This window comes from Dermacentor variabilis, chromosome 9 (assembly GCF_050947875.1).
Source record: "Dermacentor variabilis isolate Ectoservices chromosome 9, ASM5094787v1, whole genome shotgun sequence".
NCBI lineage: Eukaryota > Metazoa > Arthropoda > Arachnida > Ixodida > Ixodidae > Dermacentor > Dermacentor variabilis.
Genome location: NC_134576.1, coordinates 51505560 through 51577648, shown reverse-complemented (window position 1 = coordinate 51577648; position 72089 = coordinate 51505560). Strand labels below are relative to the sequence as shown.

Below are 72089 nucleotides of genomic sequence, written 5' to 3'. Positions count from 1 at the left end.
CTGTCGCCGCATTGGTCATGTCGCCCGATACTGTCGCAACTCGTGGCCCTCCACACCTTGCACGTCGAACAACCTGAGCCGTTCTAATGGAAATGCCCGCAATGTTTCGCCCACCGCCGAGTCCAACAGCGCCGACAACTCTGCTACGAACACGTGGTACAGTCGCTCACCATCTCCGCGCGGACACCAGTCGCGCTCACAGCAAACACGTCGCCCATCTTCCCATTCGCCCAGCCACGTCGCCTTTCGTCTCCTGTGGCTTTTGGCTGCAACTTTTCGGAAAACTAAGAAATGCAGCCCTTGGAGGTGGTGCTTCATTGCCTACTACTGCAGCAAATCCTGTCTGTGCCCACAAGGAGAAGCATAATTGACGTTAACATAGACCACGTACCTGTCCAAGCACTCGTCAACACTGGAGCCCACGTTTCTGTGATGAGTGCTAGCTTACGTAGACGTTTAAAGAAGGTCCTCACCCCAGCAGCTGCCCGAGTGCTTCGTGTGGCCGACGGCGGTGTGCTTGTTGTTCTTGGAAACTGCCCTGCGCATTTGAGTATATCTGGCCGCCCTACTTCTGTTCTCTTTGCTGCGATCTACAACTGCCCTCATGACATTATCCTTGGATTTGACTTCTTATCCACTCATTCTGCTCTCATCGACTGTGCGACCGGCGTTCTTCAGTTAGAACTGCCTCAACTCGCCGATGCTCCGAGCACCGCGCCACCGCAGTTGTGGTCGCTTTATGATGTACGTCTGGCACCCGAAGCAGTTAACTTACGTCACTTTGACCGCTCAGCCACAAGTTTCTGACGGTGAATATGTGCTTCGCCCCATCTTCGACGTGCTTTTGAACCGGAACGTTGCTGTTCCACATACGCTGGTCACGGTTACTAACAACGACGTCGTCCTACCGCTTCCGAATTTCGTGCTGTGCCCTCAAGCGATTCCGGCCGGCATGTTCTTGGCCAGCGTTCCTAGTGGTGGCGAATTTGAGATTGAGAGTCTGAATGCCGAAAGGGGTTTATTAGCGCCAATCGCAGCTCTCATATCTGGTTCCTTAACGGATGACAACGCGAAAATTATTGCACCTGACCTCACCTCAGCACAGGCCACGGACATACGTCTCCTGCTTGAATCGTACAGTGACATCTTTGATTTCGGCGACAGGCCTTTAGGCCAAACGTCTGTTGTTCACCACCGTATAAACAATGGAGACACGAATCCTATTCGTCGGCGTCCCCATCGTACATCGCATGCTGAACGTCGAGTAATTCAATCAGAAGTGGACAAAATGCTCCGCAAAGGGGCCATCGAGCCATGAGCCAGCCCGTGGGCTTCGCCTGTCCTTGTGAAAAAGAAAGATGGCACCTGGTGTTTTTGCGTCGACTATCGCCACTTAAGATCACGCGAAATGACGTCTACCCACTACCAGGCATCAATGCCGCCTTGGACTGCTTGCACGGAGCTAAATACTTCTCGTCCATCGATCTTCGATCCTGCTACTGGCAGAGTTCAGTTGTTGAAAGGGACCTCGCGTAGACGGCCTTCATCACGCCGGATAGCCTATATCAGTTCAATGTCATGCCCATTGGCCTATGCAATGCTCCTGCGACATTTGAACGTATGATGGACTCTCTTCCACGAGGCTACAAATGGACCACCTTTATTTGTTACCTTGACGACCGTTATTGTTTTTTCTCCCACGTTTGGCAGTCACATAACCCGACTCGCTACCATTCCTCCGGTCTTCCGAAAAGCCGGCCTCCAACTGAACTCCTCGAAGTGTCAATTCGGGCGCCGTCAGATTACCGTGTTGGGACACCTGGTTGACGCATCCGGTGTCCAACCAGACCCGGAAAAAGTTCGAGCCGTACGCAGTTCCCTGTGCCACGTTCTGCTTCAGACGTGCGCTGCTTCGTCGGCCTGTGTTCTTACTTGCGCCGTTTCGTCAAAAACTTCGCCGACGTTTCTCGGCCTTTTACAGATCTTCTAAAGAAGAACACTCCATTCTCATGGAGCCCGGAGCAGGCTCATGCGTTCGCCGCCCTCATCGGGTTTCTGACCACCCCTCCCATACTTGCCCACTTTGTTCCATCTCCACCAACTGAAGTCCACGCTGACGCAAGCGGCCGTGGTATCGGCGCTGTTCTCGTCCAACAACTGAATGGTACCGAGTGTGTGATAGCTTACGCCAGCCGCCTGTTGTCACCTGCCGAAAGAAATTACTCCATCAACAAGCGGAAGTGTTTGGCTTTAGCTTGGGCTTTCGCCAAGTTCCGGCGATATTTGTACGGCCGCACATTTTCGGTCGTTACAGACTGCCACGCACTCGGCTGGCTGTCTTGTCTCGGGGACCTGACAGGACGGCTTGGTCGCTGGGCTTTGCGGCTCCAGGAATTTTCATCTAGCTTCCAGTACAATACTGGACGCCTCCACAAGGACGCTGACTGCCTCTCTCGTCACCCCGTGGATCCCACTGATCCTGCTGCGCACGATCTGGTGACCTGTGTGATGGCTTCGACTGACATGACCGACATACACGCTGAACAACAACGCGACGAATCCTTACAGTCCATCATCGCCGGAGTGCAATCTGGCAGCACCGACGGCACGTACCACATGTTCGTGCTGCATGACGGCATCCTCTACCGCCATAATATCAACCCTGACTGCCCTTCCTCGTCATCTATGATACATCGCTCTCGAACAACTTCACGATGCACCGACGGCGGGGCACCTTGGAGTTTTGCGTACATACGACCGCGTACGACGCCGGTTCTTCTGGCCGGGTCTCTCCCCCTCCGTGCGTCCCTATGTCGCAACTTGCGAATTGTGTCAGCGCCGGAAGAAACCTCCGCTGCCACCTGTCGGACGATTCCATCCAATTGAAGTTTCCTCTGAACCGCTCTTTCCCGTAGGCCTTGACCTGCTTGGCCCTTTTCCGACGATGACTAGAGGGAATAAGTGGATCGCCGTCGCTACTGAATACGCGACACGCTACGCGATAAAAAAGGCGTTGTCGACTAGTTACGCAATCGACGTCGCCGATTTTTTTCCTTCATGACGTTATTCTCCACCATGGTGCGTGTCGACAGGTATTTACTGAACGCGGCCGCTCGATCTTGTCTCAAGTTGTCGACGACCTCCTCCGCTCTTGTGCCACTGAAAGCACAAGATGTCCACCGCCTACCACCACAAACGAACGGTCTTACGGAACGTCTTAACCGAACAATCACAGAGATGCTGTCGATGTACGTCTCCAACGATCACCGAGACTGGGACGCCACGCTGGCCTACGTGACGTTCGCGTGTAACTCGTCCCGACATGACACCGCAGGATATTCACTTTTTTTATCTTTTGTATGGTCGCGACCCCACATTGCCGTTTGACACCATCCTCCCTTCTGTGCCACATATTGCAAATGAGTATGCTCGTGAAGTCATCGATCGCGCTCGCATGGCACGTGAAGTCGCCCAATCTTGTTTTTTAGCCTCGCAGCATATACAGAAGGAACGTTACGACCGGTGCCATCGCGATATAAAGTTCGCGCCATGTGCTTTGGTGCTCGTTTGGTCACCATGTCGTCGGGTTGGCCTCTCCCAGAAGCTTCCTTTTCGATACACAGGGCCTTATGAAATCCTACGTCAACTTAACGACGTAAATTACGAGATTGCACCAATACAGTTTGATGCATCCTAAGGTCCGACGCCTGTTGACGTCGTGCACGTTTTGCGGCTGAAGCCATACTTCACTCGCAATTCTTCGCCTACCGTGCACCGAGACGGCGCTTTACCACCAGGGGGTGCTGTTACGGAAGGATGAAAGGAGACAGAGGAAGAAGATCGCGACACGCTGGCTGTTGCGTGTTGTTGGTGGTCAGCCATCTTGTCTACGCTGACTCATCCTGTATATATATTCTAAATACAGTCTTTATATACTCCTAACATCCCCGCAACATATGTTCGTTATGCGCGTGCCACGAAAGGTTACTGTTTAGCTGGATTCTAAGATACTTATAGGAAGTCACGTGCTCAAGGTTGGTTTCATTGATAATATAGCCGAAAGGAGTTGGAGAGTTTGGGTGAACACGAGCCGACGAAAAATCCGGACCAACTATAGGTAATAAAAATAAATTACTCGTAAGTTTCATGCGCTTACTAGAAAATATATCATTATAGTGCGCATTAAGTCTCTCTTTGAATAAGATTGAATCGTTTAAAAAAAAAGCGCTGAACGTAAAAGCGCTTTTTAACATAACGCCTAACGTAAAAACGTTTAAAAAAGGACTCAATAAAACACTAGTACGTTAGCTTAGTTTTATTACCACAATATTATTGCCTTGTTTGTGTGCCGCTTTTCCTTAGAACAATCTTCTGCTCCATTTGAATATTGCACTCATTTTTACCCCTCTCTGATGTGCAGGCTCTGTGTGTAAATCAGAGGTTGTCGCATATACGCGGAAATATGGCTATATTATTTGCCTTGTGGGATGGAACGATGGGGACGTTATCACCTGGGCGCCCGCGGTATTGTTAGCTTCTTTCGGCTTGCCGGTGGTCAGTACTATGCTTTCCTTTCTAGCTCGCTTCCTGGGCTAGGGCTAGTATCACCGACTATCCTTAAGGAAAGAATAACCTCAGTCCTAGTCAAGCTGGAAGTTCCTTTGAACGGCGCAGTTGCTGGATATACGGACGCTGTCGTGATAACCTCCATACTGAGTTTCACTGCACAGAATAACCCACGTTTCGCCGGAGCAGCTCATTAGTATTCAAGCGGTCGCAGCAGCCTAAGTTTGGAACGGAGGCCAGCCAATCAATATTCCATGGCTGGCTGGTTGGCTTATTTGTGGCGTAGTATCGGCCAGCTTAAGACGTGAAAATAGTGAAGATACATGGCGCTAAATACTAATGAGTTTTCGCTAACAGTGCACGAGCCTGCACATTGAAACGCTCGGCCGCCGTGCTTATCGCACACGCTTCCTGGCTCTTGCGCCCAAGGGCCCGGGCGAGGCCTTAGCGCTACTTGGATATTCTTACATTTTTACCTCATGATCACTTTCGAGCATATATTTTATGGTGATAGCACACCGCAGTTGTCAGTGTGATGGTTTTAGTACACATATATTTTAACCCTTTATACGGCGGCTGATTTTAGGCCCCTTTACCAGGAACAACTGGTATAGCCGTCACATACTTGAGACCATTTAGTATTGTCTACTCATTCCACCATATTTCTTGGCGCTGTTTGGTCGTAACTGGCCCTTGCGCCATTAAAACCCTTTCATCAATCAACCAAATGCTCTGCCTACAGCTACTAGTTGGTCCTTTGCCGCGGCTCAAGGCTTCATGACATACCGTGTTTGTTTATTTTGCCAGTGCGAAGTATTTCTTGGCGAATGCTTGTCACTTTGACAGTATTTATCTATCTGTCTAGTCGCTTACGTCTTCGCGCTCTCATGGTCGTTTCGTTAAATTGGTATGTATCGAAATCGGCATAGCGTGACAAGAGTGTATGAAGAACATAAATTGTTGGCCATGACATGAATATCATGGCATGTGTGTCATGTAGGTCATGCAACAGCGGCCTACGTCTTGGTGTGTACCAAAATTGGCATAGTATGACAAGAGTGTATGACGACCATAAACGATTGGTCATGACATGAATATCATGACATGCGTGTCATGTAAGTTATGAAACAGCCACCTACGTTTTGGTGCTCTCATGGTCGTTTCTTTAACTTGGAAGGCACCCCGCACACTGTTTCGCATAACATCAATTCCCACTGGGCGTTTGATCTGCCGGCTTTCTTACTGTGGAGCTGTTAGAACCGCGCTGGGTTTCTTTTGACGTTCGCAGAATATAAAATTATAGAGTCTAACATCGTATGGTATAGTATAGTAAAGTATAGTATAGCATCGCGCATATGAAAAAAAAAAATTCGCCGAGCTAGGGGAGGGAGAGCTGAGAGAGAGTGAAAATTGAGTCTAAAGATATCATCGGGCAGCAAAGTGACGCAGCGAGGTTTGGCGGCGCCTAGCGGGGGAGTAGGTGCGGCGCGGCGGAGACACAGGTGGTGTGACGTCATTGCTCGCCGTTAAAAACCGGCACGCTCGCCTCGGCAGGCCCCGCACACACTCAAGTTCCTTTAAGAGGGCGAAAAATCAGCCGCGGCGCGTTCCAGCGTGAAGGGCGGAAGTGGAGCTACTGTAATTTGGTCCCATATTTTAATTTGCAGTTTTTTTCTGCTAGGAGCGCTCAACGCGGCTAAATATTTGATCTATAAATGTACATGTAACAAACAACAAATATAGTTAGCAGGTCATTTTGTTGCAAAATAAGTAGGCAGTTGTATTTAGTGGAGTTCTGTTATTAAAGCCTGCGTTTTCTAACTGGAATAAAGGTTTTAAGACGTCACTGACGCATGATATGCAGCAGCCCACTGGTATCGATTGCAGCACGTGGCCTTTATCTGTTCAAATTGTACAGTGGTTATGTTTGCGAACAGGGTGGTCGTTTTCTTTGAGCATCATCACGCAGGTTCGTTTTAATTAGATAACAATAATAGCTCAGTTGGTTTATGCGTCCAACATTCGATAGCAGCCACAAGGCGAACGTGTTTAAAGACCGTGAATTTTATCAGCTGCGGCGTTTCACTGCCATAACGGCTGTATGCACGGCTTCCGTCGTTAGTGATCCGGTGCGTTAGGCCGGGTAATGACGCGTTACTTTAAAAAATGTGCTAGCTAGGGCGAAAATTCACCGCTGAAACCGAGCACAGTACTTTGTGTGACTATACACGAGAACGGATTGCAGCCTCTGGGTGTGTGCGCCGGTGAGTAAAAAAACACAGCTTCGTATATTCAACTTTGAATTTGTTTGCGTGCGAAGCGGATAGAACAGATTCCGGTAGTCATTTCTTAAAAGTGGTAGATAATAAGTATAAAGTTATTGCCCTTGAAAAGGAATTCAAACAAGGCTCTTGTTATTTTGCCCCGTTGCTCAAATTCCCTACACGGAGTACAGCATAAATAAGAAATAGTTAATTTGGTTGTTTCTACATAAATGATACGGTACAATAAATTCACTACAAATTATTGCAAATGTACTTCCTGTGATACAGTTGGTACTATTGCATTTGGTACATCACTCCTCTTTTCAGTAAGACAGACAAAAGAGAGATAATTGGTCTGCAAGTTGCCCACGCCAAGCCATACGAAGCTCAACGGTCACTGTGATGACAACAGGTCCTCTTGAGCTATGCGCCTCACCATGAAATATTTGCAAGTTGACCAAACAGAGTGCTGTGAGCATCAGGAAAGCAGGAGTCTACAGTTTTGTATCGTACCGAGCGGGAATGCTAAAATTTACATGCAAGTACAATCTTACTTGCATTTAAGGGCGTTTTATGACAAACCGGAGAAGTAACATGTTGAGTGCCAACTTGTTTTTTTTTTTTCAAGTCGTTATAGCCATGACGACCAGAGAAGAGAAACAATGTAGCAAGCTCCAATTGCTAATGCACAAACTATGTCATCTCCTCTTTGCAAATGAACTTGATGGGAACTGCCACCAAGCATCACATGCTCTCTTAAAACGTTAATTTGTCACATAAAAATGCAAATAATTTTAAAACCTTCAAAAATGCTCAATGCAATTTTGAGGAAATTATACTTCATGTTGACTGAAACCCCGGCAGTCACTCTTCTGGTTACTATTCTATCTTTTATTTAAAGTACCTTCAGGGCCATATGGCATTAAAAAGGGGAATGATTGCAAAGTAGTAGAGTAAGCAAACACGCATACAAGTGCAGTGAGTTCTAGTAACGTAATGATTATCCTGGGTATACAATCTTAGCTAATGTTTTGCAAAAAAGCTTGCTATTGGTGATGGCTACCATACTTGAGGGAAGGTGGTTCCATTCCTGAGATGTGTGGAGAATGAAAAATTGAAAGAAAGGATTGATGTAACACAAATCAATTCCTACCTTACTGCGATGATCAACGCGGTTTCAAATGTATCGAGGTCACAGTATGAAGTCCTCGTGAAGTGTGGTGTGATGGAAACTTTTATGAAATAGCGACAGACTGGCGACTTTGCGGCGGTTAGCTAGTGGAATATATGCTAGGTTAGTTTTCATTGAGGTACTCGTAGTACGGTTATAATGAGAAATAATGAAACAATCAGAGTGAAGTAATAAGATCCATAGTACTAGGATCCCATATTGCAGATGCCCATTCAAGTTTCGAACGTACTATACTCTTGTAAAGCTGTAGTGTTGAAATAGACGGTGCTTTGCAAAAGTTGCACCATAAGTATCCGAGCATCTGATTAGCATTGCTAATGCCGCATTTTACATTATTGGTCCAATTTAAGTCATTTGTAATGTGCACTCCCAAATATTTTTATGACACGATCAAATCTAAGAGAACGTTGTTCAGATGGTAAGTGCTAGGATTAGAATTACACCTGGATACGCCCATTATTTGACATTGTTAACTACAAAAGGCTGATGTACAGTTTGCATGAAATCAATAACTAGGCTAACCCTGCACCGTAAGAGATAGCTAGAAAAGGCAAATGCACATAGTTCGCCTACGCCACACTTCTCAGACATGACAAATCAATAAAAACAAATTATCTTTCTCCTCGAACAGATGACAAACCTAAACAGTGTGTTCCCAGAAACCTTCCGAAATATAAGTTTGGCTTAACATTCAGCTAATCAACAGTGGACAAGCAAGGGAAGCCTCAGACTGGGAACTTGCCTTTGTCACGGCCCTCACAAATGTTTGCTTGTTGAAATGTTGGCTCCAGGCTGAGGCTTGCCCTGCTCACCTCTGTTACTCATTTGGAATGTTAATCTAATTGCAACCTCTTTGACTCGTTTGAATACACAAACCGAGATGTTTCTTCAACATGAAACCGTAAGTTGCATTTTCCAAGGAACCGTGACCATTAATTGGCCTTTATTCACAAAATATTTGCAAATGTCCTTGTAAGCACTGTTGTCTCCACAACGTTCCTCGCTTCCCTACGGGTACTCCACTTGTGTGCATGCCTTTACTGTCGCACTTGAACACTAAATGTGCCGCAGAAATATGAAAAGCAGACAATGTGTGGTATAAAATTTAGCATAACCTTTTTTTCCCCTACACTTCGTGACTCTCGCCAATGTTTTATGAAAACAATGGGACATTGCAGCTCGAGGTTATCTTGCAGTAAGTACATTTTTGCCTAGCCCTTTTTATGTTTTTCTTTAATATAGCTGAAGCGTTGAACGCAGACAATATACTATAAAACACGTCAAGCAGTACTGTACGCAATAAAAGTATGAGGGTAGCCCAGCATAAATATCGTTATTTGAAGCTTCGTTCTCCCTGCTTTGGTCTAACACGATGAAAAAAAATAAATTTCAGATTTGATTTTCATTAAATCGATGACTGTGTTTCTGAATACTGTAAATTCAGTGACTGACAACATTAACTCCACGTGACCTGTACGAAAATTGTGGCATGTATTGCTTGATTCACCATTGACAATAAACCATGTAAGCTTGCTTGATTCAAGTGTTTTACTTTTTTGCCATTTGAGGCCCCTCGGTCGCCTGGCGACGTAGTACATATACCTGTAGTCATGTTAGAGTACCGTACACACGATTACCGACCTGAAAGCGGCAACAAAATGCCCAAAACCAGCCAGCAAGCAGCGCGACGAGCCCCACCAGCCGCTACCGTAGCGACCATATTGCTCACTGCATAATAATGACGATATTAGTTTTGACTTTGCTAACGCCATCTCTCGGTCGCATACTTTAGTTCACAACGCCGCCGCTACTCTTATTTATGTTGCATGCTGGAAGGTACAGTTTTCCTTCTCTAAATTTGACTTAGTGTTCTGTGGCATCGGCGGATTTCAAGAAGCTACCAGGTACACGGCGTCGGAGCTAGCATGCATCAGATCTAAGACGCGGTAATTGCCACCGCGTTATGTCGGTGCAGCGTCTGGCAAACGACACCGACGCATATGGCGTCTCAACAAATCGCGTCTGTTGAGTCGCGGCACCTCAAATGTCGCGCCGTCCCAACCGAAACCCCCTACAGAGGAAGGCGGCAAGGATTTTTCTGAAGCTTGAACCTCCCACAGCTCCACTGGTTTCTGGTGTTTGTGACAGCAGAGCCACGCATGACTAAGTGTGCTGTTTGGCACTACTTTACTGGCCCTCCCACAGCTCCACTGATCTCCGGTGTTTGCGATAGCAGAACCCCTCATGACGAAGTTTGTGGTTTGGCACTACATTACGGGCCCTCCCGCAGCTCCAATGGTCTCTGGTGTTTGCGATAGCAGAGCCACGCGTAATTTTTCTGAAGCCTTAACTTCTCCCAGTTCCACTGCACTCTGGTGCTTGCGATAGCAGAACCACGCATGACTAAGTGTGCGGTATGGGACTACTTTACCGGCGATCCCACAGCTCCACTGGTCTCTGGTGTTGGCGATAGCAGAGCCACGCATAATTTTTCTGAATCCTTAACTTCTCCCAGTTCCGCTGGTCTCTGATGTTTCCGATAGCAGAGACGCGCATGACTAAGTGTGCGGTTTGGCACTACTTTACTGGCTCTCCCGCCGCTCCACTGGTCTCTGGTGTTTGCGACAGCAGAGCCGCGCATGACTAAGTGTGAGGTTTGGCACTACTTTACTGGCCCTGCCGCAGCTCCACCGGTCTCTGATGTTTGCGATAGCAGAGCCGCGCATGACTAAGTGTGCGGTTTTGCACTCCTTTACTTGCCCTCCCGCAGTTCCACTGGTCTATGGTATTTGCAATAGCAGGGCCACGCATATTTTTTCTGAAACCTTAACTTCTCACAGTTCCGCTGGTCTCTGATGTTTGCGATAGCAGAGCCACGCATAACTAAGTGTGCGGTTTGGCACTACTTTACTAACCCTCCCGCAGCTCCACTGGTGTCTGGTGTTTGCGATAGCAGAGCCACGCATAACTTTTCTGAAGCCTTAACCTCTCCCAGTTCCGCTGGTCTCCGGTGTTTGCGTAAGCAGTGCCACAGATGATTAAGTGTGCATTTTGGCACTACTTTATTGGCCCTTCCGCAGCTCCCCTGATCTCTGGTGTTTGCGATAGCAGAGCCACGCATAGTTTTTCTTAAGCCTTAACTTCTCGCTGTTCCGCTGGTCTGATTTTTGCGATAGCAGAGCCATGCATGAATAAGTGTGCGGTTTGGCACTACTTTACTGGCCCTGCCGCAGCTCCGCTGGTCTCTGATGTTTGCGATAGCAGAGCCGCGCATGACTAAGTTTGCGGTTTTGCACTCCTTTACTTGGCCTCCCGCAGCTCCATTGGTCTGTAGTGTTTGCGATAGCAGAGCGACGCATAACTTTTCTGAAGGCTTAACTTCTCCCACTTCCGCTGGTCTCTGGTGCTTGCGACAGCAGAGTCACGCATAATTTTTCTGAAGTCTTAACCTCTCCCAGTTCCGCTGATCTCTGGTGTTTGCGATAGCAGAGCCACGCATAATTTTTGTAAAGCCGTAACTTCTCCTAGCTCCGCTGATCTCTGATGTTCGCGATAGGAGAGCCACGTATGACTAAGTGTGTGGTTTGGCACTACTCTACTGGCCCTCCCGCAGCTCCACTGGTCTCTTGCGTTTGCGACAGCACAGTCACGAATATTTGTTTTGTTATGGCACTAAGATGCACTTTGTGATTGTTAATTACGAAAGACTTCTCTTAACCGGTTTCATTGAAGGGTTGAGCTAGCATCTTCCATTAAATACCCAGGAAAATAGAAAAGTAAGAGCCGAATTCATGTATAGTTTATTGCTCGTAAGTATTGCGTGTCATTGGCCGGCCACCTTTACTACTAACGTGTTCAACATGTTGTGTGGCCGACCTCTGGCCTTGCAAGAAGGTTACGCTTAAGAACTTTTGTTTATAACGCAGACCCAGAAAAATCAACTGAAGCGCAAGTGCTCATGGCCAGCCGTATATTCTCGCGCTAGAACACGCAGATTTCGCATAATAATAATTATAATTGGGTCAATAATTAACACTGTTGCGCAGAGAATTCAAAGGAACTAGGCCACCGCAGAATTTTTCTGAATAATTAGGTGTCAGGAAATAGCTAAGTATCTGGAAAGGTGTTGCGTGAGCGCCTTTAATACTATCAGACTTTCAATTGCCTGCGCTGGAGCATGGAGCATAAGTGCGAAAGGGCCTGTGTGTTTCCATATTATTATTAAGATGACTCGCGGAATTGTTGCTCAATGTAGGTGGCGCCAGCTACTCATATTTTGTACGCTGATATTTGGAGACAGTGAAAAAAAATAAGAAAAAAGAGGAAGACTGCACATTCACTGCAGGTAGCTGGGCTAGTTGGTTCATACTTACTACGGTGAAAAAGACGCAAATTCATTTTAAGGAACGACCGCCGGACAACAAGACAAAAGACGAGACTACCTACAAGTATGTTGTCTAGTTTTTCCCCTCCCCTCTTTGTTTTTTGTTGAGTCGTCGTCCTCAGGTACTCTATAAGATATAAAGAGAGGTAAAAACGGCGACATTATTGCCAAAGCTAACGTAAAAAGAAAAGGACAGGCCTCTGCTAAGCCAGTGCGAAACTCGGCTGCAGCAAGTATATGCGCGTTCACTTCCTTCCCACAGCAGGAAGAAAGACGCTCTCGGAGACAGCCAAGCCCGCTTGCGCCGAATATCGCTCGCTTTTTGTTGGTTCCCTCTCTCTTTACCCAATCGCCTCCCTGGTCGCTAACGCCTCTTTTGCGCAGGCGGCAGTTGTCGTTGGAGCCCAAATTTGACCTGGCAGCTCGCAGTCCCCAGGGGACGTCGTATGCAGGGAGAGAGCGACGGTGAGAAACAACAGGACGGCCCTGAGCAGGCACCACGAAGAGCGCCGTGACGGGGCAGGGTTTATCTCGTGCGCAGCGCATCTCGCTGCAGTTGCGGCTATTTCGAGGTGTCGACTGTATGCTTCGACTATATCGAAATCCACGTGCCCATTAACGTTGTTTCCAAACTATGAAAACATTTTCATTTTTTTCCAGGGAGCAAGTAAACAACCGTGATCTGTGGATAACGCAGCCGGAAAGATGCGAGCCAATAGAGGATATTCAGGAATGTAAAGCGCCGCCTGTCGACAACCCTGCAAGCGCCGCCCGCCATCTTACCGATACGCCACTGAAAAACGAAACCATTCGCGGCGCAGCATATCAGCTGCCAGCTGCTGCTTTTTCGCCTTCGTTTTGCGTTGCTTTCCCACCACTGAGGGACGCAGTGGTGGGAAGGCAACGAGGCTAGTGCCCCCGTATATGCTCCCGCAGGGAGCAGAGTTGCCCATAGGTTCGCAATTATGTTCCAGCTATGCAGTGAAGCCACTCCTCGCGCGCGCAGGAGGGAAATTCCGCGTGGTGTTCCATTTGCTTTTTTTTTTCTTTTCTGGTCGCGAGCTACATGCGGAAATTGTTCCCAAGTGCTGAGCAAGAGGACAGTTTTTAATGCAGGCTTCGCTCGAACAATTGGCGCAGCCGAATGGGAGTAGGGGGCAGGGTTGCAACTCTCCGAAATGTTTAGTTTGGATGTACATATCTACACGCACATATACAAACGCACGCAGGAACGTATGTATACGGGGGTCCTCCCTCGAAATAATATCCTGACTATGCCAGTGGCCCGAACAGCTCAAGCGTTCGCGTGCAAACGCGCGGTACCGTGCAACAAAAAGCAGTGCAATGTTTTTGCGCATGCATATGTAGTTTTCTCGCCGAAGCCGGAAGGCAAGAAATGTTTTAAAGGGTGCTTAAACGAAACTTCACACGCGTAAGGGGGTCAATTATGTGAGAGGACTTTGGCTGCCGAAACCCGCCGATTAATGATTACCGCTATCGTGCCTGCAGTTATGTTTGTGACCATTAACCGTGACTGTCATTTATCACTAACAGTCTTTCACAGGAGCTGCACGTTTTTGATATATGCAATGCGGACACGTAGATTTAAACACATTTGAAATGTTCACATGCGCACATTTTACGGAGAGCTTATTTTTACGATTCACTCTTACTTCAAACTAAACACGTGCTTCGTAGCAGCAAATATACAAGTGGAATAAGGTCCAAGATGCACGAGCTTCTAGATCAAATTTATTTCGTACAAGGGAATGGATGACTAATGGCTGCTGGCAGCAGGGCAGGAGTGCCGGTCTTAGAGCCTGAGGGGGCAGAATTCAAAGCAACTGGAAAGGCAAAAAGCTATTAAACGTAACAACAGGTTATTTTTATTGCACAAATCACATCAAGCAGACAAACTTGCAAAGTAAATTGTTCACAGGTTGCAGAGATTAATATAACAACGCGTTTTTCTTTATCTCTTCATACTACCCAGAGCAGGAGAACCAGTAATTGAAAACACTGTATCAAATCAATAAAATCACTAAAGCATGCTTTGGCCACATAGCTCGGTTACAGAGCTCTGTGACCCGTCGCATAAGAGGCAAGGAAAATTTACGCCATTCAACAGTGCATTCAGTCCACTCCCTCTCACAGAAAACAGTATTGACCAAAGCAAAACATACATTTCCCGCTAGTTTGACTGAACGACAAGTTTTTGTTCCGCTGGCTGTTACTTGCAGCTCACAAGCTAACATACATACAATGCATGCCGCGGGCAAATTGTATCTGCTAGTACTTACTCTGTTTTGAACGCACTGTTCTGGACCCGCATAGTGAGAACAATTGTACAAGCAACACAACGAATTGGGAGAGTTGGGTATACTTAACATTCGTGGCGTACATGTGCAGCGCGACACAGACGTGTCGTTCATTCTCTGTCCCGCGTCTTCGTCGCGCTGTACGTATATGGCAAAAATCGTACAAGTGAAGTGAATCTCTCCTAACAGGCGTAGCGTTAACAGGGGTGTCACTCGAGAGAAATTTTGCTTTACGTGTAAACGAGGCGAACTCACCTCGCATATCCTGGTCGCCTTTGGGAGGCGGCAAGTCCCGGCCCATACACAATGGCCATACCAGTCACCGGCGCACGTCTGTCCGTCCACGGGGCACCGTGTGAATAACTTTGCCCCCTTACGTGCCGTTTGTGCAGTTTCGTGCGCTGCACCCCGCCATACTGGAACACATGTGTCAATATTGCTACGGGATAGTATTTCCAATGACGAAGAGCCGAGCAGTAAGAAGACGACGACGACGATTGGAAGCTAGCGCGGGCTGTTGCCTCTTGGCCAACTGCGGCGTATCGCCTTGTATTTATACTAGTAAATAGCTTTTCGTCGGTGTCTTCCTACGTAACATATCTGGTGGAGGTGGACGTTCCCTGTACCTCGTCACGGAGCTTCGCAGTGGACGGTACGTCGAGCCTTCCTTCATGGCTCCCGGCGACGATAACTCGACTCCGCCGGCTCCGACACCTGCTGCCACCTCGACGACCTACATCACTCTCCCCGCTCCCCGTGATCCTGGCATATTCTTGGAAAAAGATGGGGAAGACGTCAAGGACTGGATCAGCCTGTACGAACACGTAAGCCGCAATAACCGGTGGGACTCTACTATCATGCTTGCCAACGTAGTCTTTTACCTCGGTGGCACACCTCGAGTTTGGTATCGGACGCACGAAGATGAGCTCACCAGTTGGGATTCGCTTAAGCAAAAGCTCCGAGACTTGTTCGGCAACCCCTACGGTCACCAACTTGCCGCGCAGAAGGCGCTTTCCGGTCGTGTGCAGACGTCAACGGAGCCCTACGTCACGTACATTCAGGACGTCTTGGCTCTGTGCCGCAAACTTGACGCACACATGACTGAGTCCGACAAGGTCTCCCACATCCTCAAAGGCATTGCCGATGACGCCTTCAACTTGCTCGTATTGAACAACGTGGCGACGGTGGATGCAGCTATAAAAGAGTGCCGCCGCCTGGAACTCGCTAAAAGCCGACGTATCGACCAACAGTTTGCCCGTCTGCCCAACGCCCCAGCGACATCTTCCTGTGCCGACGCTCCTCGTCCCAACAACACTGGCGATGTTACCAGTATTGTCCGGCGTGAGATCGAGGCCGCCTATCCGGCTGCCTTCGACTCCAGCCCCTCCAATGCACCTGCAGTCACTGTTTCCCTGATCCAGGCAGTTGTCCGCCAGGAGTTCGCCAACATGGGTATTCACACCATCTGCTCGGCCCATCGCCCCGATACCCACCCGGCTTCTTCGATTCCGCCCCGTCCGCACCTTCTTACCCACCACGCTTCCGCAACCCCTCTGAATGGCGCACTGCAGACGACAAGCCAATTTGTTTTCACTGCCATCGAATTGGGCACATTTCTCGGCACTGTCGCAGTCGCTGGAGTTCCCCGAACCAGTCTACATATACTGCCTACTCTCGCCCCCCAGGTGGCCTTTCTCGTCCCTATGCTGCCCGCTCAGATAATGCCGCCACTGATTCTCCTGCGCCGAACCGCCCCTATTCTCGTTCGCCTTCGCCTCAACGACGATAATCTCGCTCCCCCCAGCCCCGTCGCTCCTATTCGCCGACTCCCTTCGGATGCCGTTCCCAGCCGGAAAACTAGACAATGCAGCGCCTCGAGGTGACGCTGCATTGCTCCCTACGCCGCCAAATCCACTCCTGACGTTGCCCACTCATCTGAACCTTCTTGACGTGCAAGTCGACGGTGTTCCTGTATCTGCTCTCATAGACACTGGGGCGCATTTGTCGGTAATGAGCGCTGACCTTCGTTACCGGCTGAGGAAAATAATCATGCCCGCCACGACGCCTGTTGTCCATGTCGCCGATGGCGGAACAGCCCCTGTAATTGGTATGTGTGCCCCCCGCGTCTCATTTCGCCGATCGCTCCACTACCGTGCTATTCACAGTCATCGCTCACTGTCCCCACGACATTATCCTCGGCTTAGACTTCCTGTCTGCACATTCTGCTCTCATCGATTGCTCCGCCAGTACTCTCCGCCTCGACCTGCCTGTTCTGGATCCCGCTGAACAATACCCTACTCGCCTAATTCCGTCGACTTCGTTCGCTTGCCCCCTTCGACACTGACTTACGTTGACTTCGTGTCATCCCCACCAGTCCCCGACGGTCACTACATCGCGGCTCCTATGCAAGACGTCCTACTTACACACGGGATCACAGTACCTCATACAGTTTTATCTAATACGGCGAATTGCGTCTGCCTGCTAGTGGTCAATTTTGGCTTGACGACACAAGTGCTGCCACACGGGATGTCTCTGGCCCAACTTTGCTCATCTGAGGATCACTCTGTAGCATCGATTTCGGTAGACTACAATTCAGCCGATCCTCCTCTACCATCGCAGTCGGTAACTTGTACCATCGCCAACTTACAGAAAATGATTGCACCCGACATGCTATCCGAGCACGCTCGTGCGCTCTACCGCATTCTGATTTCCTACCAAGATATTTTTGACCTTAACGATCGTCCTTTGGCCCAAACAACAGCTGTTAAAGGGACACTAAAGGTTACTATTAAGTCAACGTGGACTGTTGAAATACCATCACAGAAACCTCGAAACGCTTGTTTCGTGCCAAGGAGTGACTTATTTTAAGAGAAAATGCGTTCTGAAGCGTCCGCGTACCTCTAGCGCAGTTCAAATCGCCCGCCCTCCGATCGAAGAGTACTGACATCATGGTCTCATAGTGACGTTCGCCATCGGTGAGTAGAACGGCGTCCGCAGACGGCGCTACGGCTTTTCTGCGCAAAACGCGAACGCGCGGCCAGAAACAGAGCCAAGACAGAGCCGACAGCAGAGCGAAAGCGGGAGTATGGTGGCTAGCGGAAGCAGAAACGAATTACGTCCCACATTACGTCCCACGGCACACGGAGAGTCCGTTTTCGTTAAACTATAGGCTGCGGCGAGCTCGCAGCGTGGTCGGCGTGGTCTATGAGAAGCGACGAGCCCTTTCGCACTCGCAACAGGGCATAAAAATGTGCGAATCGACGCAAATCTCGGCCTAGAAACGTGCTTCGCCACAGCCAGGGCTCAATACGACCCAAGCTGGCACGACCCAGATGTCGTTTCCCGCACCGCCACCAGGCGCCGCTACTATACCTCAAACTCCAGCGCAAGACGCCCATAAGCTGGTACTTCATTCTATGACGCTAACTTCGACGCTCGTCGCAATGGACCCTGACACCGACAGATTGGCTCGCGATGGTGGGCTCAACTTCAGCGATTTTAGCACCGACGAGCGCGACCTGCTGCTGAGGGCTCGCACTGCCGGCGTCGTTGCGTACTACGACGGCGGCCTCGACACCGGCTCTCCGGAGCGGGGGAAGCAACGAGGGCTTCCCACGACATCACATGGACGTGGCATTCTCGCTGCTTGTTCCAAATGAAAGTTTCGCGAGCCAGCGGAACCCTCACAGCACGACGCGATAACGAAACTACTGAAACTCCAAAGCGTGCGCGGCGCAGAGTCGAGCGCGCAGAGTCGAGCGAAAACGAAACCTTTCGAACGCCCATATTACTGAAGGGTAACGTCAAAATGTTTTTTCTTAGAATCGAACAGACGTAGACAAGTAGCATTTTTTTCCGTTTTATAATCGAATGAAATGATATTTTTAATACGAGTAGTTGAGTATTAGTAACACAAATTATGAGGAGTCCTTTCGTCATCGGGCTAGTACCGGAATGTCGCTGGGGGGTCTCAAATCGTGTCATGCATTTACCTCAATTTCTCGGTTACTAAAGCTCTGTTCGCGATTATATTGACGCCTTAGACGTTCTAGAACATTGCTCTACCACTTTAACTTGAGTTTCTTGTAACCTTTAGTGTCCCTTTAAACATCGCATTAATACCGGCGATGCCCCTCCTATTAATCGCGGCCCGTATCGAGTATCACCAGCTGAGCGTCAAGTTATTCACACCGAAGTTCGCAAAATGCTTGCCAAGAACATTATTGAACCATCATGTAGTCCATGGGCGTCATCACCTGTTGTGCTGGTAAAAAAGAAGGATGGCTCATGGCACTTTTGCGTGGATTATCGGCACCTTAACAGGGTTACCAAAAAGGACGTGTATCCCCTACCTCGGATTGATGACGCCCTTGACTGCCTCCACGGTGCTCGCTATTTCTCCTCTAGTGACCTTCGCTCCAGCTATTGGCAAATTGCCGTGGACGATCTCGACCGCGAGAAGACTGCCTCTGTAACACCCGACGGTCTTTATCAATTCAAAGTTCGGGCTATGTAATGCTCCTGCCACTTTTGAATGCATGATGGACTCCCTTCTTCACGGTTTCAAATGGTCCACGTGCCTGTGCTACTTGGACGACGTTATAGTATTCTCCCCAACATTCGCTACGCACCTCGAGCGCCTCTCAGCAGTCCTGGACGTTTTTCGGCGCACCGGTCTGCAACTCAACGCATCGAAGTGCCAATTCGGCCGTCGCCAGATTACCGTCCTTGGACATCTCGTTGACGCGAACGGAGTGCAACCGGACCCAGGCAAGATCCATGCTGTTACGCACTTCCCTGTTCCAAAGTGTGTCAAGGATGTGCGCAGCTTCATCGGCCTTTGCTCCTACTTCCGCCGTTTCGTGAAAAATTTCGCGGCAATAGCACGACCACTAACCGAGCTTTTGAGAAAAGACGCCCCTTTCCAGTGGGGCGATAACGAGGCCTCTGCATTTTCGCTTCTAATCGACCTTCTCACAACGCCTCCCGTTCTGGCCCATTTCGATCCTTCTGCGCCTACCGAAGTCCGTACTGATGCCAGCGGTCACGGAATTGGCTGCAGTACTGGCACAACGCCAACGTGCCACGACCGTGTTATCGCTTACGGCAGCAGGCTCCTCTCGCCCGCGGAACGCAACTATTCCATCACTGAGCGTGAGTGTCTGGCCCTAGTTTGGCCCTAGCCCGCGGAACGCAACTATTCCATCACTGAGCGTGAGTGTCTGGCCCTAGTTTGGGCGGTTGCGAAGTTCCGCCCATACTTATATGGCCGACCCTTTTCCGTTGTCACAGACCATCACGCGCTTTGCTGGTTATGCTCATTGAAAGACCCTACAGGAAGACTTGGTCGCTGGGCATTACGCCTCCAAGAATATTCGTTCTCTGTCACCTGCAAATCTGACCGACTACACAAGGACGCTGACTGCCTGTCTCGTTACCCGGTAGACGAGCCTGACGACGCCGACGGCATTTTCTCTGTGTCTGCCTTCGCTAACATCACCGATGAGCAGTACCGAGACCTATCGCTCCGAGTACTCATCGAGCGTCTGTGCTCTACACCTACCGACGCATCCGTTCGTCGATATGTCCTCCAGGGCGGCATTCTGTACCGAAGGAACTTCCTCCCTGATGGCCCTGATCTTCTTCTTGTCGTGCCAAAACATCTACGACAGACTGTGCTCTTTGAGATGCATGACGCACCCATCGCAGGCCATCTTGGGGACGCGGTCGTACCCGCACGTACGACCGCGTCCGCCGCCGCTTCTATTGGCCTGGCCTCGCTCGCTCCGTCCGACGCTACGTTGCTGCCTGTGATCCCTACCAGCGTCGGAAAACACCTCAGGTGCTACCTTCCGGTCATCTCCAGCCGATCACCGTCCCTGTGGAACCGTTCTTTCGTGTTGGATTAGACCTTCTCGGTCCCTTTCCCACGTCATCCTCTGGGAACAAATGGGTAGCCGTCGCAACTGATTACGCCACCCGATACGCTATCACGCGGGCTCTCCCTACCAGTTGCGCCACTGACGTCGCGAACTTTCTCTTGCGTGACATTATCTTACATTATAGTGCCCCACGACAGCTGCTTACTGACCGTGGTCGTAACTTCCTCTCGAAAGTTATCGCCGACATTGTGCGTTCCTGCTCTATTCAGCACAAGCTGACTACCTCATACCATCCTCAAACCAATGGCCTGACAGAGCGGTTAAACCGTACTCTTACCGACATGCTGTCTAAGTACGTTTCGAAGGACCACCCCGACTGGGACGTTGCCCTTCCTTACGTCACATTTGCTTATAATTCTTCCCGGCACGACACCGCCGGATTTTCTCAATTTTATCTACTCTACGGTCGCGAACCGACCTTGCCCCTTGACATGGTACTTCCTCCTACTGCGATCTCAACAACCGAGTATGCGCGCGACGCCATCGCCCTCGCCGACCATGCACGCCAGCTTGCCCGTGCTCGATTGACGGACTCTCAAACCACGCAGCAGCGTCAGTACAACGCCCGCCACCGTGACGTACAGTTTTCGCCTGGTACACTCGTGCTACTGTGGTCACCCTCTCGTCCCGTCGGACTTTCAGAAAAGCTCCTTTCGCGATACACAGGGCCATACCGCGTGCTGTGCCAGGTAACGCCTGTGACGTACGAAATTGCTCCTGTGAGCTCAACTTCGTCATCTACTCGGGCATCTAGTGATGTCGTGCACGTCAGTAGGCTCAAGACCTACTACACTGCTTCAGAGTCCGGCCTTTAGTCGCTCTGGGACGGCGCTTTAGCCGCCGGGGGTAGTGCTACGGGATAGTATTTCCAATGATGAAGAGCCGAGCAGTAAGAAGACGACGACGATGATTGGAAGCTAGCGCGGGCTGTTGCCTCTTGGCCGGCCAACTGCGGCGTATTGCCTTGTAGATATACTTGTAAATAGCCTTTCGTCGGTGTCTTCCTACGTAACAATATTATGCGTTTCGTATCACTTCACCAAGGTCCTTGACTTAATAGCATCGAATATTGTGTCTGTAACCCGGAGTCGATAAATGAAACGCACGCTCGACGGTCCGCTGATTTCATTGTCGATGGCATTGACGCAAACGAACAGTCGGCGTGGCGCCCGTAAAGTTGGCATCTCAGCGACGCCGTTGCACATTTGACGTCATTTTGCACCACGTGAATAGCGCTGCGAGCGAAAAAGGTATGCCCAACTCTGCTCACTGCGGGAGCATGTAGAGAAACGCTAAACGAGGGAGGCCGTGACAGCGCCGGGAACGAGGTAAAACTGCTTTCAACTGAATGTCCTTGTTACTTAAGCGAGGCAAAAAATATCGACGCGAAGCTGATTTTGTCAACGAGAACGGCGTTGCATCCTAGTCCACAACTGTAGTCGGCGCGCGTAAAAGCTCCATTAGGCTTCGTTTCTCGTTTTCCTGTGCACTTGCGTTGTCTCTTTCAGGAGCATAAACTAAGCTTAACGAACAACCAGGGAGACATTCTCGATATGCGCATGTTTTGTTTTTTGCGCATGTGGTAGTAGCAAATACTCAAGTGAGAACCTTGAGGACTGAAGTGAATAGAGGTTCCAGCTTTTTCTATTGACTTAAAGGATCTGTGCGACTTTGTCCCGCAGAATGACGTGATGAAATGTGCAAATGACTGCGTGGACAAGTTTAGAACGGTTCGATTTCAAAACGCTTCCGGTTTGACTTGTGACAGATTTTTTAGAACTTTTTAGTTTTTATGCTAACGCGACTTAGGAGTGAAATGTCAAACAATAGAAAAGACATATGCGCTGGGTCATGTATTGCTTGCTGCTTAAGTGACTTATACCTAGCTAACCGTGACCAAGTTCTTGATGAACATCTGAAAAATAACATCGCTGACGTGAAAGTGTTCAGATTTGTTGACAATTTTTAAATAATTCTGAATAACGAATCAGACCAATTTGACTCACTGGTTTCAAAAACCGTAACCTTGTTTACTGAAGTGTTGTCCCCTTTGTCGTTGATGCATGAAGTCGCCGTAGGCAATTTCATAAGGTTTTTAGACTTGGTATTGTACTTTTCACCACAAAAGGTCTGCTGGAGTTATCAGCCGAGAGGCAATAAGCCACTCGTGCCATATCATTCCGCTCATTCAAAACTCGTAAAACGCTCCGCGATAACATCGTGTTTCAATACTTCCCTGATGAAGTCATGTGACCACAAAGTGGAAATCAATTTCAGATATCTGGCCGAATGCCTGGCAGATTCTCGTTACCCGATGCGTATTATCACCTCTGTCGCGGAGGGCTTAAGCAAGAAGTGTGAAAACGCATCGAAGGGAAGCAGTACCACTGCTAGAGTAAAGTTGCTGTGGTACCATATATTCATTGTATTTTACATAATCTCAGCGGAATAGCGGCATAGTCGGGGGTTTGCGTGGTTATCTCTGCCCCTGAGCGTCTACAGAAACTACGCAAACAGGCTAATTCACGAAATAACAAAAGGATCGCATTTTCTATTCAACATTGCAAACAATTTGTAACCAGCTGTACTCATAACATTGTCCATATCATTCCAATTTCGTGCGGAAGGACGCATGTTGGTTGGCAGATGCATCAATGAGAGACTAAAATGGCATCAATATAACGTAACTAGGGTAATCTTCGGGTCACTTGGGCATTCATTGCCGAGATTGTTCCTGCCAACGCATGTTTGAAAGTACTTCTATTTTGTATAGGAGTCATAGCAGGATGACAAGGGAGATTGGGGAGGCCTAGGAAATTGCAATCGTAGAGGAAAAGTGCGTGAGCGATTCATCAGGGTCGCTATCCGAAAAACAGATGCGATTCCTCGGTTTATCGTTGTAACTATTGTGAGTGCACATGTTGACCATGCCTTGGACACGTGTTCGGTTCATCAACACGCACCAGCGAATGTTCTCTTTTCGCTGTATCATTTGTCTCCACTCGTACCGTATACATTTACCGATGCGTGCGCAAATCAAATCTGTGGTTTAAAGTAGCGCTGTCTCTGTGTGTCTGTTTGTTTCTACGTCCTCTTTCAGTCGCGCTTACGAACTCTGTCATGAAGTATGAGACATGCCGTAGGGACGGACTCCGGATTAATTTTGAACACCAGGGGATGTTTACCATGACCCCAATGCATAGGAAACGGGCGCTTTTGCATTGCGCCTCCATTAGAATGAGGCCACCGCTGGGATTTGATTCCGCGAGCTCGTGCTTAGCGGCGCAACACCGTAGCCGCTAAGCCACTGCGGAGGGTTCACATGGTCGGCTGCGCCAAATATGAAGTACGGGCTAAATTCACCCAATTATTTACAAGTGTTAATCTTGATCGCCTCATCCTCTTCCTCTTCCTCGTGTCCCTCTTCTCTCTTCAGCCCTCCTCTTCTTCGCCGGAACATCACAGTAGTGCGTATTGAGATGTGCAGTACTGCAATAGGTGAGATGCAATTTCTAGAAATGTCCGCTCGTTGCAACATGTCCCTGTTGACAATACTTGCCTCTTGATTTGGATGCTGTTTCACTTGTAGCTTTGCGTCATTCATATTTAGTATTGTCATCAAAGATCGCTGAGATTTTGAGTGTTAGGGATTTGAAGAAGGACATCTTGTAAGGTTAACAAACGTTCGTGCTATTTTCTAGTTCGTCTTGAATTAAGTCAACTGTAACTCAAAACTATGCTGGCATCCTTTTACCGCTTCTCTTACACTTTAAGATTTTCGCGTACAATGAGCCCATCATTTTATATCACATCGGCTGTCAGATATGTCGGTGATTTTCCCACCTTTACGGAGAAACGTGATTTTGAGAGAGGAGAATTACCTGTTGTGCCGGGGCTTCGCAAATATTAATTGCGCGAAAGATGGTTTTGTGCAAATCATGTGATTTTTCTCGCCGTTCGCCGCTCTCCGTTCTTTCTTTATTTTTATTATTTTTAACAGCACCAATATCGGGAAGTTTCATTAAGAAGTGGAACAATGCGTGTGGTGATTCAAACTTCCATGACACGAAACGACTATGGCTCATTCGAAATAACGGGAAATCGGTGCTTGAAATCATCAATGATGGCCGAGCTGCATTTAAAAAGAGAGAACTAATGCACTGCAGTCTAGAATCCGTGGAAGATGCATCAGTGGAGGGTCATAATATAACGCCGAAGCTGGTAATGCGACTAGAAAAGCGCAATAATGTTATAATAAAGTTTTCATTATTGTATGAAAAAAGGAACTGTTCACTCACGAAATCGGTATTTTGAGGAAATGGGCGGATTGTTAAGGGCAATAGACAGGCAAGTTTTGAAATGCCTGTGACATTTAGGAGTTAAATGACAAGTTTTAAACCCTCGTTTTCGGCCCTCGTAGAAGCGTTATATTAAACGCTTTAAACGTTTTCTTTCTTCCGTGGAAACACCATGAACGGCAGCAATTTCATATTTTGTGGAAATGGGGGCCGCTTTATGGGTGACCTTTAGCGACAGATTGGAGTGTCTAGAGTTACTATGTGTTTTGAAAATTGTTACTGACTACTCGTCTTCTCCCAGTTTGATGTTGTATACACGACATTTATATTTAGTGCCTGGAGAACTCCTGTGAATCAATGGGGGAGGAATACAAATGAATAATAGTATTATGTTAGTGAAATGGACGGACACCAATGTCAACTCTCAGTAGCAAGAGTTATCTGTGCTATCTTCATTAACATGTTTATTTTCATTCTTGTATTGATTTTAGTGCTATCATTTATTCCTCTATTTTCGCTGCATACATAAAAATAAGCTTTACCTCGATCTCATCACAGCATCCCATGTGAAAAGACAACAGAACATATCTACCAGACTAAATTCCCAAATGCACTTCTTGCATTTCAGATTGGATAGGAAAAAACTTTAATGAAAGTACTGCAAGAGTATATTTCAAAATTATTATTGAAACTTTTAGGTTAAACAAAAGTAACATAATCCCAACAGGTTTACTTTCTCACTAATAGCTATGACTACTCACGCCACAGTATTCTAAGGTTGAATTTGCTTAAGACGTTCTTAACTAAAACTAATAAAGAGGGAGACACAACCTTTAATGAGAAATAGGTTGAGAGATCGGCCACAGGCACGTGACTCTAGCCGGCTACTCCACGCTGTGGAATGGGTTTGGAGGAACGACAACGACAGGGCAGCAAGACGAAGGAGGCACAGAACAAAAATCAACTACAGCGTGCACCTGGGCCAGTCTCCCGTAGTGGGTAAGCTTCTGCGCTCGGCGACAAGAAGAAGAAGAAGATGGCCACTGAAGCTGAGGCTGGCGAGTCCTCCTTACCAGCCGAGAAGAAGTCGACGCCTTCCCGAGACACAGACGAGACGTTCTCGAAAAAGAAGAAAATAAAACGCAGGGCGCGGCTGTCAGCGGCACCTCCGTCGATGCGGCGCCGGAAGGCGCCGAAGCATCGGCGGGGCCAGCCGGGAGACACCACCCCCAGCAGCAGCAGCATAAGCAGCAGCAGCACCGCCAGCCACGTGGACGCACCGAAACCCTCGACAGAGACGCGCCGTCTTCCTGCGGGGCCCGCAAACGTGTTGGACGGTGCTACGTGCCACGGAATCGCCGTGTGTTCATCAAGGAACACGTCGCCACAAGATGTGCCCAAGTTCACCCCACCGCAAGTAGTCGGGACTGAGGCGGCGGAACAGCCCGTTGTAGCGGGACCCATTCTTCCGTGGGTCAGCGCTTGCCCAGAGAAATGCGAACCGTCAAGAGACGCCGCCGTCGCTGACATTCCATCTAAGCGGGCCGTGGATGCAGGCGCGTCGACTCCGCCCTCGACGACGTCACAGTGGTCTCGGAGTACGACAGCAGCATCGGCAGGCAGTTTCTCGGAGCAGGCACCGGAATTTCATGCGCAAGTGGACGGCGAATCGCGCGCCGGATTACCGGAGACTTCGGTGGCGCAGCAGTCGCAGCCAGTTCCCGGTATGGTCGCGCTTGCGGCAGAAGACCCGCCGTTGGGAGGCGTACCGGGACACCAATTGAACCGCGAGGAGGTTGCCGGTCTACAAGTAGATCACGACGATGTCGGCGACCAGACGGAGAGACGCGATGCGGAACAAGCGCCGAAGTGGGCAGCAGCAATAGCCTATGCCGGCGCTGCTGAGCCAGGTGTACGCACAACCCCCAGTACGGGAACCCTGCACTTGGTGGCGTCTCCTGCCCGCGCTGCGCTGGCCGGTATCGCGGGAACCTCGGAGTGCTGCGCGAGCAAACTGGCTCCCCACGGGGAGCCACTGGCCAACAAACCGTCGTCGACTACGGAGCTGAAGAGGCGGGCGCGCTTCCTGCAGTACTCGTTCTCCGAGCGGGTCAGTGCTCGCCGTTTCGTACGCGCAGTTGACACGTCACGCCTTAAAGGGACTCTTTTAGGTGAAACCCTAATCCTCTTTAGGGAGACAAAGTATTGTTTAAAAACTATATTTTTGTTAGTTTCGTGGCAATTGAATAATTTTGCAAGTAGGAATGGCTAAATTTGAGGGTTTGCAGTTTCTAGCCGAACCTCGAGCTACGGTAAGCCTCTGTGACGTCACTAATTACAAATATGTTTTCCCAGTTTCTGCTTCTGTTCTTCAACCCACGTTCTTTGAACCTCTTAAGTTTGTTTTTCGGCACCTATAGGGTAAAATATAGTTCATTTTCCCTGATAAACAGTTGACTAGGCAGGCGTAGATGCCGTAATTGAATTCTTCTGGTTCACGTGCCGAAACCACAATACTATTCCGGAATAACTTTGACCACCTTGGGCTCTTTAACGTCGCCCGCTGCACGAGACCACGGGAACTTCTGCATTTCGCCCCCATCGAGGACGCGGCCGCTGTTCGATCCCGCGTCCTCGAACCTAGAAGCGCAAAGCCAAAGCCACCAGGCCACCACGCCGAGTAGGTCACGGCTATCGTTCCAAAGTACACTATCTCCTGCGAGCAATTAACCTAGGTAAACGTACTTCTCCACAGAGTCTAGAGGCTCACTGCCGACCACGAATTGTTGATTTCTTGCCGGGCTATTGAACGCTTGTCCTAGGCGTGAGATTAGACTGATCGATGGCCGATTTTACCATTTATTCCTTGCTGTCCCGAAGGACAGCAGGTGTCACGGGTTAATTAGGATCGAAGCGGGCAGCCTCTGTGCTGCCGTGTTGTCGCGCAAACGCGGTATGAGTCGGAGCGTTCCGGTAAACTTGTACCGAAACCCGCTAAACTCCGCACGTGCACACTTGGGGCAACCGGTATGCGTTAACGCTCACGGTATACGATAACGCTGTGCTAAAACTCTCTAATGTCCATGGCAGCCGCAGGCACGGCTCAAGCAGACACCATTTCGGCCACCACGGTCAGTGGGGAGGGTATAGACGACACGAGCCCTTGGCCAAACCTGCAGAGGCAGTGGTGTACCTCTCATTTACTCTTTCTTTTTTCACTGCAATCTTTGTAAATATGCAAGCGCAGCGGCTAGGAATGTTGCAGCATGATGTTGGCTTTTAGCCTTTCTATTCTAATCTTTACTGCGGTAGATTTGGAAGGCTGTTATGGCGAAGGTATATGTACACGTGGCGGCACAATGGCGGCTCGTGGAGGCACGGCAGCGCCATCTACATTTCGCGGGGTGGACGTTTGGATAGAAAAAAAAATAACATTTGCCGTTCGAGGCGTGTTGCGCGAAGCCGCGTACTGCGCCAGCTCGCATCACATCGCATAAACAGAGCGCCAACAGTACAAATGAAGCGTGAGAATAACGTGGCGTCACAATCTAACCTGCATAGGTCTATCTGTATTCATAGCCCTCATTCTATAACGTCACGCACCTCACTGATGAGCCTTTACAGTATGGCATGAATTTAGAGCAATGAACTTACCCAGATTTTGATTTCGAACTAAGTTTCATATGCATGTGTCCTTAGTATTAACACACATTGAATATTTCGGTATTAAGATAAAATCAACATTACATTGAAATAATTGACAAAAATAACACTTTAATCTCCAGTAACACAGCACGCATGCCACCTTTCTATGGTGCTGAAGACATGGCTAAAACATAATATTTTGTGAAACAGCGCTTACAAAATAAAGTTACTGATCAAGTCTTGTGAAATTAACACAGGGTATATTGTCATTACCTTCTATGGCTACGCATAAGAGAGTTTTGACGACATCACAGTATTTAATACGATAATACAATCTCTATGAGCAATACAAGAACAAGGTAAAAGTGAGAGCCAACGTTTCGACAAGTGGACTTGTCTTTTACGAGGCAGCGTAAAAAGACATGTCCATGTGTCAAAGCGTTGGCTTCCGCTTTCACCTTGTTCTATTTCTTCTCATCGTCTTATAAATTTCCACCTCCCGCCTTCCTTGTGTTTTCGCTGTAATACAATCTCGGCACACTCAGCCTGCTTCACTACGAGCGAACTTCAGAAAGCCTGCACAGTTTCGTACTCAATTATTCGTGGATGGAAGCAAACAGCCCGTGACGTCACATTTCCCTGTTCTAATGGAATTTTCTGTGCATTTTCAAACGCTTCCGTTGGTGACGTGTTGAGTGCATACCTTTCATCAACTAGTGCTTCGCCCGCGAGGTGTAGTCGCGCTTTAATCGAACGTCCACAATTCGTGTTGCTGCTCATTGATTTAGTACCGCATTTCTACCTCGCCTTCGCTACCTTGTCAATTGACATTGGTTACGGCCGGACGCCTTTTGTTTTTAGCTTTATGTGCAACAACCGCGCTCGGGAATAAGCTCGCGCGCGCGCGCAGACGATACCTGTTTTAACGCGAAAGCGTTTAAGGAGCCGGTGTCGTAGAAAATCTGGCGTCCCACGTCCGGCGTCGAACATCGCATCGGCAAAACGATTTTGGGACCACGTATACTCAGGCCTTCCATTTGATGCAAGGAATTGACTGAACAAATAAATTTTAGCTCTCGGATTGTAATTTGGCTATACGAGAAAGCATAATTCGTTTACGCGAAAACTCAAAGAAACCCCTTCACACACACGAACCGTCCGCGGCGTTCACAGACTAGCCGCAGCGTCCGCCATATTGGACGCGACGGCGCGATGGGCGTCGTGGGGGCCACGGAGCGGCGAGCCCGGTTCCTTGCATTACCTCCACATGACGATCACCTCCGCCGCACATAACCTCGTTATCGTCAATACAGGGCCTAAGTATGAAGGGCAGATCACGTGGGAAGTGCGAAACCGGCAGTCAACCATTGATTACGCTTTGATGATACAAGGAATTCATGATAAGTTGAGAGAAATGGTCATTGATGAGGAAGGGTATAGCAGCATAGGGGGTGACCACAAACTTGTCTTTTGGAAAATGGGATATGTAGTTGGGAAAGACAGCAAGGAGTGCACAATGGCCAGTCCAAATTGGAATGCTGAACAAACAGCAAATATAGTCACTAGAGTCGAGAAAGAACTTTGCAAATGGCAAAGAGTGGGAATATAGTTAGCTTCTAAGCGTAACAATGACAGAAATACGGAAAGGGAAACAACATGTTCGTTCGAAAGCCAAAAATAGAAACCGAAAAGCTGCTGGAACAGGGAGATACGAGAAGCGAACGCCGAACGACAGAAAGCATCCCGAGTGCACAGGCATACAAAGAAGGCGCAGTTGCTGCAGTATGAAGTAGTCAGTAATTGGGAAATATACGGGGGAAAAAGTATATGGTTCAAATACTCGTGCAAGCAAAGATAAAAGGTGAAAGTGAATGTTGGTTGTGAGAAATACTTGAGAAAAAGAAGGCCGCACCTGGAGTACTTTAGAACCACATACAATTATTAGGCAGGGAGTCAGCAACAATACAACAATATATCCTACACGAAGATGGAAACAGACTGGAAGGAGAAGCGGCATTAAATTACACCCGAAGAATAACAGCCGAATCTTTCCAAGGCAATCACTAAGTTTTATATGAAGACAAAAGAAGCATGAAAGAGAACCAAATGGAAAAAGAGCTGGTGCTGACAAATTTCAACTGGAAGAAATCCGAAGAGAAAATTTCTAAGCGCACAGCCACGGGGCTACACGAGGTTCGCTTAAGCTGATCAATGGACTAGGACCAAAAAGTAAGGAAGCTCTGGTGAAAATTGAGGAGAAAACTTTAAAAAATAGACGAATACCAGACAGTTGGCGACCAAAGTAGGATGTATTTATTTATAAAGCTAAGGGGGAACAAGATAGAATTCACTCGTATAGACCGTTGACCATTACATCGGTAATATACAGGCCAGCAATGCAGGCAATCAAATTAAAGCTGCAAGCATGGGCAGAGAATAATGGCATTTTGGGAGAACTTCAGAATGGCTTCAGAATACGTAGGCGTTTGTATGATAACTTATTTATTCTTACTCAGTGTATTGAAATATCAAAAGTAGAAAGGCGGTTATATGTGGCCTTCTTAAACACTACACGAGCGTGTGACAACGTAGACCGCAACATTTTGTGGGATATTCTGGAAGGGGAAGGCTTAGGTGACGATTGTGTACAGCTTTTGAGAGAGATTTACCTAGAAAGTACCGTTTGCTTTGAATGGGAAGGGATGAGGTGCGAGGAGAAAGTTGATATCAACAAAGAACTCAGGCAGGGGTGCCCTTTATCCCCACTGCTGTTTATGATGTACATGGTGAGGATCGAGAGGGCGCTAGAGGGAAGTAATACCGGGTTTAATCGCTCCTGCAGACAGGCGGGTACAGTATTAGAGCAGCAGCTTCTAGGTTTATTTTATGCGGTCAACATTGTGTTGCTAGCTAGCAAGCAAAGTGATTTGTAACGACTGGCTGGAATGCGAGGATTTAGGTTTGAAATTTAGTCTTAGAAAATTAGATTTTATGGTATTCAATGAAAACAGTGAAGAGACAGTGGAAATACAGTGCCAGTAAATACCTCGGGTAAGAGAATATAAATACCTTGGTATATGGATAAACGAAGGTAATAGATGTATGGAAACACAGGAAAAAAACAATAATGGTAAAGGTGAAGAGAAATGCAGCCATAATGAAGCACAGAGCGCTATGGGGATACAATAGGTACGAGGTGCTGCGGGGTATGTGGAAAGGTGTAATGGTTCCAGGACTTACTTTTGGAAATGCGGTTGTTTGCTTGAAATCAGGGGTAAAATTAGGACTCGACGGGAACCAAAGGTCAGTGGGTTGCCTCGCATTGAGCGCTCACGGGAAGACTACAAATGAAGCTCTGCAGGGTGAAATGGCCTGGACTAGTTTTGAAGTCAGGGAAGCTCACAGTGAAATTGACTATGAAGAACGACTGAGGAATATAGAAGAAAGTAAATGGGCTGGGAGAGTGTTGAGGTATCGGTACAGGCAAAACATTGATTCACAGTGGAGGAAAAAAACTAGGAAGCTTTAGCAAGTATGCGGCCTGTAGGGTGGGCAACAAAGCAACAAGGAAAGTCAAGCGGAGATTCAGAGAGGCTAAAATAATCTCATGGGTGGCGGCAATGAAAAAGAAACCTACCATGAGTAACTACTTAAGAGGAAAAAACGATATCAGGAAAGAAACAATTTATGATAACTCAAAGAGAAGCTCATTATTTTTCGGAGCGAGATCAGGGCGCCTTAGAACACGCACCTATAAAGTGAGATATAAGAAGGAAGTAGAAGCATGTGCTTGGGGCTGCGGTAAAGCTAGAGTAACAATGGAGCATGTTTTATGAAAATGTGAAGACATCTGCCCAGCGGTAGATTTAGGCACCACTGGATTCCTTGAAGCCCTTGGGTTCAGCGAGAGCAGGGGAAGAGTAAACATGTCCACAATAGAGATTAGTAAGAGTCGATTGGAAGATTGGTGGAAGTAGGGAAACTACAAACTACGGAGGCGTACAAAAGCAAAGTTCGCAATAGGGGGTCAGAAAATTTGATTGTGTGAGTTCATAGTGCTTTTTCTCTTTTTTTTTCTTTCTTAAATCAGGTAGGACATTAGGCAGTATAATAGCAAGAGCTTGGTGGCGCAACCCCCCGCCCCGTTCCAAAGTGGACGCTCGTAACATCCATCGTAATGCCCCAAAATACCGCATCGCGGCCCACGCAAGAGACCGTGGTTCCACCTCGAAGCTCGCCCATGGCTCCCATTCGTGCATAGCATTCGTGGCAAGCATTTCCTGGTAAACATTACGGTTACATATACTCCAGTTGCTGGGAAGTGTGAGAAACAGTAAGGGATCTGTGAAGGCTATCGCGTTTTACTCTAATAAACGAAGCTTAAACGTCCTCCAAATTGTTCAACCTGCTCCTACCACGGCAGTTGGTTCGAACCGCGTCATTCTTCTAGCCAGCGCTTATCAGATAACTTGGGAATGGTTTTCACGGCTGTTGCGCCGTCCTCAGAAGCTCCTCAGTGATGGGGCTGCTTCTTTTGATCAATACCTATTCCGAGAACTCTTCTTGCAGCGCCTGCCTTCCACCGTGCTCATGGTTCTCGCTGGTGCGGCTGGTTTATCGCTGGCAAATCTCACGCGATTTACCCACTCCGTGATTGACGTTGCCCCCCCCCCCCACCTATTTCTTCCATCGCGACCATTCCCCCAACAAATGAGCCATCTTGTCTCTTGCCATCTGACCTGTAGGCACTTCTCAACGATTTTCGCAGCCAGATAGTCAGTCTAGACGCGCAGATTTCCACCTTATCTACACGCTCTCGATATTCGTCACGCCACCGCTCCTCGTCACGCCGGAGTTCCTCATCTCGATCGCCGCATCCCGGCGAGTGCTGGTATCACTGCACCTTCGACGCAGCCGCCCGAAAGTACAGTACGCGTCACCGTGCTCGTTATCGGGAAACTCTGAAGGCCACCCACGGAACGGCGGCATGTTAATTTTCTTTTCTTTTTTGGCCTTCATTAAATAAAGTTTATACCACCACCACCACCTCCTCCGGCTTACCACTAGAAGCGGCGAGTGGGGGCGGTCCGGCAAGCAGCTGCTTTTTCTTCGTTTTCGACAAGGCGTCTGGACTCCGTTTCTTAGTCTACAGGGGGCCGAAGTTAGCGTTATTCCACCCTCGCCTGCGTTATTGAAGAATCGCCGATCTGCAGTTACGCTGCAAGCCGCCAACAAGACCAGCATCGTAACTTATGGTGAACGCGCCCTCACACTAAACATTAGACTCCGGCGTCTTTTCCGATGAGTTTTCCTCGTAGCGGACGTGGCTTACCCGATTCTTGGTGCGGACTTTCGTCGTCGGTTTGACCTGCTTGTGGACATGGCCCGCGAGCGTCTTGTCGATGCTAAGACGGACCTAACGGTGCAAGGTATAGCGTCAGCAACCGGTGTCGGCACTGTTACCAACAAGCCACCTTCATCGGTCTGTAAGCACTTATTAAACGACTTTTCGGGCTTGCTTCGGCCATGCAATTTCATGCATCCTGTAAAGCACGATGTCACCCACCATACTATCACCACAGGGACACCTGTGCACAGTCGTTCACGACGCATCGCACCCGATCGACTGAAGGTTGCCAGAGCCAAATTCGACCATTCGCTCGAGCTTGGCATTGTGCGACCATCATCAAGTCCTTGGACATTTCCTCTGGACATGGTGGGCAAGAAGCCCCCAGGAGGCTCGCAGCCCTGCGGTGACTACCGCGCCTTGAACAACGCCACTATTCCCGATCGCCACCCCTGCCTGACATCGCGGATTTTACAGCACCACTATATGAAGCAACCCCCTTTTTAAAGATAGACCTCGTCAAGGCGTATTATCAGGTACCTGTGGAACTCTCGGACATTTCCAAGTCTGTCGTCATAAGATCTTTTGTCCTCTTTGAATACCTGTGGATACCCTTTGGTCTCCGCAATGCCGCTTAAACTTTCCACCGTTTCGTGGACATAATCACCCTAAGTCTTTCATTATGCTTTGCCTACATCGATGACCTCCTCATCTTTAGCCGCGACGCAGACGACCACCTCTCTCACCTTTGACAGCTTTTCCAGCACCTTGGCGAGTACGGGCTAATCGTCAACAAAGCGAAGCGGACGTTCTGCGTGCCTACTATTGACTTACTTGGGCACCACGTTGATCGTCATCACATCTGGCCGCTCCCTAGCAAAGTGCAGTTCGTTCGCGACTTTCCTCAGCCCACTTCCATACGTAAATTATGCTATAGTTACTGGGACAGATCAATTTCTATTGGCGTTTCATCCCCCGCTGGGCTCACCTGACTCGTCCACTTGCTGATATACTCCAGGGAAACAAGAACTTTACTCCCATTACATGGCCTGAGAATGCGCCCAGCTCTTTCGAGGCTATTAAGACACAGCTCGCAGACGTGACCCTTCTTGTTCACCCAGTACCTGAGGCTCCGCTTTGTCTCATGACAGACGCGTCAGAGGTGGCAGTTGGAGCCGCTGTTACGACATCCCACCGCTGCCACCACTGTTACGACTTTGCACCGCTGCCACCACTATTACGACTTTGAGGTGGTCCCGTAGCGCTCGTCACCCGTTTCGTGACAGAGCGTTGGTAGCGAAGACTCCGAGTCAGGTGTCGGTGAGAATAACCAAAGGGATTTTATACACTATATACAGGTCATTATACAGGACAAGTTTGGATCGGCACGGGGGCCGAGAGCTCACAGCAAACGCGACTGTTCCCGCACGGCGACGTCCGGCGAGACTCCAACGCGTGACACATCTCACTCCACTCGAGAGCGGCACTCGGCTCCCGGTGGGTCGGTGGATCCGGTTTTCCAGGCGGCGGCGTCGGGACTTATAAAGCCCCGAGAAACGATTGTTAATCAAACGGCCCAATACAAAGCCAGCACTCGACGGTCGTCCGAGAGGTCAAACCAGCGACCGCGCTGGCCACCCGCTTCCAAGTTGCCGTGTGCGGTGACCTCCACGGAAAAGGAAATACGGCGCCGGGCTGTCTAGCACTTTGTTGCACGTTTGGACATGTCGCTTGCCGATGCTTCTCCGGGGACGCCGCTACCTGACGGCTCAGCATCTTGACTTGTCAAGGGAGAATTAGGGAGCCGTGCCTTTCGGCGCAGCCCCGGGTTCGTACAAAGGGCGTTCGCAGGATAAATTCTGCATCTTGTAGATTCGGAATCCGGGCTGGTGGTAATGGCACAACACCGCCTTACAACAATGCGTTGACGGATCGTGGCAACCGCTAGCGTTCTCTTCACGCAAGCTCTCCTCCACTCAAAGCAATTACACCACTTTCGGCCCCGAACTCCCAGCTACCTACGTGACTGTGCGTCAGAGGCTCGAAGTTTTTTCATCGCCACAGACTACAAGCCATGGGTGTTTGCCATCGAATATTCCAGCAGCAAGTTTTCCCCCCATAAAAACTTGCTCCTTGCGTGTCGTGTGCATCACGTAAACGCATTCAAGCTACATCTACAGCATGATGACGATGTTATGACGGCGATGGCTCCATGACGGCATGATGACGAGGATATGACAACGCAGTTACAACAGAGTAAAAACGACGGAAAGCGGACGATTTCATGAGAACCAATGATCGCGATGTTGTCAAGACAACAAAAAGACCGTGACAGGATGACAATGACGGCATGTTGGGGCTGGAGGTCACGTCTCCGCTCAAGTGCACAACCAGCCGCCGTGGCCCGCCTTAATTTGTACTATACCCGGTGTTTTCTTGCACTATGTCCGACGCCGGCCTATCAGGTCGCCTCAGTTCGCACTATAAACAGTCCTTTTAAGACAGCACTATCTACAGGATCGGCACTGATTTTTCCTAGACAAAACGCCATCAAACAGTCATCGCGTCCCGGAGCATGACCTTGCTCTGACCTGGACTTCGGCTATGGGAAAAAAAAGCACCGCATTAAAAGAAAGGAAGACAACGGGAATGGGCTGACAGACTACTCAATCGAAATTTATTATTGATACTGTGAATTTATGACCAAGAACTGTTAATTGCAGTAAAAATCCTGCCATCTTGACATGTTTGCAACGTAACCTGCAGCATCTCGGAATACTAATGTAACTTTGATAAGCTGATTGGTAGTCCCTGACTAATTCATAGGTGAAGGGTTTTTTGCGGGGGAATTATGTGCACAAGTGCTGTGCTTTCTTTGTGTCATCAAATTAGAGACCGTACCTTGTGTTCAAAGAAGTACCGTGAATTCTCCGCAGAAAATTTCTTGTTCTATAGCACGCTCCTTAGAGGAAGATTTAGCTCGGGCCCAACTCTAACGCAGCCTATTCAAACACATGAAAAACGCAGTAGATAACCCCTGGACCGATTTTAATGAAATTTGTCGCACTTGAGAGAAAAAGTTAAATTCTAGTTTTGTAAGCCTAATTTCGATTTAGGGCCTGAATTTGTTAAAAATATTTTCAGAAATTCGAAAGCTTGAAAGAAAATAGAAGCACGAAGTTCAGAAATTAATGGCTCTCCATCAAAATATATCCTGTGTCTGTAAGCGGCATCCATTGGATTACTTAAAGCGAAAAAAATTCAATATGTCAATTTATATATTACGTGAATTCGTTACATTGTGTACAAGGATTCTGCAAAAGCTGTATTTCCATATTACTAAATTTTCTGAGATACATGTGTAACATATCATTTCTGTTCGCTTTATATTTACTATTAGATGGAATTCACAGAATTGTGATATCATTTTTATTGCTGAGCTACAGAGTTGTAAACTTCATAGTTTTGTTTTCTGAAAATGTGCGATTTTTGCCAGAATTCCAAATGAACAGTCACTAGAAGTTAAGTTTTTCTTTTATATGCAACAAACCTCGTCAAATTTGGTGAAGTGGTTGCCGAGAAAAACGAATTCTCCTTTTGCATCTATTTAGATAGCAAGCCCTACCTAAAGCTTCCTGTTCTTTGGCTGGGATTGCCGCGAATACCTGTGGGGGTGGCGTCTAGAGAAATAAGGTCGGGGAAAGCGGTAGTACGACGGGACTGAACAACCGGGATTAGCTGACGAGTGAGCATGGTTCAACGGCCGCTGCAACGACATTGTAAGACCTTGAAAGTCCCCTTACCAGGGACCACCGTAAATTTCGATCATATATGGGACGATTCAAAGCGTCGGGTAGGCAGCATTTCGCCGCAAGAATTTTTGAAATTGATCCATTATAATGTAAGGATGTAATGTTATAGTGTAATGCTCAATGTAATTAAGAAAGTCTAGTTAGGGCGCTCAGCGCGCGGCTAATTACCGTCACCTAGAGAAATATGTAGATAACGTTGAGCGAAGGGGAGATGGAGAAACGAGGCGAAGCGTCGCGGAGAAGGAAGGTAGGCGGATGCGCGCTGGGTTGACCTCCTCCGGCAGCTGATACCAGTTTTCTTTGCGATGCCTGCGTCGTGGGTTCGTCGAGTGGTAACGTCGTCCTCGAGCGTCGTACGGTACGCGTGCGAGCGAAAGCGTGCGACGCTGAGCCGAAGATGACGGCTCAATTTTGCGCGCGAAAGGGGAGGAAGCGCGTCGTATTTTGTCGTGCGCATTGTACCATGGCACCGGGGGAGGGGATGCAGCGGGGGCGTCTACTTCGGACGCGCGCAGTCGCGCGCGCTTTATTGTGAGAGCGATCTGCTTTGGGGGCACAGTCTAGGTGGGCCGGCAGCTGGTAGCTTTGCATGCGTCGTCTTCTCGCCGCTGAGTTTGCGTTGAAGCGATAGACAGCACCAAGGTCGCTTCGCTGGCCCCTGCTTCGGCGATTCCTCCCGCCAGCGTTTTGACAGCCAGTGCCCACGGTCGTTTAGTACGGACACTTGCTGTTTGCCTGTGCGTGCTGACACCATGCTAGACCAATGAAATAGCTAGCGCACGTTTATAACCGGGCGTTCTACTCCGGCGGCTGCTGCGTATGGTGCGGCCGTGCGAGCCCGATCTTGAATACGATCTGGGATGTGAACCGTGTAGGCGTCACGGCGCCCCTATATGGCCGATGGCGTCGTGTGCACCCATACGCTTGCGCGTCACCCGCGATCACGAAGTGAAACGTCACTGCAACTTCTTTTATAATTTATTTCGTTGACCGCCTTGGCTAAGATTTGCAAGGACAAACGGCACCGCGACAACAGGGCTGATCCGAGCCCCTTTGTAACATGCCTTCACTCGCCGCGCTGAAGCAAGCGGCCAGCGGACCGTCGGCGGGACCGCAGCAGCTGCTGGTCATCGCGGCCGCAGCCGCGGCAGCCTCGCTACTCTTCCTGGTGGTGTCCGCGCTGTTGCTCGTGCTGCTCAGGCGCGCTTCCAGCTCGGAGGACGGGACCGACGGCTCGGACCCCTGCGGAGGCCGCCCCGACTGCCGCCAGCACAGAGCGCTGATCACGTCGCGCGTCAACCGCAGCATAGACCCGTGCCTCGACTTCAGCGCGCACGTCTGTTCGGCGTGGTCGCCGCCGGGCGCGCTGTTCCGCGAGTTTGCCTCCACCCAGGACGACGTCGTGCTCTCCTGGGCGCGACAGTTTCCAGACATCCTCGAGGCCGGCTCCAGGTGAGCCATTCGAAGTTTTCTTCTTTTTTTTTTGCACAAATGAATGGCGCCAAACAGACGCGGAGCGAGAAACAAGTCCAACAACGAGCGGTACCATTGCGTTTTACGGTGCGTGTTCTCATTGCGCCGTTTATTTTATCCAGAAATATAGGACACACCAACTATATCAAACCAAGACTCTGCTTAAGTTATTCGTGTTCTGTCGTCGATTATTGAACAAGAAGGGTCGAAACGAAAAATCGAGCCAGTAATATTGAGTTAACCCAAATAATCAGGTGCTTTTACTACAATAAACAGCAATTCGCAACGGCAATATTCCACTGTTTGAACGTGGTGAACCTATTTCTTCAGCAGTTCAACATGTTCCTTCCGAAGTGTCATGAATGCAATTTCGACAGCCCAGAGCTGCTCTTCTGGGCATTCGCTGAGCAGTATAGCGTCCCACTGCTCAGGGTTTTCGATTTTGTCATTTTGGTTTATGCTGTGTCTGATATTGTTTGGAGCTGATGGGCATGCCCATATAATGCGATGAACATCTGCAATTAGTGTATTGCATGTCTTACACCGGGCTCAGTATGTTTCTAGGTGTATTCGGTGCATGGGTAGTGATGTCGGGAAGGTGCTTGTTTGTAGAAGTCTCCATGCAGGGGCTTGGTCTTTGTTCAATTATTTGTCAGGAGGATGATTATAGCGAGCATTTCGATAGTATTCTATGATTTCTCCGTAAGTAGACGTTTGTTCGTATTGGGATACTGTTCTTTCTTAGTCTGGTTCTGGGGGGCGTATCTCTGTTTGGGTTTCTTCGAGGATTTGTCGTCTGGAGAGAAATAAGCGACGCAAGCGACTCTCTCGGTTGGTACTTGCTCGGGCAGCGTCGTGCGCAGTGTTGTTCCCAATTAGCCCTGAATGATCTGGTGTCCAGATCAGCCAAACAGTTCTTCTGCGGGTGAGATGTATTCCGAATCCGGCATGTTTGAAGTGCTATGAGTCCCGTTATGTGTTTAATTAAGACTGCTTTGGAGTCAGTGTCAATGCATAATGCAGTGTTTCATGCGTATGCTAAAGCTATTGCAGCCTCTTCCCTTTCTTCTGGGTGTTTGGTACGCTTGGAGCTCGTTGTCGTGATATCCATTTTTGTACCCGTAACAACTACCAGGGCCATGGCTGGTTATGACAGATACATTGCAGCATCAATCTAGGCCACTTGTTCAGTGTCGTTGAGAACTTTGTTGAATCTTTGAGTTCTTGCTTTCCGTCGCTCTTCATTAAGGTGCATCTTCTCTGGGGTGGAGGCATTATAAAGGCGTTCCTGATGTCCGGCGGAATATATTCCTTTCCGTCAATTCGCGCCTGGTATTGTACTACCAACTTGTTTAGTATTGTCTATCCTGATTTCGTGTGCGTTACGCGATCGTAGTTTGAGGTTCTCTGTGTTTCGACAATTTCATGCAATGTACTGTGTAATCCTAGGCCTGTTAGCTTTTCGTTTGCTGTGCTTGGAGGAAGGTGTAATGCTCGTTTTGATGCTTTTTTATCATGTCAATCAAGTGTTTCTCGGTACGCGCAGAGTTTGGGAATGGCGTACTACACGCTATACGGTAGATGATAAAGGCTTGCAGCAGTCGAATGATATTGCTATCTTTCATGCCCGTGTGTCTGGTAGCAATTCTAGAAATAAGCCGGCATGCCTGTGCCGTCTATGTCTCTAAGCGTTAGATTGTTGTGGCTTTTCTTGGTTACTTTGTATGTACAATCCTAGTACCCTTAGGCATGAGACCTGGGGTACGCACCCGCCGTGGTTGCTCAGTGGCTATGGTGTTGGGCTGCTGAGCACGAGGTCGCGGGATCGAATCCCGGCCACGGCGGCCGCATTTCGATGGGGGCGAAATGCGAAAACACCCGTGTGCTTAGATTTAGGTGCACGTTAAAGAACCCCAGGTGGTCAAAATTTCCGGAGTCCTCCACTACGGCGTGCCTCATAATCAGAAAGTGGTTTTGGCACGTAAAACCCCAAATATTGATTGGGGTACGGGTATACCTTTGATTTCCAACGCACATCGTTCTTGGTTAGAGGCTTGCGATTTTCTTTGATATTTTGGTTTGATCCGTAGGAGCTCAAACTTCTCCGGGGAACAAGAGGGTTGTCTCCACTCTATGTATGTCGTGCTTCCATTTATTGCGTCCTGCAGGATCTCCTGGATTTTCACCATCGCCGCCACCCGTCACTCATAGTGTTATTTCATCCGCATATAAGCTGTGGTGCAGGTGCCGGTTGTACTCGAGTCTTCTCGGAAGCCCAGTGAGTGAGAATCAAAGAGATTCATTGGAGAAAAGCGCAAACCGTGCGTGCCTAGTATTCTTAGTCCGCGTCAAGGAATTGGTTCGAACAGAGGCACCTACCCAGTCCCGCATCTGCAGTGACCCATGTCGGCGTTAAAGAGCTTCATTGAAAAGTGGCACGTACGCTCATATTGCCACATTCTCAGTGGCCCAAGTTGGTCTGATTGTTAGTTTCAAGCCATGTTACTTTGGCACAGCCGCCGAATAGGCTACCGATCCGACCACAACCTGCCCATTGATCCAGATAGGGGGGGGGGGGGGGGGGGAATGGTTAATATAGATAGAGAACCCCCGAAAAGTGCATGAAGTACCCAAAAAAATGCTAACGCTTTAAAAGCATACCGCAGCAAATATTGGTCACAGGGTGAGGCACGTGTGTGCTGCAACAAAACTGTAAACCACTCGGCACATCACAATGGAATGCCAAGATGTTCACCCAGCGACATCTGCAGGCAATGTCCTCCTCCAGAAAGCGTTAGGATTCAAAGGGGGTGGGAGGACTAACTGGTCAGCAGTCGAGGTAAGTGAGATATGTTCAAAACAATGCTGGGAAAGAAAGCAGGGAAGAGATTGACAGAACCGGAGTCGTTGAAAGCGTAAGGTGTGAAATGGCAATCGAGAACCTGATGGCGAGCGCGAACATCGAGATAGGATAGGCAATCTGCTAGACAGCAATAGAGGCAGTGAAACCTGATCAGATCAGGAAGACTAGGAGAATAGAAAGGGAATGTCAATAAACATCATCATCATCGGGCCTAATACAATTTATAAAGCTTCCTATGGCGGGTGGCAGTGGCTGTTGCACGCTGGTCGCAGGCCTCGCCGACGATTATGACAACGCAGTTGTGCACGTAAGGCAGGAGATGCTGTAGAGTGAACAGCATTGCCGTCGGGTGCTTCTTTGCTGCCTTACCGCTGACTGATCGAGGCTCACCGATGCGCTAGAATCAGCCGGGCTTGATGAATCAAGACCGTGTGCCCTGCGCATCTGGTCCCTTGCGCTTCTCTTGAGATCTCTTGCGATGGTGTCTTGTGGTGGTAACTTGCGCATCTTGCTGTGTCTTGCATATACGAGCAACTATTTGAAGGAAGTGAGGCCTCCTTCACTTCCTTCAGCGAGGCCTCACTAAGTGCGGGGCCAGCAGCCATGAATTCGGCCACTGACTGCATTGGAATTCTAGCATATGACGGGCCCGGACGGTTTTTCCTGCTGCGATCCGTGGACATATCGGGTTCCTTGAGTGCTAACACCTCAAGTACTAAAGTTTCTGGTGCCTTCATGTGCTCCGGCGTTGATGAATTCGGGAGCTGCTTCACCGACTGCTGTGGTTGGAAAGTGGTCGCGGTCTCTAAAAGGGATGGTGTAGTGTCGGATGCCGATGCGGAGACCGAGACCCGTGGTGAAAAAAACGGCTCGCATTCGCGATCTACCCCGGACCAGACTGCGAGCCAGCCTCCGAAAACCTTGCTGTTTGCAGCTGCAGCGGCGAGATCTTGCAGCTCCCGAGCTTCACTGGGTTCACCAAGTCTACATTTTTATTTATTTATTTATTTATTTATTTATCACAGTACCCACAGTGCCAGTTTGGCATTACAGTGGAGGGGGGGGAGAAGTACATATATAATTGACAAAAAGTAGTTAATATAGAATACATGGGAAAAAAGTTACATATCAGGGCAAATCGCCGACACAACAAAAATATGAAAAAAAAGAAGCAGAGCATAACCGTACATGCGCGAAGTGAAACAAAGCGGTTCTGTTGACGCAAGCACAAAGTACAGAGAAAAAAAATTGGAAGTCATACGGCTGAAGCAAAGGCATCACTTGAAGATAGCGATACAACATTGCTGGGCAACCTGTTCCACTCACTGACCGTCTTAGGAAAAAAATAACATCTTAAAAAGCTCCGTTCTACATCTATACTCTTTAATCTTAAGTGGGTGATAGCGCCTGCCAGAAGTGTACTCCGGTGGCCTTATGTAGCTATCACGATTGAGGCCGGTTTTAGAATGATATATATTGTGCAAAAATTTTAATCTGAATGTTTTTCTACGATTTTGAAGTGTATTCCAGCCTAATGTTTCTTTTGTTTGGGATGCGCTTAAATACCGAGTATAATTTTGAACCACGAAACGGGCTGCTAAGCTTTGTACTCTTTCTAGTTTCTTTGTCTGTCGCAGTCCACGGGTCCCAGATAGTACAAGCATATTCCAGTATTGGTCTTATGTTAGTCTTGTAAAGCAGGTTCCTTGTTTCTAAAGGAAAGCATTTCGCATTTCTACGTAGCATAGCAAGAACTCTACAGGCCTTAGCAATTATATAGTTAACATGACGGTGCCAGCATGGTTGAGGGGTCCAGTACACCCCAAGGTATTTATATTCACACACGGATGCAAGATCTGTCCCGTTAATGCTATATGTATATGCATTTGGGGATCTTTGTCTCGTAAAGCACATCTGCACAGTTTTATCAAGATTTATAGTCATGCCCCATTTATCACACCACTCTGCAACCTTGTCTAAATCCTTCTGTAGTTCATTATAACCATCGGGACCTTTCATAACGCGATACAAAACGCAGTCATCCGCAAACAATCGGATGAAAGGTGATAGGCCAACGGTAATGTCATTCATGTATAACAAAAACAATAGCGGACCCAAAACTGAACCTTGAGGCACCCCCGATGACGCATCAATACCATGCGACAGCTTACCTCCAACGACTACGTGTTGTGTCCTACAATTTAAGTATTCTTTTACCCATTCAACAGCCGTTTTATTTATGTTGTACTACGACAATTTTTCAAGCAGCAAAGAATGGGGCACTAGGTCAAAAGCCTTCCTGAAATCTAAAAAGATGCAATTTACTCAGCCTCCTTTGTCAAGAGTGGATGCTAGGTCGTGCGTTAGTTCTGTAAGCTGAGTAATACAAGAAAAACCACATCGAAATGCGTGTTGCTGAGGGATCAACAAGCAAAACAAATTTAAGTGAGTCATGATAGTGCTAAAAAGTACATGCTCAAAGATCTTGCAAGGTACGCTAGTCAAGGACACCGTTCGATAATTAAACACAGGTTTTCGAGGTCCTGACTTCGGAATAAGAACAACATTGGCAATTTTCCAGTCTGTAGGCAACATTCCGCATGTCAAGGACTTGGCAAAGAGCACATAAAGGTATTTAGACAACGGGCCTGCACAAGCGGAAAGCAGATAGTTTGGCAAGTCATCGGGACCGCTGGCACTAGTGGTACTTAAACGCTCAAGTTGTAGTTGAATGCCCCTCCTGTCCAAGACGATGTCATTCATTGGTTCCCCTCCGATAAGCCCGCAGTGAAACATTGAATCAATATTAGTTGGGCGCGCAGAAAAAACAGAACTGAAGAACGAGCTAAAACATTCTGCCTTATCTAGGCTATCATGCACAAGAGTCTTATTGTGTTCGAGTACAGGAATTGACACTTCGTCTTTTCTATTCTTCTTGATAAACCACCAGAATTCTCTAGGGTTACTTTTTAACTTAGAATGAAAAGAAGCATAAAAAATACCTTCCGCGTGTGAAATTGTGGAATTCGCCTCATTTGAAGCTTGTTGCAATCGTTGCTTTTTCTGCGGTGTCGGCTTCTTCCTGTACGCCTTCTATACTTGATTTTTTTTCCCAGTGCCCTACGAACTTCCCTTGTGAACCACGGCTTACTTCTACCTCGCCTTGCTGTCATTATCCATGACGGGACGAATTGGTCACTCAACTCGAAAAGCTTCTTTTTAAGTAAACACCGCAATTTGTCTACGTTAAGCGACTCTGACAATGTTTCAAATACGCCGTGATACAAGTCGAGTGCCGACGAGATTTCTTCGACTTGTGCCTTTCGGTAGCTGTATATCCGTCTACCTGCGCTATTAGCGACTTTAATGTACTCCAATTTCAGTTTGCACAAAACAGCGTTATGGTCACTTATGCCTAGCAAGATCAGCACAGGTTGCGTATTCACAGGCAAATTAGTAAAAAAATAAGTTTAATACATTGCTTCCACGAGTAGGTTGGCACACCAACTGCGATAGTGCAAATGAGTTGTGTAACTTCATCAATTCCTTTGCTGACGCACTAGACGCATTAGGTATTGTCGCATTTTGCAAGCAATTAGTTTCGGGTAAATTAAAATCACCACTGATCACTAAGCAGTCATGATTTGTCACTCCTACATCTTCCACTAGCTTAGTTAAAACCTGTACCTTACTGCCAGGAGGCCTGTAAAAGGAACAGGCCACCAGTGATTTTCCATTTTTCAAACGAAGTTGCACCCAGACAGCCTCAGTAGAATCATCTAACTTGCGTAACATCTGCGAGTGTATATATTGATCAACGAGAATGAACACACCACCTCCGTGACAGTCTCTATCTTTTCTATAGCTAACGTAGTTGCTAGGAAAGACATCACAATCCCTATCGTTACCATCTAACCACGATTTAGTTCCCAAAATTATAGATGGTTTACTCATGTCAACCAAGTTAAAAAATTCATCTGTTTTGTTTCGGAGGCTTCTGCAGTTAACGATAAGGAGCGATAACAACGCGCCTTTCTCTCGGCTTTGTCAAACTCGCACAACCTTCTCCATGAATTCGTCATAAACATACTTCATTTTATGCAAGTAGAGTACGTCAGGCTTTACGTACCCTTTATCTGCCTCAGATTGATGTTCCTTCGCATGTTCAAGAAGCATTTTCCTTTTCTTTCGTAATGGCTCAGAAAAATCTTCCGAAATGGAAATTATTGTACCTTTCAATTTCTTCGTCGCCAGGAGAACTTTCTGTTTGTCCTTATATGTACGAAATTCGGCAATTATAGGGCGTTGCTTGTGAGCGTTAAATTTGCCAAGTCGGTGTGCCCTTTCTATTTCCACCTCGCTGACTTGTAATACTGAAGTGCACAGATTGACAACACGCTCTTCAGATTTTCTGTGTGGTTCCCGCGCGTCATCTCCGTCGACGCCAAAAAAAAAAAATTAAGTTACACCGCCGACTACGGTTTTCAAGATCGTCCACCTTGTGTACCAACGATGCTAAATTAGCCTGGAAGGAATCACAGTTCGACTTATACTCTGCAACGCTACTGCGTAATTCTTCGAACCTGTCAATGGTTGCTTCAATCTTGGTCATACGCTTGTCTGCTTGGCATTTTTCAATAGCGGTTAGCTTCTGCTTGATTTCATTTTGGCCATCCAAGAGTTGCTGCAGTATCGTGTCACCGGGCCCAGGGTTTAGTTCAACGTCGCCGCATAACAACAACAGCAGGAAGTAAAATGCAGCGCGACGAAGCAGCAAAAAGTGAGTCTTCCTTCTACGAGAAGGTCGCCTGGCCCCTGATCGCGAACATACGCTCGCGAAAAGCACAGGGGGTGAAACCGGCAAGGCAAAAACACACTGCGAACATATATCATCTGAACCAACCTGCATGAAGAGCAGCAAAGACGTGAATGGCACAGCCATAGTAGTGCCGGTTTCACGCCCCCAATCCAGACTGAAGCTCGCCGCCTTTGGTGCATGGAAGTGGTGCTTGCTAACAGCCCATGGTAGCTCGACCCGAGTTGCGGAACGTCCAAAAGCAGTGGCACTGCAGTATTCCTCGGTGATGTTGCAGTCAGTGTTTTCTAACACAGTGTCAGCTGCGCATGACGGGTTGGTAACTTGCGGCGAAGGCCCTTGAACGATGTACACTTCGGTGATGACGGGGCAGCGGCTCTTAAGCGAGCCAGCACCAACTTGCATGAAGAGCAGCAAAGACGTGAAGGGCACAGCCATAGGAGTGCCGGTTTCACGCATTCATAATGATAACAGCGCGAACAAAGCGACGACGGAGTGAAAGAACACGGGATAGCGCCCGACCTGTGTCCCTTCACTCCGTCGTCGTTTTGTTCGCGCTGTCACCATTATGAATGTATACCAACTCGCGTTTATGGCTTGTGGTGGAGCCGAAGGAGTTTGATTGTGATGCGCTGCCCGTTGGGGGGGTGTAAGGGTTGTAGGTCGTAGGGAGGAACTTGGGAGGAACTAGGCCTACAGGGTTAATTTTCAGATATTTACAGTAGAACAAGATACATTCGACAGTCTAGCGTGACTCCCAAATGGAGCCCGCAAGACGAAGCATACAACATGCGAGCACGAGGCTCCAAACACATTGCTTCTCGAGCACGAGCACACAGCTCACGAGTACGATCACAGAGCACCCACTAGCAGCGACAAACAGCTGCTTATAAACACTCCATGTTTCCTGGATCCCTAGGTGAGGGAAACGTTCGAGTCAGCGTAGCCCGCCCGCCTTTAAGGGAAGGGAGGAGGGGGTTTACACACACACATTCCGCACAGGTTTCAGTGCCTCCTCCGAGGTGAGGCGGCCTTCGCAGAACTCGGGGCTTACGTCTTGAAAGGCGCGTCTTATTCTCCGAGCTGACCCCCGCAGCGTGACCGCCGGTTTTCCATTGTCTTGCGCCTCTAAATTCCAGAGCTGTCTTTCTCCTGTAGTCGCCACCAGAGCCAGCAGACTGTGACGGATCCTGGGGCCCACGTACAGCAGAGCGCCCTTTTGTTAGGGCAGCTCTTCTTGCTGCAGAGAGACCCTGAAGATCCGTCAAATCAACCGACAGTACACGGGGCGCCAAACGTGGCCATCCCTCCTGCCGTAGTCTCCAGTTCTCCGAAGGAAGTTCATGGTCGGTTAGCGCTGTCGTCCTCGCTGGTTCTCTGAAGGGCGCCACCACCGCGGGTCGATCGAAGCACGTGCAGCGGGCTGAAATAGCTTTGCAGAGCAGTACCCCTGCAGGCCGATCCTAAGAGGGGACGACACGGGAGAGGTGGTCTTAATGTGCGTCCTACTGTTTGGGATGGAGCCAATGGCGACATCCGGTGAGCCGACCTCTGCGGCGGACCCCTCTGTCGGAGGGCTGCAAGGTTACTGGTTGCAGTGTCGAAGCTGTAGCTCCCGGAGCGCCGTCCGTAGAATCGCGCTGGTCTGACTCACCGCAGGCATAAGATAGGCGGCCGAAAACAGCTGTCTGAGCTGCACTCCTATCAGGCCAGGACCCCTGCTTGATACCTTCGTAGTTTTCCTATGCCTAGGCCAAGTATTTACTTCCTCTTCACACTGATATTTGCAGTATAAAAAGCCTCATATTTGTATGGTGCATGGTTCTATCCCGGAGGCAATGCAATTTAGTGTCAATGCGCGGCAAACTTTGTTGTCTAATTAAAGGGCCAAGTAATGCTTCTTAGGGCCGTTACTGTGTATAAATCCTATTATGGTGCTCTTCATGGACCGGAGCTGTTCTGCTGTTTCTTTTCTGTGTTTTTGAAGCTGAAAAAGGTTTTACTTTGTAATGTTCTTCAAGCACTCTCAAAGTCCATAGAATACCCGTGCAATCCCGGGGTCTGTGACATTCGTCTCACACTAATGCCTTACACCCCGATCTTCACGTGAACCGCGCCTGCTGGTAGTGCAGGTAAGTAGTTAAGTCTCAGCCACTTGTAACCATTCGCATGTCCATTAATTTTGGACATTGCCAGTTTGGTAATCTGTTTAACTTACCGCAATTTGCCTGCATAATTCAATGAAAAGCATGTTTTAAAAATGTATTTCAATAGATCTGCTGAATTTGTGTAATGCCCCTTTTGTAATGCCTTCGGGCCTTTAAGGCGATAATTAATGAAATGAAATGAATTTCAACAAACTTCGGTTAGCAACGTCACCTGAATATAGCGAAATTATCGATGGCACTTAATCATAAGTTCCCTTTTGTACCAAAGCCATGTTCTCGTTGACCGAAACAATGCAATAACGTAGCAGGGAAGTTACATATAAGCGCCGCTAATGCGCATGCTTTTAGAAAGAAGTACCCTTCGACGCTGCTTAATGAAAGTTGTTGAAATTTGGCCAACCTTATGATTATTTTTTTAAATGCTGCCAACAGAGTTACTGTGGTGCACAAAGACGGTGCAAGTGCTGCTTTTGCACACTTCTAACTCCGGCGACGGCAATATTTCTCACTACCTTCACCCACCCAGAATTTTCTGTGCACCAGGATGCCTGGCACTTTCCCCCCTTCCCCCCTCACCTTAGAAAAATTCGTGGTACATTGCAGGGCTCACTGAAATGTACCATGAATTTTCGACAGATGGCTGAAGCGGCAATATCAAGAATACCTGGGTACGTTAATGAGAGTCAACGATGTAAACAGTGAGACGAGAAATGACACTAGCTTACACGATGTTGTCGGTTAAGTGTGCTCAGAGGACTTATGCTCTTGAATTGACAGTTGATGACCATGAGAGCAAACTAGAACTGTTTATTCGTTACTTAAGCATCAGTAGTCATCAAAGCTTCTTGTTTGGTTAGAACAAGAAAATCACCTATACTGCAAAGATTAACGCGATAAAAAGCAATCGCGTTTGATTCAAATGCAAAGGGGCAGTTGTTAATTCATAATATAGTGAGCAAGAGCACATTAAATGAATGCGATGAAGCACCAGAGACGTAAAGCTATTTTCCGACTTCAGTAGCAAAAAAAGAAAACGAAAAGTGTTCGCTGGCACGACTATTATGCTTGTTCGCAGGAGCCTGCCCACTGGCTACAAGGCCACCGCCTTGTATTATAAGTGCATGGAGAATACTACGCATGACGTCGCCGCGGCTGCTACGAGAGAGCTGCATCAGTTCATGGCTGATCGAGGCATACCGTGGCCCGAAGAACCTGCCTCGCCGAGCACCGCTCCTTTGGGCGTCCTGTTTGATCTGGCGGTCAATTGGCAGCTACCGCTCTGGTTCACCGCTCACTTGTTCCCTGTACCGGGTAGCCAGAGTCGGGCCGTTGTGCTGACGCCCAGCGGCTTGACTCTCTCCTGGGCGAAACATCACCAGGAGATCCTGGACAAAGGAGCCTTCGTTGCTTACTACACGGCCTTCGTCGACGCTCTAGCATTAGCTGACGACGTCGTTTACCAGGACACAGAGAGCATCAGGAAGGTCGCCCACGTCGAAAGCACCATCCTGCAGGAACTCGCGAGCGCGGAGAAAGCCCGGATTCCCCGAACAGCGTCATGGCAGTTCCCGCTTCGTGAAGCGACCCACCACACGCCCAGCATCCCCTCCGAACAGTGGCTGAGCGAAATAAGCAAGAACTTTGACGTCGCGCCAGCCGTAACCGGCACCGATCTCTTGATAGCTGCCAACGGCGTGTTTCTCAAATCGGTGGACTCGGTATTCGCGCACTACGGCGAGAGGGAGCTTCTGTCGCACCTGGCCTGGTTTTTCGTGCAGCTGCTCGCTCCCGTGGCCGACCCGCGCCTGCTGGTAGTCAGGTACGGGAGCGAAGAGCGCGCCAACGCTCACAGGCCGCTCTTCTGCGCCGTCCACGTAGAAACAGTGTTCCGGGTCCTCATCATCTCCCTGTACGCTGTTCCGCGCTTCTCGGCGAGCTTGAGGAACAACGTCGATGCGCTCCTGCGCGACATCCGCCACACCGCGGCCGAAAGGCTGAGCTCCTTGCCTTGGCTCGACGAGACCTCCAAGATGCGCGGCCGCGTCAAGCTGGAGCGGATGAAGACTACGCTGTGGCCCGCGACGGTGCTTTTGGAAGAGTCGGGACTGGTCCACTTGTGCCGGGACTTTGCTTGGTCGAACGCGTCCACCTTTTTCGCAGCTTGGGTGAAAAGCCACCGTGCCCTGCAGCAGCTGGTCCGGGCCGAAAAGTTCGACATCGGCATGCCTGCGAACCTCGCACTGCCGCTTCTGGAGTACGACTACATCCGGAACGACGTGCGGGTGTCCATGCAGTCTCTATCGAGGCCCGTCTACTACGGCCATGGAACCATCGCCATGTTCTACGGTGGTCTTGGTTTTCTGTACGCCAAGGAAGTGATGAAGGCGTTGGACAGCGAAGGTTCGCGAAGGGATTACCGGGGTGTCCTAACCGATGACCCGTGGATGTCTTCTACATGGCGTGACGCCTTGATGGATCCCGAAGGATGCCTTGAAGGAGCCTCGGCGGGCGGCTACTTTCCGGAGATCCCGGCCTTGGAAATATCCTACGCGTCGCTGGAAAGCGCGTTCGACGTTTCGGCGACTTCGATGAACGACCGAATCGGGGAGAGGCGCCTGTTTTTTCTGACGTTCTGCTACTTCCTGTGCAGTCGCTCGGGCTTCGAACAACACCCAGTTGCGGGCGGTGACTGCAACAAAGCCGTCTCCAATTTTGCGCCCTTCGCGGAGACGTTCAGTTGCCCGTCCGGTTCCGGCATGCGGCCTAAAAAGCGCTGTTTCTTTTTTGGCCCTTAAGCAGTAGCGGTCTGCTTGCTTACAGCAAGGATTGCATCTTTAGTATTTTGTAAACCTAGGAGTCAAACCCTTGTAGTCGTGTTTAGAGTGTCCTGTGCACATCTTTAGATAGATACTCACGAGGTGGAACCATATATTTACTCCTGACTCTAATAAGATTTACCTCGAATACTCACTGGACAGTGGGAAATGACTCCAAACTGTTTTGGTTACATTATTCTAATAGCTACCGTACTCCTTCGTCTAGCTCGTCGCTTCTGTCGCATTATTTTAACCCCGAATTTGCGCACATACTTTCTTCTTATTTCTATTTGATAATTCTGTTACGTGATGATATATGCGTATGTGGTGCTAAAGTATGGGGAACGTGTCGACTTGACGCCTGTACACAAATAAAAGCACGCGTTATTTTTGTATAGCGGAAGTCTTGAAGAAAGTATGAATAATAACAAAGAGTGATTTAGCAGCCTATTTACTTTAGCGCTGCTGTACGAAACAGTATTCTGCATTTCAGCGACACCCTACTTTTCACATCAATCGTCCATAATGCCTCATCCTCACCACCTTGGCCTCATCCTAATTTCACCTTGGAACGTGCAGTGCTTGTAGTGAAAGCTCCACTACAGTAATCTTACTATGCATAAACATCGTGCCACTTGCTCATTTCCATGCAGTCCGGTGTCATTATTAATCCTATCAAGCTTGAACCGACCATTATAAACCCTTAATTATCAACCATTAACGGCTATTATCAACCTTATCGGACCGTATCCTACCCTCATCAACCCTTATCGGTTGCTGTCAACAATATCGGACTCGATCCAACACTTAAGAACGTCCTTCTGTCCTTATCAATCATATCGAACGTTATCCGAGCCTTATTAGTCCTTATCCGTCCTTATCAACCTTATCGTATTTGATCTGACCCTTATCTACCCTTATCAGTTTTTATCGACCTTATCAGAATTGCCCTGCGCTCCGTAGTTTTAACAACAGCGCAAGAGCAAACAAGGACAAAAGGAAGAAAAACACGACGCCACGGCGCTACTTCACCCATCATAAGCCCTAATCGCTTTTTAGCACCTTATCCATCCGTGTCGAGCCATTATCAACCGTAATGAGACCCACATAACCACCATAACTCCTTATAAATTCACTGACTGCTTATTTGTGTGTGCTGCGCCACGTGAAGCACGTGCGCCCTCAGAGACCGGTAGCACTTCGGTCGGTGAAGGAACGCCTCAACGGAAAGTGTATCCGCGACCACCGAAACGTATTGGGGATGAGGCGTGTTTGCGATTAAATTCTTGCAAAATTGGAATTTCCATAATACCTGCTGTGCTCCAAGCCAGCTTTACATGTGGTCCTAGAAACGGCTTTTATTACCCCATCCCCAAATCTTTCCGGAAAGCGTTCATAGAAACGGTTCACCTTTGACATTTGTTTTGTACGGCCGGTACAAAACATTCATATGGTTCAGATATATTCACGTTCCGCAAACTAAGGTGTTTAGGCTAGTGGGTAAGACATTCGGCTTCTGAGCGTCGGGTCGTATGCTCAAAGCTCACCGCCGTGCTTTTTATAATAAATGTCTTTATAGCTATTTGTTTGCGTGACAGACAGACGAGTTTCTTTGTTGGGTAAGCTTGCTGCGGCGCTAGGTATGTCTCGAGCCCGGCTCCATGTGATAGCGTGGCGGAGGCTTCGGGTTGAAGAAATCGGGCGCTCGCAAGTTGGGAAATCGAAACCGCCACTTCCTTGTTCCATAGAATTTCTGGAAAGGTGCGCATGTGTGAACACATATCATGCTTACAAACGATCACTCAATGGCTAGTGTCTATGGGCTGTCACGTCTAATGCAGTATAATTGCTGACGTCGCAAAAGAAGTAAAAATCACTGCGCAAGCATTCCGTGCGGATAGTTAACCAGCGAGGCTGAAACGTGCGGCCCTGGTGTTTATCACTGGATTAATCCCGACTGTTCATCAAACGACGGCTTGGCTGGCTGCCAGACCTCGGTACGCAGTTGCTGCTTGCGCTCCGCTGCACGAGCCTCTTCTTGCGTCCGGGCTGTAGAATCAGCACAGCGTAGACGAGCTCGTTCCCGGTTGTGTTCGCGGCGTTGCTGATCGAAAGCTGCCTGCTCCTCAAGAGTACGTATGACGCGCGGCCCGTTCATTTAGGAGCCGGAGAGAATCTGCTGCGCGCGCACTCGTCTGCGACGGAGAGCAACGAGGTCACTACTGGCGCAGCCAATCGCGCGCCTCTTCTTTTTAGCGCATGCGCATGGGGTTACGCCGGAGGAGTTTTCGGCGTATAGGCAACCGACAGACGAACCACCGGACGACGGACGGATTGGCTGGCCATATACAGCTTCGCTGTAAAAGCCAACAGGTTTACTGGCACATGAGCAGTTATTTACATCGTTGAATAGTACAAATCAAAAAGTCGTGTTTAGCGACAAGTGTCAGGATGAGCCTGGTTTCCATTGTCCAGAGCCCTCCGCACCGTCATTATAACTCTTATGTTCAAGCACTCCACCCTGGCGGTAGCCAATCACACACAGGCCACCATCCTGCAGGACGACAGCCATTCAAGAAGCACGAACAACACTGTCGCAGACGGAACATCGGACTGGTGACCCCATTCAGTTCCACTGGATGCACAGGTGGAGAGAAAGTCTGTTACGCGAAAACTCAAACAAACCCCTTTTCCAGCGTTTCTAGCATTCACAGACCGGCTATGGTGTCCGCCATTTGCACGCGCCGGCGCATGAATAACTTGTAGGCCACAAAGCGGCGCACCAGATTTCTTGCAACACCTCCAGATGGCACTCACCTCCGCCGCATCGCAGCCCGCGCAAGAGCCCGCCTTTCCACCAGAAAGCTCGGCCTTCGCGCATCACGTTCACGGCCAGCGTTTCCCGGTAAACATTACGGTTACATACGCGGCCGTTTCCGGGAAGCGTGAGAAGCAGTCAGGGATCTTTGACTGCTATCGCGTTCCACTCTTAAGGGCGAAGCTTAAGCGTCCTCCAAGTTTTTGTTTGGCGAGAGCGCAATAAACACGCCGAACACTGCTGCTCACGCTGACTGCATCGTGACGCCAGGTAGACTTTACCGCGCCTTAAGCTGCGAACACCCTGCTCACATGGTTGTGGCTACTCAATGCCGCTGTGCTCGGCAGTGGCGTAGTCAGAAATTTCGTTCGGGTGGGAGGCGGGGGGGGGGGGGGGGGCTCATGTTGCAGTTCGGCCTCCACCTTAAGAGAAGTTTTAGCTCAGGTGCTCCTATCTAAATACATGTAGGACGAGAATGAGCTTTTCTCGGCAACCACTGCACCAAATTTCACGAGGTTTGTCGCATTTAAAAGAAAAACTGAAATTCTAGTGACTGTTTGTTTCGAATTTTTTAGTTATGTTGCCAATTCTTTATTCAAAATAGGCAAAAATTTCACATTTCCAAAAAGCGAAACTATCAATTTTAAAACTCTAACTCAACATTAAAAAATATCACAATTCTGTGAAGTACACCTAATAGTGCATCTACAGCGGACAAAATTGACATGTTACAAATGAATCTCAAAAAATTTGGTATTATGGAAATACCGCCTCTGCAGAACCCTTGTACACAACGTAACCAATTGACGTAAGATATAAACTGACATACCAAATTTGTCCGCTTTGACTGCTATAGTAGATGCCGTTTACATAACGGCGATATCTGTTCTTGATGCAAACCTATTAGTTTGTAAACATCGTGCCTCTATTTTTTTCGTAATTGCGAATTTTTCAAAATATTTTAAACAAAATTCCAGCCCTGAATGGAAATTCCGCTTCCAACAGGCACTACAATTCAATTTTCTCTCTCAAATGCAACAAATGTCATTAGAAGCGATCCAGGGCTTATCTCAGAAAAGCGTTTCAGTGTTTTACATGTATCTGAATAGATCGCGTCGAAGTTGGGCCCGAGCTAAAGCTTCTTCTTAAACAATTTGTCGAGAGATCAAATACATGAATAATAACTGCATTGGCATTGCCAAAGACGCAGCAAACGAATTCTTGAACGCTACGCACTGACAGTACAAGTAAAATATTTAGTTTTTTTTATAAAAGAATGTACTCTTATGTGCCGAAAATTGTGCCCAAAGTAACTGATATCATTGCTTCCATGTTTTTGTCTATTCAATAAGTAAAGAAAATATCACACAAACTTTAGAACTATATCAGTTCGAAACCAGCAAAGCATTGCATACCGCTGATATTAAATATGTAAAGGTCATGAAATGAACAAGTTGAGGACAGATAAGTTAATGAAACTTTGTCATTCAAGAACCTTGTGTACATTCTTGCACACATGCAACGGCCAGTAAAAAATCTCAATGACGCTGTCATTTGCTCCAATGTATTACGCAGTAGCAGCTGTCACCAGTCCTGTATCGTGAGTAATTATACGTGAGTAATAGTCGCCACAGAGAGCACGCATAAAAAGCAGGAGTTCTGCAAAATATACGAGGGCGAGTCAAATGGAAGTGATCCAATGCGAATATATGACAAACGGAATCTTTTATTTAAAAGTAGTCTCCATGAGCAATCAGATATTTGTCCCATTGACTACCGAGTCGCGTGATTCCCGTCTCATAGAACTCCTTGGGTTGCTGCTCCAAAAAGCCTGCAACTGACTCTTTCACGTCATCGTCCGACAAGAATCTGGTTGCCTTATGCTGTTTTTTTTAATTACCCCAAAATGTGGAAGTCGCAAGGCGACAGATCTGAGCTGCATGGCCGATATTGCAGCGTTCCCCACTTTAAGTTCGCGTTTTATATTAACCACGTATTATATTAAAAGCGATCGCCCTGAAGCTTGAAGTCCCGCTCTTAACGGCAGAATACATTCAAACAATACACAGATTGCCTGCTCGACTGGGTAGGACGCCGGGAATAATCGCACGTTTCGCCAGACAGACAACAAGAGACTCATGGCTGAAAGCTAAGAACAAAGCCAAAAATGGTGAACCGCGCATCATTATCCAGGAAAACATGACCCGACATAACAGAGACTTGCTTCGAACTGCGAAAGATAGGGCAAAATATAGCGGTTATCGTTTTGTCTGGCATACGAATGGGAAGGTCCTCGTCCGCAAAGATGAAGCAATGAATGTAATTCATATCAAAGGAGCAAACGACCTGGACGATCTTAAATAAGTACTACGTAAGCACGGTACGTAAAGAAAGAACAAAATGATAGTGTCCGTATCACCTTCCGAATAACCTGAACCGCATTGCTTCGTCTTTTTCATCTGCATCCATTAAAGCGGTACATATCAATACCAGATCAGTGAAAAATAAAACAGAATTGCTAGAAGAATTCCTTAGTGAATTTTAATTTAAGTTCTCTGTGATAATGTTGAGTGAAACAAGGAGCACTAGTGCAGATAATGTCTATAAAATGGCAAATTATACAACATACTACCTTAACAGACCTGTTGGTCGTGGCGGGGGAGTAGCCCTACTGCTGGATGCGAATGAAAATTGTGAAATTTTGAGCCCATTCATTACTATTACACCGGATTATGAGATAATGTCATTGTGTTTGGGTAAATTTCTTTACTCTGTCCGTTACCGCCCACGAAGCGGTAATGAAGCTTCTTTTTTTAAATTCTACGGCAATTTTTTGTGTTATGTAGCAGGCGGTGGTTACACGCTTATTGCTGGAGGCGATTTCAACATCGATTTGAGCAGTGACAATCATTGTACTAGAGAATTTAAGATGTTATTGGCTTCGAATGGTTTTATGAATGTGCTCGAAATACCTACTAGAATATTAGTTGAAAGTCAGTCTACTTTAGATTTGTTCATTACTAATTTCTCCCATCCTAAATTCGAGACTGGTGCCTTATCATGCCCTATCAGCGACCATCTACCAGTGTTCTTGTGCATGGAGACGGTAACCCAAACACTAAAACAGCCAAAAGGTATTACAGACCAACGTATAACCAATGTTACTCTTGATGATTTTCGGGATGCTGTTAAGCAAGTTTATTTTACGCATATTACTTGCCTTAATAATGCCAATGAAGCCTATAATAATTTTATCGATCTCTAAACAGCTATACCACTCCTACTTTCCCTCTAAAACATGTAAACAATCTCGAAAAGCTCGCAAGCCGTGGATCACACCTGCGTTGCGGAATGAAATTAAGAATAAAAATAAGCTATACAGAAGGTTTATAATGACACGTGCGGCAGAAGATCTGCATTTATTGAAACAGTTTCGAAATAGGTTAACAAAGAAACTGCGATCAGCTGGAACGGAATATTACTCCATATCTAGACGTGAAGAAGGGCCGCCATGATGTGATTTGGACCCGTCTAAACTCACTGCTACATCGTAATCAGTCACAAAACCATGTGCACAATTTAAATATTGGCGGTAAAGAGCTAACGGGAACTGAACACGCAAACGCCTTCAATGATGCTTTTACAAAAGGAAAAACTAATGGGTCGTGGTCGGCAATATATGAATACATAAACTTTCATAATGATAATACAGAATTTTTTGATCCTGTGACAATGGATGAAATACTAACAGTTATACTCAGCCTAAAAATAGTAGATTCCGAGATATTGCCGACATTCAGATAAAGCCTGTAAAATATGTTGCAGATTCATAGTGCCAACAATCACACATATTTTTAACCGTTGTTTAGCTACATCGATATTTGGAGAACAAATGCAGATTGCAAATGTAACTATTTTACTTAAAAAGGGAGATAGAAATGATTTCGGCAATTATAGACCTGTGTCCGTACTACCTGTCTTCTCTAAAGCACTAGAGAAAATTTTGCACTCTAGATTTACTAAATTTATAGATAAATACAATTTGCTAACATCATGTCAATTCGGATTCCGAAAAAACAAATCTACTGAACTGGCGCTTTTAAAACAAAAAGAATAATTCTCTCACAATTTAAAAACAGATCTTTTGTGATTCGAATGTTTGTCGACTTCTCAAAAGCGTTTGATCTTGTAAACCATGAATTACTTCTAGAGAAACTATGGTACTACGGAATCTGAGGACATGCTGCAAAACTAATAAAATATTGCTTGTCTAAAAGGCAACAAACGGTTAACATACATAATGCGTATTCAGAAGTAAAACCTGTTTATTCTGGTGTCCCACGAGGTAGTATGTTAGGACCACTACTTTTCAACATTTACCTTAATGACATTGTAAACATTAACCCAAATGCCAAATTCATAGTATATGCAGGTGATGCAAGCATTTTTTTCTCCGGAAATGACATTCACGAACTGATACAATCGTGCAACGACGATGATCTCGCTGGAAAAATGGTCCCAATCTAATCATATGCGTGTTAATGAGGGCAAGACAAAAGCGGTAATCTTCAGGGCGAAAAATAAACCGGTTCCTCATCACAAAAGTATCCTATTTAACTCCAAACAAATAGAAATAGTTGACCATTTTAAGTGTCTTGGTGTAGTATTTTCTTCAACTATGTCATGGACAGCACATGTGGACCAAGTTCTCAAGCAATTAGCCAGAATAACGGGCGCAATTGGCTGCATTAGATACATTCTTCCTGAACCAATTAAACTGCTTCATTACAACTCATTATTTTACTCTAACATTAACTATTGCGAGCCGGTATGGGGCACTGCAACACCGTCCTGCCTACAGAAAATTTATATTTTACAAAAAAGTTTCTTCGCAATGTCTTTAATGCAAATTACGGGACAAGCACCAAACGCTTTTTTCTTGAAACTGGTATAATCAAAATCTTTAATGTATCAGTATCGGCTCAGCGTTCGTTTTAAAATAGAAACAAGAAATAGTATAAGTAACATTCGGCATCTAGCAAACTTACAAGAAAATAAAAAAGTTACCCTTTCAGACACCCCGAAAACTGGTTGGTGCCAACAGCACGCATCAATACCGGGAAAGAGCGCCTTCAACCCACACTTCCTTCCCTACTCAACGCGTACGAATCTGCTAATATCAACTTGTTTACCTGTATCCAACGAGATATACGTGCCATATGCAATTCATATGCAAAGGAATGTGCCACTGAGTAATCATTAGGTACAGTTAATGCTTAATATGGCATTTTTTTGTTCTATATTTATCGTGTCCATCATTCTTTGTCATTTGTGCTGTTATTTGATATATGTTATTTCACGATAATGTTAAGTGTAATGCCGCTTGTGATGAAGTAGCTTGGTTTCCGCAACCTCTCGCTGTTATGCATTTTTTACGTTCTTGCCATTTTCCTGAGAATCACTGTATCAAGGATGAGTAAGAACATGTTCCCACGACCACCTGAACAAGGTCAGTCGTCTACTTCATCGCTCATTTTTGGACGACGTGCCTTTGGAAGCTCGGACCAGCTCGATTCCTGGGAGAGCTCAACGCCAGAAGCCATGGACTCTGACAGCGAGTACACCGTAGTCATGGGCCGCCGTATGAAGAAGTTGCGCCGTATGTCGACTGAGGCGACTTCATCGCATCAGAGTGAGCAAGAATCCTTCATAGTTTCTTACGTGCCGCTCTCGACGTCACACAGCATGAACTCGCTCAGCACGCAGTTTCCAACCGAATATTTTGGAAGTGTGGCCCCTGGGCAGATTAACGAGATCCGGATAAACGCTTGCAAGAACATCCTGACAATAGACGTAAAAAATTCCGTAATACTTGAGAAGTTAAAGACCATTCCACAGATAAGCGCAATCCCCGTCCGCTCCTTTATTACTTACGGGAAGGAGACAACAACTGGAGTGATTTCCGACGTGGAGCTTGAAATCAAGCATGCGGACCTCAAGAGTCTTTTGAGGTCATCGGTGCGCATTCTTGAGATTTGCCGCTTGGGGCACTCCCGATGTATCAAGTTAACATATGCTTCTTCGACATTACCAGCGTCTGTCAAAGTGGGCTACGTTATACAACGAGTACGACCATTCGTTCCAAGGCCTATTCAGTGGCGTAAATGTCACAAGATGGGACACGTGAGCGCTGTTTGCAGAAGCAAAGCTACCTGCTCCCGTTGCACCGGAGAGCATGATACCACCGACTGTGAGGCGTCCTCATATAAATGTCCCAACTGTACTGGCTCTCACGAAGGGACTTCGAAGGAATGCCCGAAGATGAAACAAGAGGTTGGTATTCTTCGGAAAATGGCCAGAGACCAATCTTCACGTAAAGAGGCTGCTCAATCTGTTCGCCAAAGTGACCAACGCTCGCGACAGAAGCATCATAAAACCATTTCAGGAGAACTACCTAGCGTGGCCCAAGTACCACGACCACCCCTGCCTGTGCGTGCATCGAAGACTGTAACGGCGTCTACTGATAATTCAAGGTCCACGAGAGCACGCGGCAAACATTCACCTCCACCGGCTGTTACAGACACGGAATGGCCTTTGCTGCCCTCTAGGCCCACGGCCATGCCAGCGAGCACTAGCGGTCCTCTGCGCCATGAAGCCAAGAATTATAGGGCCAGTGAAACCGTTGACACTACGGGCAAGCAAGGAGATGAACACAATGAGAAGGAGAGGGTACAAAAAATGCTGAAGCACCTAGTAGAGTCAATGCGCGTGATTCTCGGTGGTCTTGAGACTCCGGCCGCTAAAAGTGCCCTACAAGTGCTCGCCGTGCTACAGCCGCTTATCGCAGCTCTTTATATGCTATAAAGATTTTGTTTGGCGCTTGTGCTGTTCACGCAGGGGAGGCCCACACACCAGCTTCGTCCTAGTGCCTCTATATTTAAGTTCACTCGAATTGGGAGCTACAGACTTGATGCGAAACCTGATTGTGGCGTCATCGATGACATTTGTGAATGTTTAGCATCAGAGTGCTGAACCTGCTTTCACCTTTGCGCATCCTTCTTGCTATGTCATCATCATCCCTCATCACATCTTTATGTCCCCGTTGCCCCTCCCCCTGTGCAGAGTAGCAGGCTAGAGCACCTTAGCTCAGGCTAGAGGCTAGAAGGCTGACCTCTCTGCCTTCTTTCAATTAAATTATCTCTCTCTATTATCTGGTTTCTGCAAATGTAAGTGCAAATAAGATTTTGTTTAGTCTTCTTATGTTCTTGCTATATTGTTATGTTCTTTAATATTTACTTTATCACGAAACCATCATGTTTGCGATGAGATTGCCTGTCGCTGCTGCTTTGTATTTCGGGGCTGCGGCCGAGTCAAGCTGTTTATGACAGCCTTTTCTGCAGCTCCCCCTGTCTGTATTTTTTGAGGCAGAAATAAAATTATTATTATAAGTCAAAGGGCGATAAAATTGTTGGCAGGCGCCGTTTTCTATACGTGCGACTGAAAGCGTGCGAGGGTGAGCCGGTGAACGCGGCTGGATCTAGCGTGCGCGAGCGAGGAAGGAGGGGCGCAAGCGCGCCCCCTTCTCTCGCCCGCGATGCGGGGGGTTGAGGCGAGGGAGGGGTGGCGCATTCTTCTTTGGCGGCTGCTGCTTACGGTGCGACCGTGCGGGCGCCGTACCTTGGAAGCGATCTGCGACGTGGCCAAAGTGCGCGCCCACACTGGCCTTATCTTCAAAACAATCTGAGATGTTTGCAGAGCGCGCGTAGTGCCCTTATCTTTGTATGCGCTGTGCTTTCGACGTTTCGTTCGCATTGAAGCGAGAGATGCACGGAGGTCAATTCGCCTTGCGGATGCTGCCACGATTCCTCACTGCAGCATTTTGACAGAGTTCCCGCTGCCATCGAGCGAGATGTGTTCATGTTTAACTGTGCGCGCGTGACACCGTACTTGTTAATTTAGTCAGTAAGTGAACGTTTACTAGTTATTACGGCCGATAAAAATACCTTCTTTATTTCGTGTAGCTATCTACTAGTTCGCTATGGCAATCGATGCCTCACCTTTCGGGCCAAACTGCGACTTGCTTCCCATTTTATTCGACAAATGCTACTTTCTATGCAAGTTTGGTCGCAAATTTTGATCCGAATATATATACAGACGCCTGTAACTAGACTAATTTTACACTTGATCAGTACAGTGGATGCTACCACTCACGTGTGAACTAGCGTAATGTTCACGCAAGCGCCAAATGGCGCTTCCAGAACTGTGCGAGCCGGGCTGATTAGACTGTCATCGACCGGCACCGCCAAGATGCCGTGCCCTATATATAGGGCGAACGTTGGCCGTTCGATTGCACATCATCCTGGAATGGGGTGCTGCATTGCAGTACGCCGGGGAGTCGGAAAGAAATGCGAGCAACAAGATATTTCGCCTCTCCTGGGAACGCATCCAGATGCAGGTGCACATTCCATAGAGTGTCGCAGCTAATATGGTCCACGTATTAAAACGCAAAGCCTTCTGTGTAGACAAAGTGAACTGTGTGTTGTTAGCAACCTCCAGAAGAAGCCTCTAGCATTTGTTTTCATTTGCCTCTAGCATTGTTTTCATTTCTAGAGTAGATAGTGCAAAATAACTGAAAAAACATTTTCGTTGTTAACGCTAGTCGTAAAAGTGTCTTGGGCACGTTTGGAAATGTAAAATGCAGTAGCTTGTGACGTGTTAAATTTTGCATAGGTCGTTACGTAGCCCAAGGATACTCTACAAGATAGAACGAGGCCAGACTAACATATCGCATCCATCATCTGCAAATATTTTGTCTCTTTCGACTTGTAACACAGGGCAATATTTCCTTGGTGAAGATACGCAAAATAAAAAAAAAGTTCTATACACATTCGTCCCTTTGAGATCGTACCGAAGAAGGATCTTAGTACGCCTAAATTCGCTTGCTCCGAGGGAATTTGCTCACCCTCGACTGACTCCTTCTCTGGTACCGACGTCATCGCTTCTCTGTATATTGCTCCAGTACGGAGCGGTCGAGCAATAACAATAACAATAGCTGCACATTTAACTGTTGTTGCGAATTTCAAACAGCTCCTATTAATTGCCGTTGTGGAGGAAAATCATTAAGTTTGTACTCCTCTCGATATCACTTTCGTAAGTGGTCGTCATCATCATCATCATCAGCCTGGTTGCGCCCCCTACAGGGCAAAGGCCTCTCCCATACTTCTCCAACAACTCCGGTCATGTGCTAATTGTGGCCATGTGATCCCTGCAAACTTCTTAATATCATCCGCCCACCTAACTTTCTGCCCCCCTCCCCCCTGCTATGCTTCCCTTCCCTTGGAATCCAGTCCGTAACCCTTAATGACCATCGGTTATCTTCCCTCCTCATTACATGTCCTGCCCATGCCCATTTCTTTTTATTGATTTCGTCTAAGATGGCATCAACTCGCGTTTGTTCCCTCACCCAATCTGCTCTTTTTTATCCCTTAACGTTACACCCATCATTCTTCTTTCCTTGTGGTCAACAATGGGGTAAATCTACGTACGTCGCTTCTCATACTATGATAATGCATGAATGCAAAGTTTTCACCGTAGTACACAGTTTGGGATGCTTGCATAAAAGTACATTGCAACGAGTGTTCGCAAGCCGGTATATTGGGCAAAGTACGCGTAGTTGACTAAGCATCGTGTTCCCTCGGCGCCAAGGATTCGCCCCACCTTCGGCCACTGCTCGATGTGTTGCCGGCGTGAAGCTGTTCTCTCTGTTCGGAGCGCATGACAAAAGAGGGCTGGGTGCTGGGCCACCCCCCAAAAAAATTGTACATACAACGCGCATGTTTGAATATGTGTGAAGCCAAGCTTAAAGTAAAGCGTTTAATTAAATACTCTACAATTAACGGCGATGTCGACAATTTGATTTACCTTCATCCTATGCAACGTGTAATGCGTGCTTATCCACCACAGAGGTGACAAGTTTTTGTCATGCAGTTTCCTATGGTTAAGCGTTCATGCACCACTCACACGCTATGCCGAAATGCCTAATTACGACCCAGGCAGATGCGCAGTGGGAGACACTTACGCAGCGATGTCACAAGGACAAAGACGGTGTGTGATGCTTATCGAGGGAGGAATTGTGATGACCGGTGCATGAACAGAGAAATATGACACGTATCAAGTCACATCTAAGTATTATGTACATCTTGGATCACACTGGCACATACCAATTCTGAAGGATTGGCCAAGAACGGGCACACACCCACAGCCACATATCGAATGGGCAAGTAGAAGAAAATAAGTTAAACCAATGAACAAGTTATTCCCTTAAATTTAATATTTGATTACCAGGTGGATGTGGTTTAAGGATACCTGCAAGCTTGCATCATACTGACACGTGCCCTTATTTATCTTTTTCTCGGGGACTGCATTTGACCCGCTAACAACTTAATGTCATGGCTCAGCGCAAGAGGCGCCTGCATGATTTGGAACTTACTCGAATATTATCGTGGTTTCTATATATTGTGTATGCTCGCGCCGAACATTGTGTTATCAGATTGTATGCGCGAAACGAATTGTGTTGTACTTTCTGGAAGGCACGTAGGTATCAGTGATTACCCTGGAACTTCCCACGAGTCATGTATGAAAGCCGACGCACTTGAACCGCAGATGTTATTTCGACGATATGCGACTGTATTCTCCGTTATCGTTGTGAGTTGAGTGTCGCTTGCCTTTGTGTGCACAAGCTCGTCAAATAAAGAGTTAGTTTCGGCATTCACAGTTTTCGCTACTGTGTTCTTTACCGTCACTACAACGTGGCACCATGTTCATGTTTCATATTGAAATTTTCTTTTGCTACGCCAAACAGAGGTGCGCTTACCGGCAACACTTCTTAAGTTTCAGGGGTTTAGGGGTTTTTCAGTGAACAGACAGGGTTGCATAATCTCGTTCGCTTGTACTTTTTCTCAGCGCACATACAAACTTCCCATATAATCACAAGTATATCCTCGCACATATTGACTGACCCCATAGAGCAGCCATCAGCCACCTCAAGCCCGGGAGACGAGGTAAAGAAAGATTCGCTTTAAAACCCGTCCTGGTAGCAGGGACGCAATCTTTCGCCATTCGAGCCAACCGTTATTTGGTGGCCAGGCAAAAATCTATTGCAGAATTTGTTTCTCTCTTTGCGGCCGCATTTCGATGGGGGCGAAATGCGAAAACACCCGTGTACTTAGATTTAGGTGCACGTTAAAGATCCCCAGGTGGTCGAAATTTCCGGAGTCCTCCACTACGGCGTGCCTCATAATCAGAAAGTGGTTTTGGCACGTAAAACCCCATAATTATTAAATTAATTTGTTTCTCTCTTAACTGAGCCAAATTATGATTTCTATTGTCATCGCCTACGAAACGGGGTGGCGGCAAATAGTCAGCTAGCGTACTTGAGCACGCTCGGATTCGGACCAACACATGAGTTTGAGTCTGAATGAACCGGGTTGAGTAGAATTTGGTGAGTTTGAGTACTAGTGAGCTCGGCTGAGTGTCACTTTTGGAACTGCGAATCTGTACCTACGGCCCGTGATGTCATTGACAAAACTGCTGTCGAGCTTGTCTACGAATCAGGAATTACGAAAGCGCCCAGCACGATCTCCGACAACTAAAAAAAAAAAGCAAAACATCAAGCCGGACCTTCTGCGGCGCTATCGTGAATCGAAGTTAAAAAGTTACCCGCCGTGGTTGCTCAGTGGCTATGGTGTTGGGCTGCTGAGCACGAGGTCGCGGGATCGAATCCCGGCCACGGCGGCCGCATTTCGATGGGGGCGAAATGCGAAAACACCCGTGTGCTTAGATTTAGGTGCACGTTAAAGAACCCCAGGTGGTCAAAATTTCCGGAGTCCTCCACTACTGCGTACCTCATAATCAGAAAGTGGTTTTGGCACGTAAAACCCCAAATATTATTATTATTAAGTTAAAAAGTTCCGTTACATAAACTCAAGCAGCGTGCAAGCCTTCATACCGCAAAGTGCGAGAAAGAAAGGACCGAGTTCAATCCTGAGCTGCCAAAAACGCATGTGCGCGCCACACAAACAAAAGCGCGTGTGCGCCACACGCGTGCAAAAATACACAATTAAGAATTTCCACACTTTATTTAAGGATGCCTGTGGCAGATTTTATCCTAAGTTGAAATACTTCCAACACTGACCAGGTCACGCGTCATACTTGTTCCTTCCTTATAAGATATTGCGCTGCACAGGAAATAAGGAACTCTCTTACATGTTTAAGACACCTGTGCGTACATTTGCCTACATGTTTAGCGTTTTATCTATGTGCTATCCGTACAAGTACAATAAAGTCCAGAGAGTGCCGAGTTTGTGAGAATCTGTAGGCCAAGTATACATGCCTGAGTGATTCCGGTAAGTCTGAGTTAGTCCGACTTAGTAGAATCTTGGTGAGCGTGAGTAAGAGTAAGCACGGCTAGTAGAATTTTGATGAATTTGAGTCTGATTGATTTCCGCCGAGTAGAAATTCTTGTGAGCCGGTGCCCGAGGGCGCTCAGCTGATGAGAATTTTCGTAAATCTGAGTCCGAGGGAGCCCGGCTGAGTACATAATTGGTGAGTCTGGGTCCGAGGGAGCCGTAGGCAAAAATATAATTTGTGAGTGAGTCTTAGTGAGTTGCATTTATTTTAGCGACCTATGCATGCATATCAGTCGCGAATTTTTTTTTTGACAGTCTGCTTGATTTTTCCTCTCTTCGTTTAAATGTATATCTATATATTTTACTTTTACGTATGTCTGTAACGACTCTCGATCTATCAATCTATTTCCCTGCTTTGTTCCTCATATACGCTAAGCGCATGTTGCTTATCTCGACTACTGACCAGTCACTGCTTCAATCCGCACTTGATCTCAGCGCACCAATTAATTCCTGTGTTTCACGTGCCGAAACTGTAAGCTTAATATGAGGCATGTCATAGAGGGAGACCCCGGATTCATTTCGACTGCCTGTGCTTCTTTAACGTCCATCCAGTACACAGTACGCGTGCCTTTTTTGCATTTCGACGTTATCGAAATGCTGCCACCGCGGCCGGGGATCGACGCCGTGACCTCGTGTTCAGCAGCGCAACGCCATAGCCACTAAGTCTTCACGATGGTAATCCAAACGCTTATGGAAGATGCACGTACGTCTCCTACGTTTGGAGTTCCACTGACGCATACCTCTTCCTATTGCGAATACTTGCTCTGGTATTGTCTGTCGATTGCATAACTACGGATGGCTTGGATCTCAAGGTGTGTTGGGCTCAAGAAAGCTATTAATTAAGGGGAAATGAGACATCCACCCAAACGTAGCTAAGTGTTACAAAGGGTGGATCCCCTTCTCTGCCTTCTGCTAGCCGCTTGATTAGTCAGATGGTATAGCAGCTGCTCCGGAAAGGTGGTGGTGCCAGGTTAGAGTCCTGGACCAGCAGAAATTTTTCTTCAACTGCGAGGCTTTTCTTTCTAGGAACCCGTATAGGTTTCCTTTGTTGCACTTAGCTATGTTTGGCTGGATGTCTCATTTCGCTTTTAATAATTCCTTCTTTCCGCCTTTCGGGTTTCCGCCGAACTCTTCCGTTAAGAAAGCTATCTGTCTCCTTCTCGAGTTAACCACCGCGTCCGTGTAGATCGCACAGCATCCCGTAAGCACGGTCGTTTCGGTTGTTGGAATAGGTTTAACCCGTTAGCGGAGCTTTGTTGTCTTGTCAGTGGCTGTTCGTGTGTAATGCCACGGTGGAAGACTGTCCCAGGTCGCAGTCATGGCAATATTTCTATAGAAAAATTGAATAAAAAATGAAAATTGGTGACGGCGACGGTGACGCCGACTGCGAGGAATACGGCAGAAATACCCCTGGAGTGCCCATATAATTTGTATCACAGTAAACATATGCCCAAAAGTGTTCCGATACAGTAAAATTAACTTTAGTTTGTGCTAGTTGGTTATTTGGCATTTATTCTAGGGCTGTACAGTAAAAAAGAAGCTTGAAAGACGCACAACAAACAGGAGAGGTGCTACTGCAAAGCAGAAAGCACAACATCATTTAGCATGGTCATGAACGCTAGATATTTTTTCTATGCTTCTCCAGTGTCATTGAAAAATAAACTTGTGAGCTGATTCATGAGCTTTTAGTGCAGATGTGCGTGTGGGAATACTAGAGCTGTCACTATATTACCCACATGGCAGCCTATTCGGTATAGTATAGTAGCACATTTATAAGTCACGCTAGCACTTTTATTTATCTTGACCACATTTAGGTCTCTCCAAGATATTCAAACGAGTGAATAATGCCTACAATTACTCTCTACAGTTTTCCGCACTGCCATAACATTGTTCTACTCTTGTTTTTCAGTGGTCTCTGACATGTTGTCACGTAGCAGTGACGGTAAAGAACACAATAGCAATGCTGTGGATGATGAAACTATTATTGGGCGAGCCTTTGCCCACAAAAACAGGCTACGCTTAAAGTACAACGATAGCGGCGAATACAGTCGGCGATCGTCGAAATCTCATCTGCCGGCCAAGCGCGTCAGCTTTTATACACCAGCCATCGAACGTTCCAGAGTAATCGCTGTTGCCCGCGTGTCTCCCAGAAAGTTCTACACCATTCACGTCACGCATACATGCAGCCAGATTACACAAGGCTCGGTGACAACAGACAGCGGATAGAACCATCAATAACATTCCAGAAACTTCCGATACATGCAGGCGAGTTCCGCGCTGAGGGATTATATTTCACATTCCACATTTAACATTCCACATTTCGCAGCATGAACGGAGTACAGTGCGTTATCGAGCAGACAGCTGATCGCATGGTAGCAAGGTAGCAGTGGTAATGGTTTCGCATTCGTGCGAACTTCCGCCTGAGGTAACGTATGGTCCACCTTCAAAAGTGCCATCTCGTTCCTCTAAACAAACTGCTTCGCGAAAAGGTTCAATAGCTAGGTCTTCTACGTGCCCAAATACTGCCAGATACAGATCTTAGATGGATGTTATTTAAGGTTGTTTTTGAGCCACCATGAAAGTCGAGTAGCCAGCATTCGCTCGAACAAGTTGAAGATCGTAGGTGTCCAAGAAATTGGCCGGAGAGATTCAAAACTTTTGGTGGCTTTCCTGGTTTAGGTAAGGACACCACTACAAAGCGTTTCCGTTCAGGTGGGAAATAGCCTTCGATCCATACGCCATTCACGACCTTGAGTAAAGTGGCAATGGCCTCACCTTCAATGTTCTTATCAGGCTCATGCGGGGAGATTGTCATGTCCGTGCTTTGTATGCTGCTTTGTGCCCGCATTTGGCACCGAGTAACTTGAATTCTGTGAAAGGCACTGTGATGCCCAGTGTATCATTCCCATCAATTGAAGGAGAAGTTGCTGTCGGTTCTCTGGTGATTAGGGAAAGAGCTGACAGCGGCTTGCTTAGCAAAATCTTCCGGCGTAAGATTGAGAGCCAGCCGAATTCCTGACGACGGGTCTGAACGATGACCACCGCGCTGCATGGCCTGAAAAGTGCGCCATAAGGTCTTGTTTCCTGAGCCGGAGCCTTGGGTCTGGCAGCAATCACCACAAGCAGATTCTTGAGTGTCTTTTCGTAGCGGCGAGTACGCACAGCGATGCGGCTAGCCAGAGCCCGGGCTTCGTCTTGCAAAGCGCTACAATAAGCCCAATGTTCCGTCTGGCCGCACTGTGCCCATAGTTTGGCAAGGTGAAGGTCGGTTGGTCCTTATTCACTATTGTAGAAATTCTTGGATCGTGTAAAATTGTTTTTAGGGGTCTTTTCATCCGTGCTCCTGCGTCCTCCATCAAAACTAATTTCGCTCTGCGTTTCTCTGACTTCAAGGTAGGCCCAACCCATATCACACTGCATTGCCTCATTTGTGGTTTCAACGCGGCCCCCTGGTGCCAGTCGGTGCACCCATCTCTCGTTCACTTCCAGCCTACACAGGATCTATTTTAAGCAGAGAATGGTATTTGCGAACATTTGCAGGCTTTTTCAAATCCTCGCACCAGCTGATATTTATTGTAGACCCAAATAGCTGTATGCTCTATTATTATTGCATTATGTTTCCCTTTATCATCAGATTATCTTAAGTGGCTGGATGTTTGGTAGTTGTTTTCTTGTTTGTATGTACACGCAGGCATTTATTTTGTTTGACTAGGGGTATGACTTCCTGTTGAGTTGTTACCACGTTGTTACTCGTATCTTCATTAAACTTTATCATTCTCGAGTTCTCAATGCCAAAATTTAGGCCTACACATGTCGCTTCATTGTCACATGCATTAGCAAGTTCCTCTAAATTCTTTGCGTTATCTGCTAGTAGAACTACATCTTCCGCATACATCAGTCAAGGCACTTTCTGTTGCACCCTTTGCCCATTAAGGATCTAACACAATATAAGCATAACTGATTGTTTTCCAGTCGTCTTTACATGCTCCCAACATAATGCAGAAACAAAACTGGCAAGAGAGAACATCCTTGCATCAGCGATCGATGAATTTCGACTCGTTCTCTGTATTTGAGGCTTTTACATAAAAACTGTGCTCGGTTTGCCCTATAAATCTTCCTCAGCACCTCCATGATGTCGTCGATGACCTGGTGGTTGAGAATTTCCTATAGCAATTCCCTCACTGCGTTGTCGTAAGCTCCCTTAATATTTAGAAATACTATCCATAAAAGGCTATTCCGAGCTGATTAGGCCTCTAAGGACTGAGTTAGTAAGAAAATATTATGCTTTAGTCAAAGGTATGGCGAGGGTTGTTGGGGGCGCCTCGGCGGCTGTGGGTGATGACAATGATGCCAGAATAGAGCAGTTAATTAAAGAAGTAGCTTCTTTAAGAAAAGCTAATGAAGAATTGACCAGGCAGGTAGTAGAGCTTCATAAAAAAGACCAGTCGAGCCCTGCTAGAGTAGAGATAGATAGACCTGTAAGCAAAAGCAGCGATCCAGGAGAATCCAGCTCTCCTGCCCCTAAAAAGAGGGCGGTGAGTTCCGAGGATGAGTCAGTCTTCTCAGCCCTCAGTGAAATAAAAGATGCAATTAAAGCGATAAGAGAGACAGTGGAAACGACCAACTTTAAAGTGGATAAATTGTGGAAATGGAGACTAACGGCGGAGAAAAGACTTAGGAAAATTGAGACGCGAAGGGATGACGACGATGAGTATCTGCCATCGGAGACGGATAGTATAAAGTCCATTCCTGGATTGTCGGGGGCCATCACAAAGAGGAAAGTAGTGGGTAATAGAAAGGCAGCCTCACCTAATAACAATGGACAGTAATCATGGATTTAACGTGTGGCAATGGAATTGTCGCGGGTTCCAACACAAAAAAGCAGCACTGCGACAGGTGA

General features: G+C 47.5%; 1 protein-coding gene across 1 annotated transcript; it reads left to right on the top strand.

Annotated features, from left to right (window-relative positions):
- The first annotated feature begins 38828 nt into the window (after nucleotides 1–38828).
- Nucleotides 38829–51883, top strand: LOC142558351 (endothelin-converting enzyme 1-like). Its single transcript, XM_075670496.1, has 2 exons — nucleotides 38829–39220; nucleotides 50164–51883. The coding sequence occupies exons 1-2, from the start codon at nucleotides 38829–38831 to the stop codon at nucleotides 51881–51883; spliced, it is 2112 nt and encodes a 703-aa protein (XP_075526611.1).
- The last annotated feature ends 20206 nt before the right edge of the window (nucleotides 51884–72089 follow it).

Excerpts from the sequence above, each read along its gene's own strand:
- LOC142558351 (XM_075670496.1), top strand. The coding sequence starts at position 38,829 with ATGCCTTCACTCGCCGCGCTGAAGCAAGCGGCCAGCGGACCGTCGGCG. Across the intron at positions 39,221-50,163 it reads ATCCTCGAGGCCGGCTCCAG|GAGCCTGCCCACTGGCTACA; the intron begins GTGAGCCATTCG and ends GCTTGTTCGCAG.